Source organism: Phalacrocorax aristotelis, chromosome 1, assembly GCF_949628215.1.
Source record: "Phalacrocorax aristotelis chromosome 1, bGulAri2.1, whole genome shotgun sequence".
Lineage (NCBI taxonomy): Eukaryota > Metazoa > Chordata > Aves > Suliformes > Phalacrocoracidae > Phalacrocorax > Phalacrocorax aristotelis.
The window spans coordinates 37,561,602-37,633,690 of NC_134276.1; the positions used below are offsets into that span (position 1 = coordinate 37,561,602).

Genomic DNA, 72,089 nt, shown 5'->3' on the forward strand with positions numbered 1-72,089 from the left:
ACATTTGTTGCTTCTCCATCAGAATGCAAATTTGAGAACGATATGGATCTGTACAGGAGACAGCAACAACTGTTCCCTAGGTAATAACTTGTGCACTGTTTCCCACTGCAAAGAAAAAAAAAAGGGGAAAAGAAAAGGTGGCAGATAAAGCATTACTCAGGTTTTATTAGGAAGTTAGCATATGTTTTATAGCTGCTGCAAACGCAAGAACCAGAGATGTCATAAAATTAACAAAAATTAAACGGTTTATTGTGAGCTTGAAAATTTTAGTTCTTGCTTTCTTAAAAGCTGTATGAAATAAGGAAATCTTCAGACTGCATGTGTCTGTGCATGTATAAATAGGTGTGCAATCAGATAACAAAAAAAATCAGTAGGTCAGCAGCATCTGTTAATTCTTAACCGGGAAGAAAGCATTATAACAAGAGAGGACAGTAATTATAGGTATGCATGTGCGCATATGTTTACAGTACAGAAAAACATTCAAGCATTCAAATCAAGAATCTGTTTTATTCAGTAATAGATCAGTGTAAAATAAAAGTACAAATTAGAAGACTAGTTATTTCCCTGTCCTACATTTCACCTCAGAAGACAAAAGAACAACCCAAGTCTATACTATGTAAAGAGAGATTGGATGGTCTTGATTATGTATGTTTTTCATCAGGAAATTGAAAAAATAAATTTCATGCTACATGCAGCCTATTAGTAAAGAAAGAGCGAATTATACAAATAATTAATTAGCCACTGATACATTTCTCTAGAATCATAGAATTGTTTAGGTTGGAAAAGACCTTTAAGATCATCAAGTCCATTAACTAGCACTGCCAAGTCCACTGCTAAACCATGTCCCTAAGCACCACCACATCTACACATCTTTTAAATACCTCCAGAGATGGCGACTCTACCACCTCTCTCGGCAGCCTGTTCCAATGCTTGACAACCCTTTTGGTGAAGAAATTTTTCCTAATATCCAACCTAAACCTCCCCTGGTGCAACCTGAGGCCATTTCCTCTTGTCTTATCACTTTTTACTTGGGAGAAAAGACCGACCCACCACCTTGCTACAACCTCCTTTCAGGTGGTTGTAGAGAGTGATAAGGTCTCCCTCAGCGTCCTTTTCCCCAGGCTAAACAACCCCAGTTCCTTCAGCTGCTCCTCATAAGACTTTTTCTCCAGACCCTTCATCAGATTCATTGACCTCTGGACACTCTCCAAAATAACCCTCTAAGACAGGAAAGAATATCTCATTTTTAGACTTCTTTTACTTAATCATATTTGAGTACAAGGTGAATAAATGCAGAGATGCATAACACATGCAGAACATATAAGTTGAATAAATGAAGTGGGGTGAACAGTACACATTAGTTTCGTAACATTTCAGGTTTTCCTTGATGACATTCAGGCACATTATCAGCTGCCATAAGAATGATCAGATTTATCTTCATCTGCTCTTATTTTTTCCCCTACAAATGCAATAATAAATAAATAAATAAACTTGTACAATGACGTTTTCCTTAATGCATTTGGCATTGACAGGACACTAATCTGAGAAAACTCTTAAACTGTCATTTTCACGAATGGGAGATACACCTAATTTATCCCATTCGTTTCTTATTTTTATCCAACCAGACCTGTAATGTTCTTGGGTTTTACTATGAATTTAGGGTATTATTACTCGTTTATGTTTGTAGTTCAAAACAAATTATAAGAAAAACTAAATTGCTAAGCTGACTAAAAGTGCATGTGAAATCAAATAAAAATCATATTATCACACAAGGTACAAAAACAAACAAACAAAAAGGTGTAGATCCCAGACTTCCAGTGCCATTGGTTTTTCTGATTTCTCAGCTTTACCATATATTTATGTCTACAAAAACTTGCTATATCTCCTGGAAAGAATAAGAAATGAACTTTAAATGTTTTAAGAAAGATTTCTTGTTCATAGGCAGATGGAGGCACTCAGATGAGCAGTGAAGCATCACCACTGACATGAGCACAGAAATAAACAGGAGAGGCAGACAAAAAGAGACTCAAGATATGGGCTTATCCCAATGGGAGAGATATGACACATATGCGCTGTAAATAAAAATACTTTGTTCTCAGTCCAGCCTCATTTTCATGCAATCAGAATAAAAGAAACGCTTTCTAGTGCCTCTCTACTGTTGCCCTATTTATGCCTGGGAAGGTTTTAACTCACAACCTTTTCTTGGGCCCTGTGATTGTCTGCCTCTAACCTCCTCTCTGCTCTGCCCTGAATCTTATCTAAAAGTGAAATTATAGTAATTAATTCATCACACATGCGGTTCAGCTTGTTGGCTACAGCAAGATTCATGCAGCATGTTCCTAGTGCAATACTAAATGCCTCATCTCAGTAGATTTTCAGGCCAAGGGTTGTATTGTGCATCTATTTTGTGTATTAGTGGTCTGCTATAACATGTGAAATCACCTATTGCTAGGCACTCAGCGTAGATAATTCTGAGAAATGTAATTTAATTGTGAGACACTTATAAGATGATATCTAGGATTTAAAGCCTAGCCATGTCTTTGTAACATTCTGAAACCCACTCCTGAAGCTCTGAGCAGCTCAATTTTCATTTGCACATTTATGTGGCTTTCTGACACCTGCTGCCCAATAACTGATGCCATAAGCAATTCATTCTTAATTTATGTAACCAAAGCAGTGATTTCTACCTCCTTAGTTTGATGCACTGTTTTGTCAAAGCAGCGCTGTGCTATCTTTTCTGAAGAGCCTGCGAAATGGCAATAATTGTGTTTATATGAAACAAATGTGCAGCTAGGTATTCTGGTAGTTGAGGGAGTGAAATCTTAATGAAATATGCAATTTAAGTGTTTTTGAATGTATGACGTAGTTTAAAACAGATGATGTTTTAAATTATTTTCTTTATAAAAGACCTTTTCTAAGAAGCTTAGTTTGTAATTTCTTTTCTCAAATAGAATATATATATTTTTTAAGTCCTTAGTCTGCAGCAACTGTATTTTTCTGGTAGACAACTTATTTTATTCTTCCTAAAATGTATGCACATTAAGTTTCTGTATCTGGTTGGTCTAGAATTAAAACAGCACAACTGCTACTTTAAAAAGTTACAAATAAGAAGGTTTATCAAAACGAAACTCAGATCTCCCAGAAATATGAATATATTTTGCTTGCTTATACTAGAAAAAGTTAAGACAAGGTTCCATGCTTCAAGTTAAAATCAGTGGTTCTTGTACAAATGGAGAACCAAATCCCAGTATCAGCAGCCCTTAGTCCCAGGTCAATAGTCATTCTCCAAGCCCTAACACCGTTTCCTAGAGGCACAAATATGCTGCTAGGCATGACCTTGCTGATTTCAACTCTTTTAGCTGTGTTCATGAACAGAAGTGACGTCTAAGCTATCCAGGACTCAAATTACACAGAAATTTAAAGGTCAGTGTTACCACTTCCATCTATGGCCAGAAATTAAGAGGGAGTTCATGGGACCAAAACTATTTGTTTTGTGTGGCCCCGCCAAGAGACAGTGTTGCTAAATTTTGTATCTACTGAAGCCTTTGAGGCCAGTTTTCATGCTAGTCCTAAAAATACATTAGTGGGAACACTGCATGTTGTGCAATTTGCACAGCAAGGTTTTTAGGTGCTTTCAGGACTGCTCTAAATCCAAGACTTTTGATTCTGATAGGTGTTTTAATACCCCTTGGAATGCTTTGGAAGATTCTTCCTGGTATTTTCTGTGGTGTGGTCTTTTAAATCCCATGCAATGCAGTCACTTTCCCTACTATAAATGAAAATATGACACTCTAATAAGTATATATCAATTAGCGATGGGTGATGCATAAGTGACAAAGGCAAATCCCTTGTATGAAATGACATGGATTTTCCCTTTCAGGAAAAGCTAGAATCCCTGTTAACAGAAGCTGCAGGTATTGCAGCAAGAAAATCTGAGTAACTCAGAACCTATTAACCATTTCAATGTTAAGAAATTGAGTACACTTGATTCATAGCAAGGTTCATGTACTGTTCAGCTCCCTGAAATAATTTTACCTTGTATATGCCCCTTGAAGGGTTGAAATATTCCCCTTGAGTATATCTCCTGAAAGAATGAAAACATATTTCCCAACACATGAAAACTGACTTTGAGACAACTGAGCCCCATGTCAGATCTTCCCAGTTCCTTTTTCAGGGTTGTCTTAGCTGCAGAGAATGAAAGCTGCTTTGGATTTCCAGTCTGTGCAGACCAGCATGAAGAGTTGTAGCCTAAGAACTCACTGAAAGTTTTTTACTACTCATGAAATTCTCTCAGAAGCAAATAATAACCTGCTAGAAATAAATACTGGCATCCTGTCATCAACTCATTTCCTATAGCCCAGCTTTCTACCATGCTTCTGGGGACATTCTTCTCTAGCAGTCTGGGATTTTTTTTTTAATTATTTTCTTGTCAGACAAGAATGTCTTGGAAATGAGCTGGGTCACAAAGAGTTCAGGTTTTCCTCAGGTTTAATTCTATAAAGTAAAAAAGAGGATCCCTCTTCTCAAACAAATGCATGATAAACTTTATCCAATTTGATGTACTTATTTCTGCCTAGTTGACAGTATTCATTGTGTTAAGCTTACATTTACCTTCTAATTGTGCTTACTCTGTCTACAGCAACGAAAGCTTTAAAATATGTTTTATCAGGCAAGCAAACTGAAGCAAGTAATTGTTTCTAAAATCTTTTCTGTTTAATTCTAGTTAAAACTCGATTTTTTTTCCTAGCTCATTCACCTAAGAAGTAGTAGTAATTGTCTTATTACTATGTAGTATTTGTAAGCATCAACATCAACATTACATTTGTAAGCATCAACAGGAAGCCTACTTATGCAGTTTTTCTATACCTACAAGGCAGAAGCATAGTTCATCTGAGTTGTGTGTGTTTTCGTAATGTATATTGAATCACTCCTTGGGTTCTTCATGTACTTGTTCAAGTCATGCTGTGAAACATGCAAGAACTGATTATACATATATATTTGTGTTTATATTTGTGTTTATATTTATGTTTATATTAATGTTTGTATTTGTATTATTTGCATTTACATTAGTATTACAATCGGTATGAATATTTTTATCTGCATTTATATACATTTACATACTCCAAATCGAATCAAAAGCTTTTCTGTAGAAAAGTATATGTCCCAAATAAGGAGCTTTGGTCAGGTATATACATAGCTTAAACCAAGATAACACATTGACTTTTTCAGTACAGTACTAATTTACACTGCCTGAACAGCTGACTCCACATATTGGAAGAATGGTATTTTTTTTTTAACATTCTGGTGACACAGGAACAGAAAACAGAAGAAGAGTCGCTCTTCTGGATTGGATCGAAGGTCCAAACCCAGTGCCAAATGTCAACTACTTAAGGTAATAATAAAATGTTTAAAATTTTGTTAAAAAAATAGCAAGCGCAGAATAACATGCTCCTCAGGATATTTTCCCAGCTTTCTGTGGCTTATGGGAAATTCCTAACTAGAGCTTGTATCTCGGTGTTTAATTGCTTTTGACAAATTTCCATTTATTTGTCCAATCGGTTTTTGAACTCACTCAAAATTTTAGCATCCAAACTATCCTCTGACAGTGAGTTCCAAAGTTTAGTCATATGCTAAATGAAATACTTTTTTCATTGTTTTAAACCTTTTACATTACAATCTCATCTAATGACTCTGATATTTTTTTTTATTATGTAAAAGAGTATCTTGTTCTATTTTCCTTCCCCAATAATTCTTAGGGGTTTGTGTTTGTTTCTTTGTTTTGTTTTTGATTGTTGGTGAACACTGAACTGAAATATTCATAGATGCATCCAGAGTAGCTGCAAATATCTTTTTGTGTTAGTAATGCCTAATGTAGAGACTTTCACCATTAACAGATGGAGAGAACTTTCATTTGTCTTTTCCCATGTACATAGCTTTTTATGTGTCGCCTCTGCCTTTTTATCACCCAGGTATTTGTACCAGAAGCTTTTGCAACCTTTCACAAAGAGTGGGACTTTCATAGTTAAAACTGATCATTTACTCTTGCTGTTGTTTGCTGTCATTTAGATATTTATTAATCTCCTGTCCTTCAGGTATTTATAAATCCACAGGTGGAGGTTCCTTTCTGCAATCCATTACTGTTTAGTTTATTTAAGGGCCTTTTATAGAGGACCTTGTTGAAAAGTTTTTTGAAAATCCAGGCACAGTGTATCAATCAGATACATATCACCCTTGCCCATATGTTCATTTATTCTTTCTAAGAATTTCAAGAAGCCAGAATTTTCTCCAAAAAATAATTTTTATTTTTCCCCGTTTTATTGCATTTATCTATATGTCTATGACTCTTATTCTACCAATCTACCTCTAAAGAATCAGACAGACATCTTCTTAATTTTCTGCATTTTCCCTACATCTCCCCTGCTAAGTTTCTCTAAGGATCCTTAAAAAAAAAAAAGAAAAAGGAATAAAATTTGCTAACCTCTATTCTTCTCAGACAGAAGCTGACTTAGGCAAAAGTATAAGATCTATGATCAAACAACAAGGTCATATTTGAGTTATTTAAGAAGTCCTGGGTGTATACCTTCTTCTCTTGGCATTTTGTTAGTATTCATTTATCTATTTGGTCTAAAATCACTTCTATTGACACTTTAATTTAAGATAGTTCCTCCAGTTCATCTTTTTCAAAGAAAACAGCCTCTGTGGGAACCTTCCTAAACTCTTCAGTGGTGAGTATCAATGTGAAGAACTCATTTAATTTTTCTACTATGGTCTTATCTCCTTTGAGTTCTCCTATTACACCTCCATCATCTATCAGCTCTGCAGACTCTCTGGCACACATTCTGCTTCTGATGGGTTGGAAAAAAAGGCTTATTATTAGTTTTCATGCCTCTCACAAGATTGTCCTCTAAACCTTTTTTTGGTCTCTAGCTTGAATATACCTTAAACTTATCAGAGTTCCTGATATTCAGATCTTACTTACATGGCTATAAATCCCACTTTCTGAGAGAAAGCTTTTAATTCTAAGAGTTTCTTTGTTCTGCTGTTTATCAATACCATACTTCTGTTGATTACCATGAACTTCACAAAATTTCCATTACACATGCTACGATTTTATCCTTTTAAGATTTTCTTTTTAATTTCTTAGGTTGCTTTTCTAGTATTGCTCATTTTCATAGCATTCTCCTTGTTTGTATATATGTGTGCCTGTACATTTTATTTTTTTCTATTCCTTTAGGGAAGAGGAATTTAAATGTACTATAGTCAGGATTTCAGAATGGCTTTTCAGTAGCAAAAATTTCAGTAAGTTCTTATGTTCTGCTCAGAATTATATAAAAAATAGCTGCTCCAAGACGCAATCATTACAGCATTTAAAATTAATTTTTAGAACATGTCCCAGAATTGCTTTTTACCAGTCTTCATGGGAATAATTGAGTTGTTCATTATTACCAAATTTTCTGCCATTTTAATCTCTCATCTCCCTTAGCATGTCCCAGTCAATGTACCTATTCTATTCAGGTGATTAATAATGCAACCTTCCTACAGTACTCTTTCTATTTAGACATGAAATATTCAAATCAGAAGGAATGTTTCTTATTGATACTGTTAATTTGTTTACCTTGTTTTACTTTATGTGCACCTATGCCACTAAACAACCTCGGGCCTTAAGTCAGGATATGCAGAAATGACTGTGACCACACTGCTTAGAGTTAGCCCTCTTTACAGAAAAATGCATATGTTTACAAGGTTTATAACTTGGCCAATGTCTCTTCTGGTTCCTGTGTTCTGGTCTTAAGATGTAATTTTTATTTTTGTGCATGATTTTTCAGTCCAAAGTACCTGAGATGATAGTGTGATGGCTATGCTGCAATACATTGGAATGGGGATTGGAAGACAACATAGTGTGCATGGATGCATCTGAGTATTCCTGGAGCAAATCTATTCTCATACATTTGGACTTAATCTAAATCCAGAGGTTAAGATTCATTTCACTTGAAAAAAAAAACCAACCAGCTGGGTAGCTGACAGTGTACATGAAGATCATATAAACTCTTCAGTGAACTTGGGAGCTAGGAGGTTATATATAGTAGTAGTATCTCTGTATCTCCGTAACTTAAGGTATAGTAAATACCCACTCACCAGTACAATCTGACCTATCACCCCTATCTAATTTGTAACCTAATATTGCAGTATCTCACACAGTATCTTCCCTTCTATCAGGTTTTTTATATGCTTGTTAATTCTAAACTTAAGAGAAGAACACATACATTCGATTAGGACCTGACTGGTCCAATTCTTACAGTGTCCTGACTAAATACAACTTCATTTAATTGGGGTTCTTCACTATTTCTTACCTATATCTTCTCTATAAATAGGCCCCCAAAAAATCAAACCACCCCAGATCACCTTATTTTACTGTAAATCATTAAGCTAATTTAATTCCCTATAGGATACATATTTAAGCACTAATTTCAAATTTATCCACTTTTTCTACTCAGATCTACCACAAAAGACCACAACTTGAACCCAGCGTTTCCAGGTCTAAAAGTACTCTTTATTAAATGAAAAATGGCAGTCTTTTCAGCATAGTTTGCCATACTAGTACTAGAATGTATATTTTCAGTGTAAAGACGATCTTTGTTATGTAATTAAGAATAAGGTTGTTCCAATGGGAAACTTCAGCTACTCATTAACAATTGGAGTTTATCCCAGAGACATGAATACCTACTTCACTGAATGCAGAAGCAGCTAGAAGAGTTTCAGATAACAGGTAAACACACAAAGTTGATTCTGACCTAGAAATCCTTAAATGCTTTTGTGCCTTGTTACCTGAGAAACCAACTTCCTCTTGTGGTTTCATCATTAGTTACAGCTTAAGAGCTCTGGTTCACACATGCGAGGTTCACAGGGTGATATGGCATTAGTGCCCAGTTTTCAGACATGCATATTGAAACATACTTGCTAAGTAGTACACTAACACCTAGATTCCCAGTCTAGATACCCAAGGAATACCCAGAAAAATAATTTAACTTCCAGCCTTTCTTGAGGCTTATGGGATTCACTGGGAGAGATCTAGGAAGGTTATATATAAAGATCATTTTTCAATTTAGTTTCAAAACATCCTCTTCTCTTCTGTAATCTCTTTTTTTTTTTTCCTTTTTAATTTTTCCTTTGTGGTATAGAATGTAAGGTATAGGAAGTATATAAAAATACGGATTCAGATATAGTTTGGAAATATATATAAATCTGGTTTCTCATAGAGGCTGGGAAATTTGGGTTAAAAGAGATGTGAATTTAGTTACTATGTAGTGTTGGTTGAAATTAGGGTAGCATAGAAATTATATAGACTGCTTTTGGTTTTAAATTGACAAAAATATCCCACAGTGGGAGCCAGTCCTGTCAAAGCAACTTTTCTTTGGGAGAAATGTTTTTGTTATACATCATCCAATGAGAGTGGGCATCGTGGCAAGGATGTCACAGCAGCTAATACACGCATTTCCTCTGGCTTTATGAATGTTGGAGTGTTTATGAGATCTGCATGTGTTTCCATATGTTTTTCTTCAGTGGGCATTTTCCTTTTTACCTTTTCAGAGCTTTGTTCCATGCCTGTAATCAACAGTGAATATGCATGAGAGATGAGCCTTTAGTGAAATAAAACTGCATACACACAGAAAAAAGCAGCCATCCTTATATTAGCTGGATTGAGGAAAAAAAAAAAAGCATTTTCACATAAATTAATACAACTAATCCTGCATTGATGTACGGTAAAGAAGCAATACTGGAACCTGCAGAACAACTGGAAGAAAAGCCCAGAACTGCTTCACTCACATCTGACTTCTGTACATCTCCTCATTTGCTGACTCTGTAACAAAGACACTTCACTTCTAAGACTGTGAAAATGTTTCTACATGAGTTATCGTTAGAAGATTACACTGTCATCTTCCTCTTACTAAAACTGTATGATTGAGAACAGAGAGGAATCTTCCTGTACTCTTTTATATAGCTGGTAAAGATGGTGCTGAAGATGTATTGTTGCAGAGCTAAATAACTTAAAATTAATGATTAAAGTGAATAAAGCTGGAAAAGTAAACTGTAAATGTAGACTCACTGAAATGCACACATTAAACAGTGAAACACTGTGTCACACAAAATTATATTAGAAGGTGCCCTACCAGTAGCCTTACAGGTAAGAGTATATTATAAGACAATCTTAAAGCAGACAAATTCTTTTTCTCCAAAGGTGGAAGTATTTTTATTTTTTTTTAGCTAAATCGGGACTAATTCTTCAGTATTAGCAGTTCTGGGTAATACCTATTTAAAATTTCAGAATTTTTATCTGATTTTTATCTGACAGACTTTTCTTGTTAATATAAGAGTTGACATACTGCATGTCCTCAAATGGCTAGTGCTTTAATAAAATTTGATGGAGTGAAGCATCAGAAAGAATCCAGTGCAGCTTACAGGTTTACTTCAAAAATAGATTTTGGAACGTGTTAGTGTAAATATTTATCTTCTTTGAGCCCCCAGGACAGTCTGTAGCAAATATAGTCTGTTTCTCATTCACCTGACAAAAGAACACTATGGCTCACATAAAGACTATCCCAGCCGTGCTAGACAACATTAGTGAAAAAGAAATAGCAGAAATAGCTGTGATTAAACAGTCATTGTTAATTTAACAACATTTAACACTAGCTTACCAGAACTATATGTAAACGTGGCTATTGCCTATATGCATAAATTTGTGCTTCTTTGCAGCCTTTCATTTTTTGCTATTTTCCATTCTTTCCAGTCTCTTTTTCCTTATTTCAAACATACTATTTCCTTTATCCCTTTATTATTTCCTTCCTACCTCTACTCCTTTTCTGATTTTTTTCTTCTTTCTTCATTGCAAAGCCTGCTTCTCTGTCATTCACAGAGCATTTAATCTTCTCCCATACCTCTTTTCTAGCTGAGAATAACATTGTCACTTAATCACCTGCAGACAAGCACATACGTTCCCATTTTTTGCTCTCTCTTTCCTCTTTAACCACCAACTTTAGCTCTAAAAAAATATAGTTAAAAGGACTCTGTGAAAGTTAAAATATCTGCCACCTCCTCAACTGCTCTGCAAAACAGGGAAAGGATTATGACTTGTTGCTTTGTCTTCCTCACAAAATATTTGCAAAGATCTATGCTGTCTATAAGAGGAAAATACAAGGTTTAAACACCTGACTTAGATGTCTCAGGTAGCTGAAGACGAGTGACAATTATCTGGCCTACATATGCCAACATTTGCACTGTAGCAGAAATGCCAACAAGTTACGTGTTAATTCAGATATGATGGACTCTTAACACCAATTGGGCTCTAATTCTCCATCCTGTAAGAGGATGATGATGATATTATTTCCTTAACCCAGCATGTCTGTTCAGACCTCTGCCGCTTAGGTGGCAAATCATACCGCCTCCTATCAGTATTTATTCAGAAAATAAACCTTCTGAAATCACTAATGCTCCTCAGGGGGTAATTACTGTCTGGTGTTTAAAATTTCTGTGTATCTGTGTAGCCCTTCAAATGTGTATGGAACTGGTAAAAGCATACTGCGGTTGGTATTCCACAAACTTAATGTTACTTGTTCTGTGCATTTCTGCACTATATCTATAGGTGAAGTCTTTTCCTATGATGCCTTTCCAGACCATGGAGATTGTAGCATTGGTAAAGTTACAGGTATATAATTGAAAACAAAAAGTAATATGATTTTATGTAATTTAAGTAAACTTACATAATTGAAGAGCTGGAGCACTGACTTGTTTGTAATTGATAAAGTTATATAATTAAAGCAATTGATAAAATTATGTAATTGAAGCTTTGTATGTTCTGTTTGGTCTAACATTTATTTTAATCTATCCCTGTTGATTCCACCCATTAGTTTTTATTTTACCTTTATCAATTAATAAGAATAAATGTCCCTGTCATACTAATATTTCTTTATATATTTCTAGATTATAGTTGTTTTTCCCTCTAACTTTTTCCATTTTTTCTTCTTTTCTAAGTGAAACCTAAAACTGAATGCAACACTCTGTCTAAAGTTTGATTGTTATCAAGCAGTTAATTGTCTGTTTACTTGATTATTGTACATACACTACAACTTCGTAATATTCATGGGTTTGTAATGTTATCAGACAGTTCATTAGCCTTTAGTTAATCATGGGCCAGGCCTTTCTTTGTGCTGGTAACATTGACTACATATATAATTGTTACTTTTATCTATGATTCTTTTTACTTACCTGAACCAATTTAAAAGTGACATAACTAAAGATTAAAATTGACTATTTCAGATTTTTTGGAACCTATCCCCATTCCTAGCAGTACTAATTATATACTATAAACTCATAAGGTGAGAGAAACAAGTGTATCTGTACTGTGCATTCTGTCCCAGAAGACTCTCAAAAGGTTAGAAATGAGTATAGATGGGATTTGATCACGATCTGCTTACATCTCAGGATTTACTTCAATGTGAAGCTCATTGCTTCATAAAAAGCCCTTTGAGTTTCTGATCCAGCCTGAACTTTCTATGGAAGATTCTTGTGTGGGGAAGTGAACCATCCTGACTCACCGAGCCCAGGGAAAATCAGCTTTCCTTCCTATGACATTGCTGACAATTCAAAGAGTGGGTAAAGATTTTGCAGAGATTTGTGCTGCTTATTTTCTGGTTTGTTTTAAAAGCTTTGTGGCACTACTTATAGGAATCCAAGGAGATGTAACTTGGTCTTATTTTTTGTCTTCTGCTTTTTTCATTAGCATACTTTCTATTTTGTTTTCCTTGCACACAGTGAAAACATTAAGCAGAACTAGACTCATGACCCAGAACAGACCTCTGTAGGCCACACTTGATACTTCTTCCTAACCTGACACTGAACTATTAATAATTGCTCTGTGGGTTGGTTTTATTTGTTGTTATTTTTTTTTTCTTCTCTTCTGCATTGTATTTATTTAGCAGAGATTGCATTTAATCAACATTTCTCTAGTTTCCTTATGAGAATGTCATGTGGAACTGTATCAAATTCTTTATTAAAATCAAGACGTAGTATGTCCACAGTATTTCCTTTATCCGCTAAGCTTGTTATCCTATCAGTGAAAGAAATGAGGTTAGTTCAGCATGATTTGTTTTTGATGAGCCCATGTTGCCTACTATTTACAAGTTATTTTCCTCCAGGTGCTTACAATTTATCTGCTTTATTAATTGTTCTAGCAATTTATCAAGTATTGAGTTTATACTTATCATTCGGTGAGGTTTTATCAAATAGCGTGAAGATAACTGCCCATCTTGAACATATTGTAAATAGAGATTTATAAAAATGCTCTGCTGTTTAATTCTTTATCTAGATTAAGAGAGTTTTATTTACTTCCAAAGTTAGGGATGATTTTAGACTAAAAGGATATTTTTAACCAATATGTAATAATGTAATAGCACAACATCTGTCACAGAAAAAAATACTAAGTTAAATCTTACTGTAATATCTTGACCCCACCACACACTGTCCACATGAGGACCTGTCTGTATGTCAGCTACTATTTCACTGACCTACCCTTTTGTTGAGGTTTTCTGCAACATCTGAGCTATGACCCACAGAAATTGCTATCAGACATCAGAGTATTCATCAGGGAAATCACTGATGTTTAAGGTCTATAGTAGATACCAACTGCAGCCTGAGATGAATGTGCCCTAGAATGCCTCACATCGATTATGAAGGAACCCAGCCTGACCTAGTCAGATATGAACATTTACCTTTGTTCTCTTCCTGAATTTCTAGTTTCTCTGCTCAAAAGTTGAATGAACTTTCACATGGGAAGATTTCTCTTGTGCAACTCAGACATGAGTCAGAGTGTTAGCTTTGCAGCTGTGGTTTTCTCCTTTATAATTCCAGCATATTGGGAACCCAGATGTGTAATGGATGCACCCCTTGTCGGCAGTCAGATGGAATGTTGTAGTTTCTATCAGTAATCAAAAATCCATTATTAAAGGGAACGGGGATTATTTCCTTAATTCTGCTGTTATCAACTGCTTGATGAGAACTCTAGGTCCTGATTTAAGCAACATTTAATTAGCACTGATGCAGAGAGGTAAAATGTTTCTGAAGTAAACTAAATTGCATCTGTTCAAGCTACCAGTAATTTTGTCTTTATGAAGATTTTCGTAGTATAATTAGTCAAAGCTGGTTTTAACCACCAGAATGACAAGAAGTGCTTCCATACTACTGGTAAAATAGAGTGATGTATTCATTCCTCCCACAAGTTATTTAGCAAGATTTGACAAACAAAACCTTGCTCTCTCTTTATCCAGATAACTCCTTGAGACAACTGCAGGAAAAGAGTTAAGTGTTAAAAGAAGAGATCTTCAATCTATTGGCCTACAAAGGCTTTAGGAAGAAATATGTAAAAAGAAGTATGGTACTGTACCTATTAGAAAACCAAAGCATTGATTTACTATGGTATAAAAAGCCTCAGCATGTTGGAAGCACGACCTGACAAGGTGAAGAAAAATCTAGGGCTTGAGGATTAAATGTTCACAGAAAACCATATTTATTTCCACTTTTTCAAGCAAAACCAAGGCACACCTATTTTATTTTATTTTATTTTATTATTTTATTTTATTTTATTTTATTTTATTTTATTTTATTTTATTTTATTTTATTTTATTTTATTTTATTTTATTTTAACGTCTTCCTCCCCTGCCTGATATCAAGTAGAGAATAGCAATGGTAAGAAACCCCTCCATTAGTTTTTAAGGCAGCTAACCTCACCTGATATGACCAGGCTGGCTACCCTATTCCCCATATGATAAGAGAAATATTCTTCATGTGGTGATGCCCTTGTTACGAAATTTTAGTCATTGATTCTATGATGGAGTACATGTACAGTACATAGAAATATTTGGAAAAGTGTCTATCAATACTTTGTTGAGGAAGAGGGAAGCAAAGATGCATACTCAATAAAAATGTAAGCACCTCTTTATGGAAAACACAAAAGAAGACACAAATCTTCACCTTCCAAATACCAAACCCCCTTTCCAGAACAAGAAGTCATTATAGCTTAAGTAACTGGTTTATACAGGGATTATGGTTTACCTTTTTTCCTTTTTTTTTTTTTTAATTATCATTCAGTTTAGTAAAAGGTTTTATAGACAAAGTATTTTTCCAATTTATTTCTTGGAAGAATCTAAACCATTTTTGGAAACAGTTTCCAAAATTATCCTGAAGCCTACCAGAAAATGTGAGCTTGAAGGTTTAGGAAAATTAGGAAAACAGGTTTTAAAAGGGAAAATGAGGCCAAAAAATTGGATCACTTGTTTTGCTTCAAACTGTATAGAGAAAATCTTGGCTTTTATCCAAGAGAAATGCTTGAAGTAAGGCTTAGTTGGAGTATAGTCCTGAATTCCAGGAATGTAATGCTTATAGCCTGAAAATGACATTGTTTCAGCAATGAAGTTCCCTAGGTTCCTTTGTCTTGAGTATCCCCTGAACTGCAGCTACAATGGAAAAGCAGACAAACTTGTTGCCTGTCTCAAGCTTAAATATGTTCAAATACTCAAATAGTAGACTTTCTTCTGACAAAATTACCTTCTCACTGTCTGATCACAAAGTCAGGATGAAGCATCTCAGATCATATTTAGCCCAGGGGACTGAACAGTAAGCTAAAAACAAAGTAAAAAAAAGCCACAAGTTTTCTTTTTTCTCAGGCAAATTGAAATGCATGGTAGCCTTTCATCTTCAAGTTTCATTTTATGAAGTCAACAGTATTTCAATCTATGCCTTATGCAGTCCTATTCTGTCCACTATTTCAATTGTTTTGTTATAATTTTAATTTGTAATTGTTGCAAAAATTTTTGGGATCTTTGGATCTATTATGTATATATGTGCCTGCAGACACACGTACAGAATTTAAGCATGTCCACTGTTCATCTAGATTCATATTTAATATCCAGAGAGGTAAGAGGATGTAAAAGATACAGGAACTAACCAGCAAAATTACTGAAAGAACAACTGACATTCTTATGAAATCACAGTACACGTATTCAAATTGCCTTTTTCGGTAATAAAAATACGGTATTATGAATTTAAATTGAGCTGTAAACCACTTTTTTACTATATCCCATTCAGACTAGTTTTAAATTTTAAAAACCCTATAGATTTTCTCAATATTGAAGGAATTTTTTTGTCAATACTCTAAGAGATTTAGGCAGGTGACCTACGTTCTTGTGTTGGCAGACAGTTCAGCTTGCTCTAATGTTTGCAGTTCACCCAGGAGTGTTCTATGAACTTGTCCTGTAACTCTGGGGCAACTGTGTCCATATTTATGTTGAGGAATGATTTGTGGATATTTTTTTCTTTGTCATTTTTAGTATTTGAGGACCATCCAGGATTGTTAGCTCCTTCGATATGAAAAGCTAGTAAAATACGAGTGGTGAAAAATAGGGTTTGAATGCAAACCTAGCATGAAATTTTTACCTCAGAACTTTTTGTCAGCAGAGGTAAAAGTAAACTCTTCCCAGGCTTGTCTTCTCTGTTATTTTACTTTCTCCCTGTTGATTTGGTCCTGAGGGCAAAAGAGAGAGAGGAAAAGGTCGTGACAGCTCTGTATACATTCCCAATCAATCTGCTGCTGACATGCATCAAAGACCAGACAAGACTCCAGACACAAAGGTGTCATAAAGCTACCTTTGCTTTCCAGTAGTTCCTTTACCAAGACATCTCCATACAAGAGCTGAGCCTGGCTTCTGGAATAGCTTTTTCTCTTTTATTTTTACTCCTGTACCCAGCTAGTGTTTGATTTCTTCTTCTTCCACTGGTAAGCATTGATATTGCCATTTACTTATCAAGATAAAAATACTTCTAATCTGTTTCTTAAGAGATGTGCTTCTCCTCTTTTCTGCATCACTGTTGGTAACTTCCATTGCCACAAAGAGGGTATAAAATGATACCAAGTGAAGATTAGGTTACTCTCAGAATACATCTATGACAGTTCACATTGCAGCTCCCCAAAATGAAATGATTGTTTGGCAAGCTGCTTCCTCAGAAAAGAAATAAAAAACAGTATAGCAAGAAACAAATTAAGAAAGAAGAAATAAAATGTGAAAAACAGAAGAAAATATTAATCTAATATGCAGAAACTAAGGATGTTTTAAATTTTATCTAGAGTCAGCAAGGTTTCACTCCTTCTTAGCTACTTGGGATCTACCATTACAGACGTGATCTTTTTTTCAGCCTGATGAGTAGTCTCATAACCTCAGCCAATTTACAACTTCTTCTCATGTTGATAGATGTCTAGATACTTAAAGTCAGCAATGCATAAAATTTACCTATAGATGTTGATGCATCATAAATCCTTTAACACATACTTTTCTCTGTAACCATTTTGAGGTTATAAAAAAGAAGATATACTAACACATCTCTTAGCAGAGAAAAAATTGCTGGGAAGAAGAATTGTCTACTGTTGGATACAAAAGAAATAAAACACAATCTGGTTTTGTCTCTGGAAACCTTGCAATATTCTGGAATGGAGAGAAGAGTGTACACATTTTATTCAGACAAAAATTTAATTGGTTTCCATGTCTTGTAATGATTGTGCAGTAAACTGTTTCAACTTGAAATACTGTTATGTCAGTCTCTAAAATGGGAAGGTTAATCTGACAAAATACAGACATACAGTGGGATCACCTCATGAAGCATGTACAATCAATGCAGAGAACTGGAAATTTTTAAGTCAATCAATAGAATCATAGAACAGCCCAAGTTGGAAGGGACCTGAAAAGATCATCTGGTCCAACCTTTAAGATGCAATTTTTTTAATCTTAAACCAGATGCCTAAAATAAGCCAGATGAATCACACCCTAAAAATGCCTCTGATTCTCCTCTTCAGTACTGTATAGCAGCACAACTGGTACCTACACCCTCTGAGACCAATATAGTTTTAATACTACCAAAAAATATTTTAACTGCAGAAGCTTATAGTCTATTTATATTACCTTAAATTTCCATAATTAATGCCTCTCCCAACTTAACTGGAAAAGCAATTTGTTATTTTTAAATTCTTTTAGTGTTTAGAAAAAAGTTATTTAAAGCAACAGAGGGTAGTTGTGCTGGAAGTTCTCAAAACAGGAAGTCCCCATGGCAATTTTTGAAGCATTAAAACTTCATTTTCCCTGTGAAAAGCCTATTTGAGTATTTTTTAATGCTATAATAAGTTTTCCCAACAGAAAATGAAGCTTTTAAGCCTTACTAAAACATTAATGGGGGCTTTATACTCAGAGATATGGAGTCCAAACTTTAGATGGAAGAGTTTGATTCTCCATGGCCTTGTATGTTAAACCTCACTTACAGCTCCAGTGGAGTACCTTTACACTTTTCAGGTAATGCAATTATGTTTCATATATTCTTCAAGGCCACTTCTCATAGCCTCACAGCCAACAAAAAAAAAAAAAAAGAAAATGTGTTTTTATATGTAGTTCAGACCCAAGCTTTCTTCCGTAATCACTGACTATTGAGTAAGTCAGTATAAAATATTACCAAGGACAAATGTACCATTTCATAGTGTCTTTGAATTTCTTTGAAAAACTACAGAAGATACAAAGTAGAAAACAATGAGGTCCTAAGCCGGTAAATTTGAATCTTGCTTCAGTTATATCTCTGGTCTCAGCAGAAATATTCTTTCCTTGCATAAGTGTAATTGACAGGAAATTCACACCTTTTAATACCAACTAGAAAAGCACCAGATCTGTGAAGGTGTTGACTACTGCAGATGCACAGACAGTCTTATAATTATGACAGATTAGCTAAAGAGTTGCACCAAGAAGATGAAAAAGATTACTTCATTAGTCACGCATTCTCAGTTCTACCCAACACTAGAATCTGCATAGGAGGAATTAACTTCTTCAACTGTATGTATTGGTGTTTTCTACTTGTGGTCCATTATCTACAATGGTCCTAGAGACGTGTCTAAGGGAACTAAGATAAATGGTTGGGAAGACCAATTCCACATATCCTCTACAGCAAATAAAATATATTTCTGAAGTGATCTATGTCACCCAGAAATCACAAAAGTTTGAAAACTCCTGACATATAATCATGTTCGGCATGGTTATGGCCAGTGGTGCTGTCATGTGCCTGCCTACAGCTTACATGGTATACTCTCTCCTGAATCTGAGTCCTAGTCAGTCACAATGTCTAATGCTGATGCATCCTCAAGCTCTATTTTGACACTGGCATGGTGGGTCTATTAATAAAACAAGATTAAGTGTAGCGAGCATGCTTTGTACCATATGCCACGTCCCTAGGAGATATGGCTCCAGCTGCAGTGCCCCACAGGGTCCTCATATTGCAACACTGAGGTTGAAAAGGGTGCACAGTTATTGGCTTAGGAACTCATATGTTCACAGTGGTGCTGTATGGCACCAGCAACAGGTGTGATTCAGTGCACAAACTTAAAACTGGAATAACATGATGTTGGAAAAGACTTGAGGTTGTTGGATATGGATGCCCTTTTTCTCCTAAATTATCTATGCAGCTAGTACTACTCTAACCAGCTAGGTTTTCTATACAGAAGTCAGAAGGTATAAGCTTAGTGTCTAGTTAAACCATTATTTGTCTGGTGCACTATCTAGGTTTCGAAACACTAGCATTGCTTTCAAAATTACATTTATCACATTGCACAAACAGAATGACAGGCTACAATCATTAAAGGGGACAAGAAAACCAGCAAGACTGTAGCTTGCCGCTAGGTCAAGTAGCTCTTTTGCTTTCAGCACTTCCCATCTAAATAATTTATCTTTCTGACCCAAAGATGTGAAGCTCCTTATAAAGACTGAGAAAAGCCAGTAGGGAGTAAGCAACTGATCAATAAAATGAAATAAATCCCTTTAAAAAATAGACTTCTGTGTTGCTTTTCGTATTAGGAAACTATGCAAACTACTTTGGAGCCCATTTTTCTCTCACTGTAGTAAACAGGAGGATTCACATTGACTTTGGAAAGCATAACTTTGCTGCAGCTCCTTTTTTTTAAAGAATAAAAGAATTCATTTCTTTGCAGATCTGTTGTTTTCCAGTGGGATAAGACTTTATAATGGAAAGTTTTGAAATTAGCTTCTTTCCATGAGACTGGTCATGAATATACATATCTGTATGCCTAATGGCTTACTCTACAAAGAGGTATTCGATTTTTCACTGCTTTATGCCAAATGGTAGGAATAAGAAAATTTGTTGAAATAAACAGCATTGTGCGAATGTAAAACTGACATAGCAGAGAATCGTAATCTCTCGGACTTTAATGGACAGACACTTACTCTGCTAAGGAACTGTAAAATGTTGTAATTCCTATCTGTGAGCCTTTTCCACCTTGTTTTGTACCACTGTAAATGGCAAAAGAAAGTGAAGGGCGAAGCTGAATGAGGACATGGTCTAATGAGCAGCTCTCATGTTCATTTCTTGCTGTTTAAAACTTCCCACAGTTTGCACATAATGCACATGCCAGAGATTGTTCCTCACTATTCCTCACACAATGGAAATTTCAGTGATTTTTGCTGATTAGTGGACATTTCATACCACTTCCTGATTAATATCTAGTGAGCATTGCATCTTAAACTTACTACACTGTAAAACTGTTCAACTTTAAATAGTCTGGGGAACAAAACTTTCATCACCTCTGGAGGCCACCCGAGCAGGTCAACCTCCTGCTCAAAGCAACCTCAACATCAAAGGTAGGCCATGGTTCTCTGGGTCTTGTCCAGTTGAGTTTTGAAAGGGGGAAGATACCACAACCTCTGCGGGCAACCTGTTCCAGTGCTTAATCACCTCCACTGTGACAATTATATCCAGTGTATATATATAGATGGAGATATATTTGTATATATATCCCTTGCAGCAACTTCTCTTACCTTTTTATTGTGCAGCTTCAAAAGAGTCTTTCCCTTTCACTGCTCTATAATAATCCTTTAGGTTGTTGAAAAGAGCAACTCAAACCCTCTTCTTTCTCCTCTCTCTTCCCCCAACTTGTCTGCTTCACACGTCCTCATCTTCAAGTCATACTCCATGTGCTCCAGACCCCTGGCCACCTTAGAACCCTCATCTGGACTTTATTCTTTCATTCCTGGTGAGTCCAAACTTGGATACAATATTTCAGATACTGTTTCAGAAGGGTTGAGAAGAGAAGAATACACAATTCCTTCAACCTATTTGCTGCACTAACCAGAGTGTAGTTAGCCTTCATCACTATGAGAACACGTTGCTGGTTGCTGTCCACTGGATATTTTTCAGGTTGTTGTCCTTCAGACCCCCAGATTCCCCACTTTTACTCCAGAGATGCTTTCTGGCTAATTAACCACAACTTGTTCAGTTGCAATGTGTTATTCTGTCACAAATTCAGGAATTTTTGTTTGCTTTTGTTAAACTTCATGAGGTTTCTGTCAGCCCATTTCTACAGCCTGTCAAGATCCCTTTTGAATGTTGGACCTTGACCTCTAGCTCACTGTCTGCTCCCTCCAGTTTGGAGTCTTTGGAGAATTCACTGAGATGCCTGGTTTTCTGTGGCAGGGGTCTCCAGTGAAGATGTTAGGCAGTATCAGGCCCACAACTGATCCCAGGAAATACCACTCACAAGTGGCTGCCATTTAGACTTGGAACAGTTGACTGCTACACTTTGAGAACAGTTAGTTTTTTACCCACTTTAGGGTGCAAGTCTATATTACCTCGCCTTGGTTACCGAAATGCCAAATGTCAAATGTCTCACTAAAGTCAAGGTAAACAACAACAATTCTCTCCTTGTCCAGCTATTTCATCATAATTCCGGTTGGTCAGGTATGATTTTTCCTTTGATAAATACATGCTGTTTATTCCAAGCCATTTTCTTGCATTTCGTGTCCCTGGAATGGTTTCCAGAAGGATTTGGTTCTTAAATATATTAGGCTGACCAGCCTGTAGTCCTCTAAATCCTCCTAGTGCCTTTTTTGAAGACAATTATAATGTGCATTTTTGCCTTCACAGGCCTATCTTCAATTACCACAGAGACATCTATCAGCTTCCCCAGCACCCTTGAATATATCCCATCCATCCTCATGGACTCGTGCATGTCCAATTTCCTTAAGAATCCATCACTAGATATTCTTCTTCTAGTGATACTACTCTTCCCTAAACTGCCCAGCTGAGCACAGAAACCTGGGAGGCCTGAGAACACCCCTTGCCAACAGAAACTGAGGCAAGGAAAATACCTCAAATTTTCAATGACCCTTATTATTAGGCTGTCCTATCTATTCAGCAGAAGGCCCACAGTATACCTGGTGTTCCTTTTCCTGACGGTGTACTCACAGAAGTCCTTGTTGTCTTTCACAGAACCTTCCCAGCTTCAAGCGCAGTTGAAATTTGGCTTTTCCTAATTCCTTCAGTGCCTGCATGGGCAATGCTTCCTTATTTGTCTGAGGTATCCTGTCCCCACTTTCACCTTTCATAAGCTTGCTTTCTTCAGGCTGGGTTCAGACTGGTGTTCCCTGTTCAGCAAAGCTGGCCTTTTGTTGTACCTGCTTAATTTCATACACATTGAGATGAACCACTTTTGTGCTTTGAGGAGGTTATCTATTCCAAAGACCCTTGCAGTTCTGAAAATGAGAATTTGAACTTCTGGAAGAGCCATTCAAAAAGGACAAGTTACAGAGCTGGAGATAGTTGACACTATCACTACTTCTCCACATTGCATGTTACAGGCTATTCTCATTTAAAAGCTAAAGTAGGGGAAAAAAACCCAAAAACCACAAGTTAGTATTTATAAAACACAGAAGACAAAATTGAGTGTAACTTAGTTTGTGACCTAAATCAGGAAAGAATTCTTAGTCAGGCTGTTTCAGGGATCTTTCTGGTTTGGAATAATTCCATGGAGGAAAACCTAAATCCTGTTCTATTCATAAGTCTTGAGCCATTTGAAATATCAGTGCACTGAATTCATCTTTCTGATCCAGATATCCAAGTCCTTTCTCTAAGTAATCTTTTTTTGTTGTTGTTGGACTTTATCTCTGATTGTCTCTCATACCTGCCACTGTTGATATCAGCCTCAATATCTCCCTCATCGACTTCAGGAGAATGTTGGTAGACCTCTTTCAGTGGAGTATGAGTTAAAGATCTCTTTTGAGACCCAGCAATCACCTTTTTTTATTGCAGGACTCCAAGGTATTAGCCAAGTAAAGCAGCAACTGCTGTGATTATATTTTTAAAACATTTTTTGTGATGTTACATCAGAGTTCTAACTCTAGATGAGTAACCAAATTACCTCATTGTAATAACCTACCCATCTGTCACAGCCTTTGCCACTTGCCTCATTTATTACTCAGAAAGTCACATTTCATATCTCCGTGCATACTCCTCAGTTCAGGGATCATTTCTATTAATTTTTATGGTGTTTCCATAAAAAAAAAAAAAGGTAGATTATTCCAAAGGAAAACCTGTGGCCTCACAAGTATATTGACAGAAGATAATCTGTCAATAGAATTGCTGGGAGCCCTCAGATTCCTTATAGGATGGTTAAATGAGTATTCAGTAAGGGTGATTTTCTCACACTTCACTTTGACATTTCCTTGCCTGAAATGTAGGCATCTGACCCAAGTGGGATGACTCAGTGTGACACTGTCTTATAGACAATTTGTCTTTTCATAAAAATACCCAAAGGAATAAAAATGAAGTGACTGGATAAGTTGTTTGGGCTTGAGGAAAAAATTCTTCCCCCCCCCCCCCAATTTCTAGGACAGATGCAGGAATTACGACATATTCCTTTGAAAAAGCTTATCTATTAGTTTTAACATTTTTCAGTTTTAAAAAATCTATTGTGTAAATGGGATTTCAAGATAAGGGATCGGAGTAAATATCATAAGATGCATGCATCCCACAAAGGGATGTTAAGAAATGAGAAGTAAGAATGCCTTAATGGCTGCCCAGAGAGACTGTAGAATTGCCATCCCTGGAGGTATTTAAAAGATGTGTAGACATGGCACTTCAGGGCATGGTTCAGGAGACATAGCTTAGTTGACGGTTGGACTTGATGGTCCTAGAGGTCTTTTCCAACCTTAATGATTCTAAGATGCTACTCTGTATCAGCTAGACACAGCCAATGTGCTGGCATGCATTACCGAGCACAGCAAAGACAGTAGAGGTATTATTATCGTGATCATTACTGTGATCTTAGGTATTTAAACACTTACACAGAAGTGATAATATATTTATAACTGTTTCTTTCTGTACAAGTAGATGACAGTCTAGTGTTTTGTTCAGAATATATAAAAAGAAATGCATTTGGATACTGAGATCCAGCTCTCAAAATAGCATTAGCAAGAAAGTTGATTAGTGACTTTGCTGCTAGATGTAGCACTCAATTAAAACAAAAACAACCTCCACAACGATTGCCCTTTGCCGAGTAAGACAGGAACTGTATCAGATAGAATACAGCGTGTAGGTACTTCTACATAACCTCTTCGATACATTACCAAACCCCAAAGACTTCAAAATGAGCTACAGGAGAAGCACTGATATAGTTTATGTGAAAGCTTAGGTTGCATTCTAGGCTCTTTCAGTACCCAAGAGCAGCGAGAGACATAGGGGTACCTTTTCCCAGTAGTTAACGGTTTAAAGAATGCATTGTAGGAACAAGGAGTGCCTCAGTTCAGCAATCACCAAATGCAGAGCATAAGACAACAGTAAAATCACTGAGGGAGGAGAGAAATTAAGAACACAGTAATAGTGATCTCATAATTAGAAAATCTTGACAAAAATTCTAAGATTTAAAGAATGTTGCTTCTATTATATATTGTTCAGTGTGTTAAGAATAACTGAAAAATCTGAACTAATCAAGACACTTCCTATATTTGACTGCTTATTATCAGCCTTGTCTTATTACATCTTATTCATGGTTGCTTTTTTTTCATCTTAAAATAACTCAGTGGGAATGTCTTGCACAAAATGTCCTTGAAGGTTTCCTCTTTTTTCTTTTTATTTTTCTAGAGTTTTTTAGTTTGATGTTTTACTTTTTGTTTCTTCCCTAGGTTGCCGACATATTATCAATTATTGCTACATTTACTTTTTAAAAAAGAAATACATTGATTTCTCAAACTTTTAGGAAAATTTAAGTGATAACACAAGACAATGTATCTCTATTCCAATGGTTTCTAAGACATAATCACTTATGATAAATTAGTTTAGTTGTACAGCTTAATAGTAGATCATCTGCTTTCCACAAAACAACAGAGGACCCAAAGGGTATGAAGAAAAAGTCCCATTTAAAGATCACAGTTCTATTTAAATTAGGGCAGCAGCTCTACAGTATAATAGAACTACTGTATAGTGCATGTTGTGTTCAAGACCAATTTCTTTGAGAGCTTGTAGCCACAGAGGCCAAATTTTGCCTTCAGACACCCACATGCTTTTCCCACTGAATTAAGTGTGAAAAATCATGCGCATTTTTGAAGGCCCAAATAAATTAATCTTTAAAATTTATTTTTGATAATGTTTCAGCATGGACCCAAAATATTATATTTTTGAGGGCTATGAATAAATAGTATTAAAGTCTTTCGGGCTACCTGTTGTTACTTTTGGAAAGTCTTCAGAGCTTATTCCTAAATCTGTTAATTTAAAAGAGAAATACTAATGACCAGACAAAAGATTAGGGAAATTACCTTAAAAATAAACCATATTTAATTACTATACCTATTTTTGCAGTATGATGGAAAACAAAATCCTACATATTTGTGTGGTCATGTCACTTATTTTCCTTTTCCTCCTCCTTTTTTGCATTTTACTAAATTATTCTGAGAAGAATTATCATGGCAGAAGCCACAAAGTTACATTATAATAATCCCTGAGATCAGTTTACATGAATGATAGAATCTATAAAATCTATTTTTTTAATAAAACAAACCTTTTTGCATACCAATATAAATGAAGCTGTTATTTAGACCCAGATGAGACATTTAACAGAAGAAAGAAAAATGCGATTTTAATTGGTGTGATTTAAAAAAAGAAATCATGTAACTTTTGCTTCTATCTGTACTTAAGCTTCTGTATTGTTCAAGTGCATTGATCAATTCTCTTTATCTTATTTCGGTTACCATCATTGATATGGGAATTTCATCTTTGGACCGTTTTTTTCCCTTCCCTTTGCTCTGCTGGTTGCTATTGGTACACAGTATTCCATATGAACCTCATCGCTTTGCTTCATCTTTTTTCAAGGTAAGACTATTTTAAGGCATGACATATTCTACTGCAGTACATAGTCTTATTTTCTGCCATGACATTGTATGAGCTGATGGTTGGATTATTTGGTGGTTTGATGTTTCTGATCACCTCTACCTGTGGCTTCACAATAGCTCGACTCGACTTCTGCTTATCATTCATCTTTTCTGTTAAGTATGGCATATTTCTGTATGTTAACCGCTATAAATTTGATGAAATAATATTTCTTCTTTCTTACCTGTTACTTACATTTCCTTATATTGCCCTCACAATGGTTTTATTTTACATCATTAATGCTTATTCACATTCCTCCAATCTAATATTGTTGCTCAGTAGCACGGCTGGGGTTATAATGAAATTGGCTCCACAGTTTAGTTACAATCAAACTGATTATTTCTCTGAAAGTATAGCTGCAAGTATGGTTTTTGAATGGCTGGAAGTGTTCTGTAGTGAAGTGGTTTTGGATCTGCTGAAGTTATGCTGCAGATGCACTCTTCATTGGAAGTTTCTCAGTCCCCAAATGTACTTCTGCTTTTCTAATTAGTTTATTCAAAGGTTTATGTGAAAATATTATCTTTTTTTTTCCATTCTGCTTGCCTAACCTTAATAAGTTCAAGAAAACCTAACAGAGGATAGCATATTCTCAAAGGTAAGATTTTCCCTACAAATACCTTAAAGATGGGCTTCCAAAACAGAGTAGAGGTACCCACTGAGGGACAGGCTGCAGCACTAAACTTATACCAAACTTGTTTGATCTATCCAATTAATCTCTGGACCAGAAAGCACATATTAGTAATTAGAGATGTGGGGGGAAGCTAGGGAAACTGTTTTAGACACTCCTTCTGGAACATTTGTGGAAATCATAGACTGAGGAAAGGAAGGTAGTTTGAAACATGGGGAATATATGAAACTATTGTATTGCTGACTACAGAGTTAAAGAGGAATAAAGGAGAAACAAAACAAATTGTGATGAATATGCAGGACGTACCTGGGTGGGATACAGTCTATTACACAGAGAATGTGTGGGGCACATAGGATCAAAAACTGGATTTCATCAATGCGATGCCTCACTGAAATAATTCCACTGGTCACTGTGTGGGCCTTGGGTAGTTGTATTATTTGAACATATGGTAGCTTTATTTCTCACTGTTCTAAATTAAAAACAAAATAACAACCACCCGATATTTCTGCCCAAAACTTCATTTGTTTCTTAATTTATGCTTAATTCGTAGTAATCTCTGGATCAAGTGTTTTGCTTTCTTGTGTTTTCTACATTTTTAGTTCTGAATGTCATGTTTTCAGTCTGTGTGATTGTCTGTATTAGTGTTCTTGTGTTGTTCTTTTACTTCTTTGCTTTGGATGCTCATGCTATCTGTATATTATTTTAGTATTATATTTTTGTGAGAAACAGATATCTACTGTCACAGTGGCATCAGATGTCCCACCATTAATTCTTCCTTGAGAATATAGCTAAATTCTAGAATTCTAAATCAGGAATTTGAGTATCTAATTCTGGTTTGCTTCTTCATTTGAATTAAAACAAACAAACAAAAAAAAGCCCACCAACAAAAAACCCAAAACAACACTTGAAAATCAGGGAAAGAAAATCTCTTTAAATGCCTTTATCATCTGCTTGAATGTTTCAGAGCTTTGGTCTCACTCAAGTTTTCTCTTCCTTATTCTCCTCCTATTGACATTTCTATGAAGAGGTTGAATTCTTACATTGCCTCCAGGCATAGGTATGGTTTCTTGTCTGGAAAGTCAACATTGTTATTGGTATGGGTCCCTTGGTCTGCCTTTGTCAGAAAGTTTTTTGCATCTTCTGGGTTGGGGAGGATCTCACCAGTTTGACTCCTGTCACCATGTTTCATCTACCAACTGCTGTGCTACAAAATGAAAAGCATCCATGCTTGTAAAATTAAACTGTTTTCTTATTAAGGGATGTTGTGGATCATACTCTGCTATAAGACTCTAGCCAATTCCATGAACCATTTTCAAATTCCCATGAGCTGGAGACTTGGATGTTTGAGAATTGTGAATGTATAAACAGTTTCAACCAAGAGCCCTTATGAAATATAATTACCCTAATAAAATGATACAGACATTTCTCTGTCCATGATTAAGTTTCAATTTTTGTACCCCTTTCCAAAAATTATCATCTGTGCTTGTTGACAAATCAGTTTATAAATACTTTTAGAGACAAGCAATTTCTTACCATTTTTTTTCACATGCTTCTGACCACTGTAGTTTGACCGTTCTTTCATTTCTTTTATAAGGGAAGAAATTATTTCCTTTTTTTTTTTTCCTTCCAGTATCTTCCATTTTTTCCACACCCTAAGCTTGAGGTCAGAAGTTTTTAAGTTAATCAGTTAATCAGACTGGAACATGTACCTCCACTGTGGATGACCCTATCTCAGGATGTGTTCCAGTTCATATACGCTGAAACATAAACAGAAAAAACACAGCACCACAGATGGGGAAGGTAAAGAAAAAATCATTCAGGAAAATGGCTGTGTGCTCTTAAAGTAAAATAATAATGTAATAATGTAACTGTTTGGTTCATACAACTCATATGTGCATTCTATGGATGAATTTGAATTCTCTTTGCTCAGCTCTGCTTCGTAACGCAGAAACTTCTTTGAAAAACAAACAAAAATCACCAAAATGGCCCCAAAACATTAAACAACAACAAAAAAAGACCATGTTATTTTTCATTCTGAACAAGTCAAAGTTACATGAGTACTGTTTGTGAAGACAAACAATATATTTTCCCTTCAGTAAAGAAGTCTGAGAGATGTGAAAATAGGAAAAAATTATTACAGAAACATAGAAAATCATGAGCTTTCATTACTGAGAGGTCTTCTTTTTTATTTTATGCAACAAACACTGAACGGTATTCACAATGATCTATTTTCAAATCTCCTGTTTTCTGCTCCAAATTGATAAAAGAATTCAACAAAGTAAGAGGTCTTTTAAATTTCACCTGCAGTGTGAGCATCTTCATCTTTTCCATTCTGCAGTAAGAAAATAGGGTAATTATCTTTCTTTATGTTGTAATTCTTTGCCATAATTAAGAACCAAAACTATTAACCCATCTTTGGAGAGGTTAGCTCTTCCTCAAAATGAAAGGTAAGAAAAATGAAATTAACATATGGGTATTAGGTACACAATGAGTAATACATATTTTTGTGTCTCCCCTTGCAGCTTCATGGTAAAAGGTTTCTAAGGATTAGTGGTGGATTAGCCATGCTGAAAGTTAGAACATTTTTCAGCTGAAAAATCCAAATAGCCATACAAAGAATGGATTATCCCCCCAGTCTAGACACGGGAATCTGGTTGATGATTTTTTTTTAGGGGTCTAAGCATGTTCCATGAGGAAAATAAACATTGTGATGCAGTATATTAAAAAAACATCAGTAGAATAATTTAACCATGAAGAGGTTTCCACAATTTATCCCAAAAATACCTAAGAACGTATCAGTAATTCAGTGTCAGGTGAGTCAACAGTGTAAAAAAATAACTTTTTTTTTCTTTAAACCTATGAACAATAGTCTTTATTTTCTAACACTCTGAGATAAAATTGGTAAAATCTGAGCATATTATGCTCTATTCTGTAGTAGTAAGTAACCAAACAGAAATGCTTGTCCCCTATTCTTTAAAAACTAAATTGAGTGCAGCCTGTTCCAAGATGTCACTGAAGTTACCAAGATTCCTACTGATTTCCACAGGGATAGGACAAACCCATTTCTCAGTTCATGCATATGCTCCAGAAGGATCTCAAGTTATCCTACAGGACCACAATCAGAAGCTCACTGTCATACTCCTACACCAAGTTCAACTGTAGAGCTAACAAACAAAACTTTGTCTCATTATGACTTGCCACATTCCTATCACTAGTGAGTGTGCGTGCTGTACAATGACTATTGTCTGACTCCTCTCTTTGGAAAGGAAATGTTCTTTTGAATTTTACACCTACAGGTTTAAGCCTTACACATAGAAAAGAGATTGACCTGTAGCACTGTGGAAAGCAGTCTTCTGCATCCTAGCAGTAGGTCAGTGTTTTAACGGTCCTTCATTCTATTGTATCTGACAGCCAGGATGCAAGCTCTAGTGGTTAGAGGGGCAACATAAAGATTGACCAAGATGTTCATCACTGATGTAAGAATAAAAAGCATTCTGATTTGTATAGCACTTTAAGTAGTAGTGTGAGCCTTTCTTAGGCTGCCTACAAATGATACAGCTTTGCCATTCGAGTGGGACAGAAGATTATAAAAAGTGTTTAGTCATTGAGCTGTATTTTAGTTTACATAAATCTGCATTATTCCAACTTTTCCACTAATGTCCCGGGGGAATAGAAAGAACCACATTTTAGCTGGTCTGAACTAAGCAGAAAGAAAAGAAAATGTCTGAAATAGGTCTCTATTGTAAAGAACACTTCCCCCCCCCGCCCCTGAATTTACAATGATATTTGTGACAACAGTGTTTATCTATTTGAAAAGAGACCAGCATATGTAACAATTAAATTAAAAAATACTCATTTTATTCAAGAAATAATGCAAAGTATCCGTTGTCTTTCCTTTGAGTAATGAGATTTAGTGACATACCCGGTTAAAAATAACAACCAGTATCAATGAGTGATTCTAGCTGTGTCTACTTCAGGGACTCAATCCACAGGCAACAACTGTTCTGTAAAATAGATGACTAGCTATCTGGTTTGGGTACATGGCCAGGCTTTTGACATGGATTTAAGGTGCAGCCAGATCACATTCTGCACTTCTGTTTTCCAGGAAAAGGAAACCGTGTGGGCTGAAAGAGAGAAGGCAGCTGCACAATTCTCTGAACCAGATACACAATGTAATACCTCTATAGTGTAGTCAGGACATAACCCCTCAGGTGCGAAGGGAATATCAAGTCAGCTTTAAAAGATACAGATTTTTAGTGCATCTGATTAATAATTTGACATGACTTATGCCAAAACCAGGCAAAAACCACCACCTTTTTTATTCAGTAAGAGAGATATAGAACATAACCCAAACTGCCAAAGTTAATCACAGGGAGATCTCAAAAAATAGGCTGCTAGAGAGAAAATTGAGATCATCTTGTTTAGGTACCTCATGTAATAGAAAAATGAATATTTATAGTGAACTTAGGAAGCCTAATTTCAGCCACAGTTTAAATGAGAAAACTATTTCCTGCAAAATTCATTCTGGAAAAAAAAAAATTCTTGAGCAAAAAAAGATTTTCTCTAATAAACCTCAAACTCAGCAGTACATTCTGTCCCTTTGGACTGAAAATATTTCAATTACTATATCATTACATATTATTATATTTTCATCTTTCCAGCTGTAAAGTTTTCTACTGTAAAAGTTTCCTTGACATTTGTACATGTTCTCTAGAATTTGTTTATCATTTCACTCAGACACTGGCACTGTCTCAGAAATAAAGAGAAAGAAACAAAACAAACTAAAAAAATAAAACAAAATAGAAGTAGAAATATAAAGATGCAAAGCCAGCAAACACACAAAATTGTAGCTTTCTAACTTTAAAGACATGAAGAAGAAAAGGCTGAAAGAATTATAATAAGGATGAAAGTTAAAAAGAGCAAAGATGTGGGAGTGGAATCTCGAAATGAGACAAAGAAAGAAAAAGAAAGGCCAAACAAGAAAAGTAAATTATCATAATGAAAACTAAAAGCCTCCCTTGATCTGTCTTAAAAATAGATACTAATGTTTTGCAGATTAACTCTGGTTTTGTAATTACGGACTTATGGAGAAATGGATGTTGGTGAACCAAACTGCTCACTTAGGGAGCGTAGCTAAATCCATGGCATAGCAGAAACAGCTGCTGCCCATTATGCTTTGCTTTTTGATGATGAGTGGTAACGAAGGTTGGGAAAAGGTGACCATTCAGCACTTTTGATTATGAGGTAATGGCTCCAATGATGTTAGCAAAACAATTAAAAACACCATCAGTCCTATTCTCTGTGAAGCCACTTAATGTTGTTTCCAACTCTCTCTGCTGTCCTAAAATGTATTCACATATGGAGTAATATTGAAGGTTAGGGTAAAATTGGAGCAAATCAGAATTAAAGGAGATTTTGTGCATTACATACAAAGCCTTAATCCAAACTGGGTAATTCAGTGTTCCTACGCTATGTATTTAAATCAAAACTATTACTCTTGTTCTCATAAAAGGAACAGTAAACCTTGCTCTCTGTAATGTCTTTGACTGGAAAGCTTTTTCTGTATGCTATTCACAAAAGATATATGAATTTTCACATGAATGTCTCCAACTTTATTTCTCTTTTAGTCATCCCATATGCAAGGAAAACCTAATATCTCACCCTACTAACAAATATCCTAATATTTTTGTGCTGGGTTACCCTTGACAACCGAACTTCCACCCGGCTGCTCACTCACTCTTTCACCCCCCATGTAGGACAAGGAAAGAAAATAAGAACGGAATAAGAAAGATCATGGGTCAAGATAAAATTAAGGAGACAGTTTACCAACTACTGTCATGGGCAAAAAAGAATTGACTTGGGAAAAAAATAATTTAATTTAATTTACTGCCAAATAGAATAGATATTTTTGGGTAGTGGGAAACAAAAAGGCAAACATCAAAATGTCACCATTCCTCCCCCTTTCCCAGGCTCAACCTTAGTCCTTCATTCCTGACCTCTCTACTTCTTCCTCCCCAATCAGTGCATGGGGATGGGAATGGGGGTTGCAGTCAGTTCATAAGAGTTCCTCTGCCACTCCTTCCTCCACACATTTTCCTTCTCTTCCAGCACGGGTCCTTCAGGAAAACCTGCTCTGGTATGGGCTCTCCATGGGCTGCAGGGATTATCTCTTCCTCTGTGAGGCACCTCCTCCTCCTTCTTCTCTGAGCTTGATGTTCCCTCTGCTGTTTCATACTCTTTTCCCCTGCCTCCTCCTTCTCTGCCTGTCCAGCATTTCCTGCCCTTTCTTAAATGTTCTTTCCGTATTAAATATGCCACCATCTTGGATGATGGGTTCAGTTGTACCCTGTGATGGATCCTTTGGAGCCAGCTGGAAGTGGTCATGTCCAGCATGGCCTCTCCTCACAGAGGCTATCCCTGCAGCACCCCAGCTGACAAGTTGACACCTGCACCCAATACAAACTTGTACTAGACCCCACCAGACGTTTGGGATAGCAGAAACCTTAAAAGGGAAAGCCTGTGCGTAAGGAGCTGATTCGCTTAAGGTTTTCAGTACCACAACCATTGATAAAATGACTTGAAGAATAATATGGAGCTCTACCCAGAATGAACAGATAGTTTGGGATCAATAGAGTGAGTTACTTGTATTAAATTAACTGAACTAGTTCAGGAACACTTTTGGTTGTTTGTTTGTTTTTGTTTCTTTGTTTGTTTGTTTTTCACACAGCTAGCTGAGGTGCCTCATTCAATTTTATACCCTAGGTGTTAATGTTTATTTTTCTCACTTGGAATCAGCCATTTCCAAGGATCCAAACAGTTGACATTGTGCACATAGCACACACAGGTGCTGAATTTGTGAGAGGAATGGGAGAATCAGACCTTTCTAAACTTACAAGGTGTTCTGGAAAACAAGTGAGGCATCTTGTAGCAATACTTCCTTTTTGTGGGTGGCATATTAGCAAAGAGGCATTGTGACCAGAAAGGAATTTTCCTGCTTCTGAGTTAGTTGCACTTCAGAGTAAGATAAATAAGCGTCTTGTGGGCTTCATTCATGCTTTGGAAAATAATGTACCTTTTGCACCTAAAAGCAGACTGATGTTCTCATCTCATCAAACAGGCTTTAACTGGAACACACCATGTGATATACAGTATAGGATAGAAGACAGAAGAATTTCGACCCCTGGGCCAGAAGGCTTGACAAATCCTAAATGTAGATTTTAGAACTGAGCTTTTGGTGATGATGAAAAGTTTTTTGTTTTTATTCAGGGTTTCGGACTATCAAATCACTTTATACATTTCAATGAATAGTAAAATTGGCACTTTCTTGGGCAGATGGAAGAGTCAAGAGACATGTTCTTTCAGCCATCAATCCTTAAAAATCCTTTAAAACTGAAATTGTGGTTTGCTGTAATTCCTTTCTCTGATGGGTGGTTAGCATAAATGGCCCTCTTCTCTACTGAATAGATCCTAGATCTAGGACAAAGAAGAAAAACCCAAACCACAGCACTCACTAAACAAACAAACAAACAGTATGAAATAAACTATTGTCAAAACTGTTGGGTGGAAATGCAGCTTTCTGTACATTGGTTAAAATGAAGATTTGAACATACTGAGCAGATAGCGTCTCAGCTCCCTAAACTGCAATGAGGATGACCTAAACAACCTAGAAGTGTCAGTAAGAGAGAAATGTAATATCTACCTCTCGGAATTGATCAAGTTTTTGTCACTAGAACATGTGAACTAATTTACCAGTTAGAATCAAAGGAGATCTTCAGATGATCAATATGGACAGGGAGGCAAATAATTGGGGTATACCAGATCACCCTCTTCAGCTCCTCAAAGGTTTCTATGGATATTGAGCATACAGGGAATACAGACAGGTTTTTCAGACCTACTGAACTGCATTGTCTCCCTATGATGCTGGAGTCATAAGCCTCAGGTATCAGTTAAGTGATTCCTGAAATCAATAGATTATATTCCAGCCGGCGCTGCATTGCAAACCAAAAAATCTTAACTCACTTGTCGCACTAAAATACATGCATGATAAATCAATAAATATAAATATACTTAGTGAAAAATAGTTGTTCTAAACTCATTTTACAACTTATAACAGTATTAGATTGCTTATTCCCAATAGGGAAGGAATTCTATTATCTTGCTTCAGCCTGAAAGATGATAGGCAAAGTTTCAAGTAAACAATTTGGATGGGAAATAGCTATTTTTCATATATTAGATTTATAGCTTAAAAATGTTTGAAGCAATGAAGAAACTAGTCTTCTCTAAATAATAAAAAGTAATAATGAAAAACTAAACTATGACAGTGTAGCTAGACCAAAATGCTTTATACATGAACAACTGAGTAACTACTATTTAAAAGGTCACCGTGAAAGTATTAACATTTAATCAAAAGTAAGAATGTAGTTTTATTTCTCATAAAATTAAAACTGACTAGGGAAATCGGATGTTCTTCCTCAAATCCTTCTTATGGGTAAAAGGGAAAACACCATATATGGAGAGCCAAGAATTTACTGTTAGTATAGTGAAGTCTTAACCTTGCAACCAAAATAGAAGTGGTAATCATTAGTCCAGTTACAACAGACACTAAAATCTCTAGACCAAATTATCTAGTCACTTCCTCAAGAATGGTCCAGTGAAAGTGTTATGTGTGAAATTCCTGTTATCTGTCCTGCCTTCTCTGGAACCCTTCCCAGGGTTCTCTGGGTCAACAGTGTTAGGTTTTGACAATTAAATGTAAGGGGGCATTATGAGAGGTCATGACCACAATGTCCAGGTTGCGTTAACAGTGATACTTGGGAATATTTTTTCCCCAGTCTTGGGGTCTGCTTAGGGTAATTTTTATCTGTTTTCTTAATGTTGGTATTCTCTCCATTGGCTCGCAGATGAAGTTTGAAAATTGCATACAAAGTTATAAAGATAAGTACTACTGCTGTACTCAAAAATGATGTGGTTTAGCCCCATTCAGCAACTAAGCATCACACAGCCACTTCACTTGCTCACTCCTCACACCCCTGTGAGATGGGGGAGAGAATTGGAAGGGAAAAGGTAAGAAAACTTGTGGGTTGATATAAGAACAGTTTAATAATTAAAATAAAACAGTAATAGCAGTAATAATAATAACAATAATAATATAAAGACAAGGAAAATAACGAGAGAGAGAGAGAGAGGCAAAACCTTGGAAGGGGGAAACCAACAAAACAAGTGATACAACTGCTCACCAACTGCCAACTGCTGCTGCCAGTTCCCAAGCCATGATCACTGCTTACTCTGGCCAGCTCCAACTCCCCCCAGTTAATATACTGGGCATGACATCATATGGTGTGGAATATCCCTTTGGTCAGTTTGGGTCAGCTGTCTTGGCTGTGTCCCCTCCCAACTTCTTGTGCACCCGGCAGAGCACAGGAAGCTGGAAAAGTCCTTGACTAGTATAAGCACTACATAGCAACAACTAAAACATTAGTGTGTTATCAACATTATTTTCATACTAAAGCCAAAGCACAGCACTATACCAGCTACAGCAAAGAAAATTAACTCTATCCCAGCTAAAACCATGACAGTATGTTAACGCATAATAAGACAGAAGAACTAAATATCTTGCTAGAATTTGTAATATATATAGAGAGAGAAACATAACTGATATTTTTTTTATTTTTTCCCTGTCAACTAATGGCCTCAGTTAACGATAAAGGACTAAAATAACGAGTCATCATAACGAGTTGTACAGTGACTGCCTAGGTTTGTCAGGTCTCTACCATATCCAGCATTTAAAGAGTTAAGCAAAAATATGTTAGCCAGTAGTCAAGTTGACACTTGACCATTAGACAATTGCTATAACAGCTAAAACCAGCTTAGGCCAAGACAAACCCAGATAACTCCTGAGACCCTGCAGTGTCAGGTCAATACAGCTCCTGTGGCCTTTTACTAATAATTGCACAAGTCATATTTACTGGGCTACAGGTATATCCACAAAAAGAAGAGAGAATGCTATCTTTTTTCTTGAAATAAGTCTTGTGCAGCAAATAAAATTTATTTATTCATGAAATTTTCTGTATTTTCCAACCATACATAAATCATTTATCTCACCACCTGTTTACAAAAATCAAATATTCAACTGTCTCTGTTATTTAAGAGTACTGGTAGGGCTCCATCTCCTTCCAAACTATGTAACCTCGTCCATGCCTACTGTTAAGTTCAGCAAGGCAAGCAGCAGAGAAAATTTTGAACACTCAATCAAAATAGGTAAGGAAATAAAAAATAATCAACATGACTATTTTTACAATACGATATCCATAAATTAATGGCTGATGTAGATAGAAAGGGAAATGTAGTTGAACCCTAGATACTACAGATGCTCATTTAGCAAAAAAACCAAAATATTAGTCAAACAATTTAAAGTAAACAATGCATAATGATTTATTTGTGCAGTACTCGTATTCCAGGATGACAGCTACAAAAAAATGTCAGAATAGACAAAATAATCTTAAAATAATAGGGAATATTTCTCCATAGAAATCCACAGAATCACAGAATGTTTAAGATTATAAAAGATCTCTGGAGGTCATCTGTTCCAAGTTCCATGCTCAAGCAGGGCTACCCAGAGCTGGTTGCCCAGGACCATGTCCAGATGGTTTTTGAAGATCTCCAAAGATAGACACTAAATAACTTCCCTGGACAACCTGTGCCAGTGTTCAGTCATACCCACAGTAAAAAGAGTGTTTCCTGATGTTCAGATGGAATTTCCCATGTTTCACTTTGGGCCCATTGCATCTTGTTGTGTCACTGGTCACCACTGAAAAGAGCATGGCACCATTGACTTTGCATCCTCCCTTCAGGTATTTATATATGTTAATAGGATCAGCAATGAGCCTTCTCTCTGGGCTAAACAGCCCCAATTCTCCCAGCCTTTCCTCACAGCAGACATGATCCAGTCCCTTAATCACCTCCATGGCCCTTTGTTGGACTCTCTCCATTATCGCAGAATCACAGAATGGTAGGGGTTAGAAGGGATTTCTGGAGATTGCCTTGTCCAAAACCCCTGCTTGAGAAGGCACACCCAGAGCAGGGGGCACAGGAATGCATCCAGGTGGGTTTTGAACTCCACAACCTCCCTGGGCAACCTGTTCCACTGCACTGGCAACCTCACAGGAAAGAAGATTTTTCTCCTATTGAGGTGGAACTTCCTGTGTTCCAACTTGTGCCCATTGCCCCTTGTTCTGTCATTGACATTATTGAAAAGAGCCTAGTCCTATCATCCTGACACCCACCCTTTAGATATTTATAGGTATTGATGAGATCCCCCCTCAGTTGCCTCTTCTCCAGGATGAACAAACCCGAGCCTCTCAGCCTTTCCTCATAAGGGAGATGCTTCTGTCCCCTGATCATCTTGGTAGCTCTCTGCTGGACTTGCTCAAGCAGTTCTGTGTCCTTCTTAAACTGGGGACCCCAAAACTGACCACAGGACTCCAGATGTGGTCTCACTAGGATAGAGTAGAGGGGGAGAATAACCTTTCTCTATCTGCTGGCCACACTCCTTTTAATGCAGCCCCACGATAACATTGGCCTTCTTGGCCACAAGGGCACAGTGCTGGCACAGGGTCAGCTTGCTGACCACCAGGACTGCCACGTCCTTCTCAACAGAGCTGCTTTCCAGTAGTCCAGCTCCCAACTTGTACCAGTGCATGGGGTTGTTCCACCCCAGGTGCATCACCTTACACTTGCTTTTGTTGAATTTCATGAGGTTCCCCTCAGCCCAGCTCTCCAGCCTGTACAGGTCTGGTTGGATGGCAGCACAGCCTTCTGGTGTATCAGCCACTCCTCCCAGCTTGGTATCATCAGTGAACTTGCTGAGGTTACACTCTATCCCTTTGTCCCATTATCTAGGTCATTGTTGAATATGTTGAACAGGACTGGACCAAGCACAGACCCCTGGGGAACACCACTAGTGACAGGCCTCCAACCAGACTCTGTGCTGTTGATCACGACCCTCTGAGTTCTGTTGCTGAGCCAGTTCTTTATCCACCTCACTGTCCATCATCCAACACACACTTCCTTAGCTTGCCTGTGAGGATGCTATGGGAGACAGTGTCGAATGTCTCACTGAAGTCAAGGTAAACAACAACCACTGCTCTCCCTTCATCGACCCAGCCAGTCATACAATCATAGAAGGCTATCAGGTTGGTCAAGCATGATCTTCCCATGGTGAATCCATGTTGGATGTTCTTGATAACCTTCTTGTCCTCTACATGCCTGGTGATGACCTCCAAGATGAAACGCTCCATCACCTTTTGGGTGATGGGTGACTGGCTTATAGTTCCCGAGGTCCTCCTTCTTGCCCTTCTTGAAGATTGGCATGATATCTGTTTTTCTCCAGTCCTCAGGTACCTCTCCTGTCTTCCATGATCTTTCAAAAATGATAGAGAGTGGCTCAGCGAGAACTTCTGTCAGCTGCCTCAGCACTTTTGGTGCATCCCATCGGGGCCCATGGATTTGTGAAGATCCAGTTTGCATAGGTGATCTCTGACCCAGTCCTTATCAACTGATGATAAGTCTTCCTTTGTCCCATTTTGTCCTCTCTTCTCTGGGGGCTGAGATACCTGAGGGCCAGCCTTAGCAGTAAAGACCAAAACAAAGAACGCATTCACTAACTCTGTCTTCTCTGCATCCTGTGTCGCCAGGGCCCTGTGCTGGTTTTGGCTGAGAAGGGGTTAATTCTCCTCACTGTGGGGGTCGGCTACCTTTCCAGCTTCCCGCGCTCTGCCGCGTGGCGTGGCAGGGGGGGCTGGGAGGGGCAGGGCCATGGTGGGGGCGGCTGACCCCGACTGGCCAATGGCAGGTTCATTCCATACCATGTGACACCATGACCAGTATATTGGGGGGGGCAGTGGCAGCACAGGCACGGCGTGGCGTCGGGTCGGCGGGCGGCGAGCGACTGCGGCGCGTGGGGTTTGTTCCGGCGGTTCGTTCCCCCTCTCCCCTCCCTTCCCCCCTCCCCCGGGGCTTTGCGCCTCTCGTTGTTCTCCTTTACATTGCATTTCTACTGTTGTTTCTTTTAATTTTAATTATTAAACTGTTCTTATCCCAACCCACGAGTGTTACCCTTCTGATTCTCTCCCCCATCTACCGGTGGGGGAGTGAGCGAGCAGCTGTGTGGGGCTGAGCTGCCGCTAAACCACAACAGGCCCCTTCCTTGTTCAGCAGTGGGCCTGCTGTATCTTGTCTTCCTTTTACTGCTGATGTATTTCAAGAAGCCCTTCTTGTTACCTTTGACATGCATTTCCAGATTTAATTCCAAGTGGGCCTTGACCTTCCTCATCGCATCTCTGCACACCCTGACAACATTCCAATATTCCTCCCAAGTGGCCAGTCCCTTTCTCCACATACTGTGAACCTCCTGCTTCCATTTGAGTTTCTCTAGAAGCTCTTTGCTCATCCATGTGGGTCTCCTGGCTCCTCTGCCTGACTTCTTCCTTCTAGGGATGCACCGATCCTAAGCTCGGAAAAAGTGGTCCTGGAATACTGTCCAGCTCTCTTGGACGTCCCTGCCTTCCAGAGCCCTCGCCCATGGGACTCCTCCTAGCAGGTCTTTGAAGAGGCCAAAGTTGGCCTTCTTGAAGTCCAGGGTTGTAACCCGACTCATAGCCCTGCTTCTACCTCGCAGTACCCTAAACTCAACCATCTCATGGTCACTGCAGCCAAGGCTACTCCCAACTCTCACATCCTCAACCAGCCTTTCCTTGTTTGTTAGGATAAGGTCAAGCAGCACATCTTGCCTTGTTGGCTCCTCCAAAACTTGCAGCTAAAAGTTGTCCTCAATGCTCTGCAGGAACATTCTGGATCATACATGGCTCACTGTGTTGATTTTCCATGGTTGAAAGCCCCTATGAGGACCAGGTCCTGCAATTGCAAGGCTACTTCCAGCTGTCTGTAGAAGGATTCATCAACTTCCTCTTCTTGATCAGGTGACCTGTAGCAAACCCCACAACAGTGTCACCCATATTTGGCTGTCCCTTAATTTTTACCCACAAATTATATCCATGTCTCTCTTGTACGGAGCAGCCCAAAGCTGTACACAAAACTCCAGGTGTGGCCTCACGAGTGCTGAGTAGAGGGGAAGGATCACCTCCCTCAACATGCTGCACCACTCCTAATGCAGCCCAGGATACCATTAACGATCTTTGTGTCAAAAGCACAGTTTTGGCTCATGTTCAAGTTGCTGTCCAATAGGCCCCCAGGTCCTTTTCTGCCAAACCGCTTTGAGGCTGGGTAGCACCCAGCTTGTACAGGTGCATGGAGTTCTTCCTCTCCAGGTGCAGGACATTACACTTCCCCTTGTTGAACTACAACAGATTCCTGTTGGCCCATTTCTCCAGCCTGTCAAGGTCCCTCTGCATGGCAGCATGACTCTCTGGCATATCAGCCACTTCTCCCAGTCTGGTGTCATCAGCAGACTTGCTGGAGGGTACACTCTGCACCATCATCTGGATTATTAATGAAGATGCTGAGCAGGATTGGACTCACTATAGACCTCTGGGGTACACCACTCATTACTGAGGTTCCTGAAGGCCAGGCTGGTTAGTAAGACTGAGGCAAAGGCAGCATTCAGTGCCCCAGCCTTTTTCATGTCCTGTGTAACCAGGTCCACAAACCCATTTCATTGAGCAATGGGCCTGCATTTTCCTTATTCGTTCTTTCATCACCTAGTACTTATACAAGTCCTTCTTGTCGCCTTTGACATTGCTGGACAGAGTTAATTCCATTTGGGCTGTAGCTTTCCTGACTTCATCCCTGGGTGCTCAGATAATATTTCTGTTTTCCTCCCAGGTTATCCATCCCTGCTTGCACCTGCTGTATGCTTCCTGGTTCTATCTGAGTTTGGCAAGGAGCTCTTTGTTCATCCACGCAGGCCTTCTGGCATTTTTGCCTGACTTCTTATTTGTTGGGATTGAGCTCCCCAGATGTTGGAGGAGGCAACTATTAGCCAACTTTCTTGGTCCTTTCTTCCCTCCGGGGCCTTATCCCATGGGACTCTTCCAAGCAGACCTTTCAAGAGGCCAAAGTCTGCTCTTTTGAAGTCCAGAGCTGTGAGCTTGTGTTTGACCCTCCACCCTCAGGATCCCAAACTCCACCATCACCGCAGCCAAGGCTGCCTTTGATCTTCACATCCCCAGTGAGACCTTCCTTGTTGGTCAGTAGAAGGTCCAGCAAAGCACTTCTCCTCACTGCCTCTCCTCTCACTTGGTGGAGGAAGACATCACCAATGTGCTCCTGGAACCCCCTGGGTTGCTTATGCCCTGCTGTGCTCTCCCTCCAGCAGGTACCAGGGTGCTTGAAATCCCCCATGAGGACCGGGGCCTGTGAACGGGAGGCTGTTTCTGTCTTTCTGTAGAGGTCCTCATCCACTTGTTCTTCCTGGTTGGGCTGCCTGTAGCAGACACCCACTGTAATGTCACCTTTGTCTGTCCTCTCTTTAGTCGCAACCCATAAACCCCCATTGGTTCTGCACCCATCCCCAGGTAGAGCTCCATGCACTCCATGGGCTCTCTCACACAGAGGGGAACTCCCCTCTACATCTTCCCTTCCTGTCCTTCCTAGGGAGCCCATACCCCACCACTGCAACATTCTAGTCATGGAAGCCATCCCACCACATTGCCGCAATCCCAAGAAGATTGTAGCCCTTCAGCTTTACACATGTCCCTGACTTTATTCCTATGACTGTGTATCTGTGTGTACAGGCACTTTAAAGAGGCACCTCAGTATGTTGAGTTCCTGGAGAAGCTTTGAGGGATTTTTCCATAATGGTGCCTTGTATCCATTTCTTATTCTCAGTTTAAAGCCCTCCTTACGAGGTCAGGCATCCCATTGACAAAAATAGCTTTGTCCTGCTTAATGAGGTGGATAGCACCTCTCTTTAGCAGATGCTGATTAGCAAACAGGGTCCCATAGTTAAAGAAGCCAAACCTGTCTTAAACAGCAGTTCTGCAGCTAATTATTGACTTGTCCTATTACTGCCCTTCTCCTCACAGCCTTTCTCCTCACCAGCAGGATTAACAACACCACCTGGGCCCACATGCCTTTGTCTATCACGCCCAGAGTCCCTACAGGGGACTTTTGATACTGTTCCGGTTTCCCCTGGCAGTATCATTTTTGCCACAGGAATAAGAACAATGGGTGTGGTAGTCAGAGGGCCTGGTGAGTTTTGGCCATCCCTCCACAACATTCCGGATCCTGTTCCTTGGCAGGCAGCATATCTCTCAAGATGACTGGTCAGGTTGGCAGATGGGTGTCTTTGATTTGCCATTTCTTCTTACCAGTCTTGCATAGTTTAGGGTTAGGTGGACCAGGTTCTTTGCTTGGAGACATGTCTGACTCCTCTTCATCTTGAGAATGGTGAACCTATTTTGCAGTTTTAAGCAGTTAGGTGGGGCAGTAGCCTTCCTTTTCATGCCAGTATCCTTCCCCTTTTCCTGAGGTTTTGCTTACCTTCATAGTGAGGGTAGAGACTGCCTGCTTCTCTAATGCAGGTGGGCGTGGGGGCTTTTCAGGCTGCTGAGTCTCAGAGAAGATCCTGACTATTTCCCATGTAGATGGTTGGTTTTCTTCTCTCACATGGTCTAAGGTATAATGGACAGAAGTAGCTGCATATTGGAAAACATGCAACATTCATCCATATGTACCAGTCCGAGAGATTCAGTGGGCAAAGGCTCCTGTTCAGTAGTGGCAGGGAGTAGGTGCAGTTTTGCACACTCTATAACAGAGATGAAGGCACAGGGGAGCCGTGCTGGGCTGGAGTTCAGAGGATCCCAACAACAGTAAAATATTTTTATATACAGTCTCTTACATGTACCAGTGCCATGTTCTTCAATAGGTGACAGACAGAAACCCCCACTCAATTATGTTTCACTTTATATATGTTTCTGATTCTAACAGGCTAATTAATTATTCTGTCTTATTAGGTATGAAGGTACACATTTCCTTTTTGTGTACAGCAGTAGTACTTACCCTTACGACTTAATGAAGTGATGAAGGACAGATGGCTAAAGGGCTAGGAATAGTAAAATCACCCTGAATTTGTTCTAAACTTATATTAACTTATTTTACACAGTCTTGCTTTTGTCTAGCATTTTGGGAAAGATGGGATGGTTTATCTTTATCTTGAATCATTCCAAATAAAATTGACTCCTTACTTTTTTTCATTCTGCATTATCTAGAGGCCCAAATATATAATACACTAACTACTGAAAAACAGCTGTGATTTTTAATTCCACTTGAAATTGTTCTATAAAGTTATTGATGTATAAACATATGGTATGAGGAAGGTAGACTGCTGTCTTATTTGGGTACAGTCCTTCTCAGGAGAAGTATCCCACTACATATAGATTTGGAAACTATGCAAGAGCAACTCCATAAACAACCATTTTAAAAACAAATCCGCAACTATTGCAGTTTCAGCTGGAGAAGAGACATGAAGTACTTTTAATGCTTAGATGAAGCTTGTAAGATAGCAGAGAGCCTCATTTCCATAGCAGCCAAATTTTATGAAGCCCTAAGCCAATTATTTAATTAGCTAATTTGCTCAGTCACAAATAATTTGCTGGTAGCTTTAAATGTCAGATTTGAAAACACTGGGGAGAGTTAGTCCTAGTGGAAAGTATATTATTGAGACTAGAATTCCCTTACCAGGTTTTTCCAGGAAGTCTCAACAGGTTTGAGGGATGAAGATCAGTTTGTACTGGTGATTGTGTTGAGGAGTGGGGAGGAAAGAGGAGAAAACAGTAGCATGAATCTTAAGGGATGATGAACTTGGTTGCCTAAATAATTCTTACAGAGATTATACTTCTCTAATACCTCATTTGAACTCTGAATCATTTCTGGGCATATGTATGTTCATGAAGCAAATAGACTTGTTCACCTTCTTACCAACACTAGGAAAGGGAATTTTAGCCCTTTGGAGGAAAAGGTATGTTTAGATTTTCTTTAGCCCATATTATTTCTGCTGTTTTACTGTTTTAGTCTCCAAATCTATTTTGTTTTCCCGAATTCACATCCCTTCTGGTCATTAAACCTTTCTGCCTGCATAGTGCCATTTTTAGAATAGCTTTGCCTCCCTGTAACTTCATCTCTGCTCTATCATTGGTTCTTCCCATTTTCCAGGACAGGAAGAAAACAGAAACAACAGGATTTTAAAACTCTTGACCTGTCTTTTTCTCCTTTACTGACATACTGTAACAGCAAGAGAACTGGCAAATTCATCTGCCAGTTTCAGCAGCAGCCCTTTTGCTTACCTGCTGAGTGAGAACAGTCATTCTCAAGAACTGTTCTTCTAAAACTTTCCTCCACCCCTAAAATCAAGTAATTTGTAAGAGATTCCTGAGCATTGGCAATACTGGGATGATGGGGAGGTAAGCACAGAGAAAGAAGTTTTGGAAGAATTCCAAGGGGTTAGCATTATGCTTTTCTCCCCATTAACTGTCATTCCCAAAAATATTTCCAAAATGTCTTTCAAGCAACTCCTCTCCCCCAGTTAGCACAATCTTTCCTTTGCATGTGTCTAGTTAGATCTCTTGTTTTTGTTAGAATTCCTATCATACTTTTTTTTCCCCTTAACAGCTGTGATTCTCCTCTCTCCCCACAAATACTCTTGGTCTCCTCTATCAAGATTATAGTTGCTGAGTCTTCAGGAGAAAAAATATCCTACTCACAAGTAGGAAGGTGAAGGTAAATCAAAGTTGTCAGCATTCAGCATTTCTTAAATCTGAGATTTTTAAGCTACCAACATGGTTGTTTTGGATGGTCTGAAAACCTGATTTCTGAATACTGAATGATTGCACTGAGATAACTAGAGAGTTTTGTTCCTGATGCTTTTTCTTTCCTTCATGTTCTTCTCTGTGTGACATGTCAGTTTAACAGGTACAGTCAATTAAATACGATTTGAAGTCTTAAGTCATGAAGGATTTAATGTACTAGGGACTATTGTGTTAAAAGTTATGTATAAGCAGACTGTGTTGACTCAAATTTTGCTTTTGAAAATGGTCGATAGAGACACAGTACTGTGGAGAAAGGAAGAAAGGTTTTTCTGCTGCTATTTTCTGTATGTTCAAAACAATGCAAATAATCCAGCTACATGGACACATACACATAAACCAGACTATCTCAGCTAATATGTGTCATGTAATGATTTATCTTGTAATTTCCTCTCTCTCACAGAAGCACACACACTCAACATATACACACACATAAATATTATTCTTCAGCCGTTATCTCAAAAATACTTGGATTCTGCTGCACGAATACAGAAAACATGCTGCAAAGCTACTGTTATTAGTTCTATTCTCTGTCTTATTATGTTTATCTCTTCTAGAGACAAAAGGAGAATTAAAACACCTCTGTTATATTGTCAAAAAGCTAATTAAAGAAAGTTAAAAATAATATCAACAAATAAAAGTTTATCATAAGAATCCACTCAAGGCCAAACAAGCAGATGCCCAGCAATCCCTAATCTCTCCAGTTTTTACACATAATTCAACCCTTATATAAATATTAAAGGTAATATTGGCTCTGAGAACATAGATGTTTATCCTCAGGCCATCAGCAATAAAGCTGGCTTCGTGTAGCATGATAAGTAAATGCAGATACATATTAAAGGTATTATTGTTTATTGCCTTATTTCCTTCATGTTGTAGGCAAAAGCTTCCATCTGTTGTACAATATTAAGCTCCCATGTTTAATCTCCTTATTGTTTAATTTTCGCTTTTTTCTCTTTGTTTTTCAAAGATCAGTTTCCTTTTTTTTAAGCATTTACTGTAACACTACTTTTTCAACATTGCTTACGTTGTTTTCTTGCAGTATCTTCATTTACGTATGTCTGAACCAAGCTGAAATATAGCAGGAAAAGAATGAGTCATAAATAAACCAAACCACAATATTTTCTCTGAATATTGAAGGAAGGCAAGACACTGACCCCAGGGAGACATCAGAAATGTATATACTAATATTTCATAAGAAATGAAGAATTCTCCTGCTATATTACCTCATCTTGACACCATGTAAATGGTCTATATTTTAATTCACCACTTTAAAATGAGAATAAAATATGGTTTTTTATATAAGGGTTTGGACAATATAAATTATTTAATTTGGCTGCTGCTTTATGTATTAGATACAGACCAATTCATTACCTTTTGGTTTGTTTGGTTTTCAATCCCCAACACTGTTATAAAATAAAAATGGTTTAACTTCTCACCGTACAAAAGGGACCAACCATTTGCGATTTAACTTCTGGGTAGACTTTGTAAAAATATTTTTTTTACTAATTTATGACTTTGATTGAAAGATTGACAACAATACTACTGTCAGCTGTATCCCAAGGTTAAAACACTTGATTTAAAATGACAGGTAGACTTGAATGATCTTCCAATCCAGATTTGATTAAGAAGTCCATAATGACATGAGTCTCATAGCAAGTCATGGCATACAGTGGAAATTGTCTTTTTTCCTGCTATGACAGAATTATCTGGTGACTCAAGTACTTTTCTCATAATGGTTCCAGAAGGTGGCAGAATTATAATTATGACACTGGCAAGAATAGACCCTTATTCGTATTTTTTCTTATAATTGTGATATTGAACTGTTTTGATAGCTCTAATTAGTGCTAGTGGCAAATTGCTTTGTGAGATTTTGGAGTTTCTCCCTGTATTTAATTTCAGGAGTTTGTGGTTCTTTGCTTCTCCTTTCCTTGATTTGAATTTGAGCTTATTTTAAATGAAAAAAAAAAAAAAACCAACTATGGATATTTTTAAAAGTTCTATAACCTTAATTAAGAAGAATCATACAGTAGGTGGACAAGTACGTAAACCCAATACTGCCTTCATTAAGGAGTTTCATAAAACAGGGAGAGAAATTAATAGTCAAGCTCTGTTTTCCATTATTTGACAGTGTAAACATAAAGGATTTCCACTAAAATGAGACACTTACTCAGAATTTGTTAGAGCTGACCAAGATTTGGTGTAAAAATCATTACATTTATCATACTTATTTCTAAGCTGCAATAAGAGGACACCACCTCTTGTTGAAAGAATATAAATTCTGTATCTAGATTGCATTTTTCATAACATATTCTGATTTAGTGTAAGATAATCAGTAAGTAAAGACACAGTTGGTACTAGGTCCCTTCAAAGATTATTCTTTAGTAATTTAGGTAGTAGGAATGTTTGTTTAAGCAGATGGAGCCTCATCATTTTAATTGTCATAAATAAAACTGTATATTAGAACTTACAAAATTCAAGTGCTGAATCAGAGGAATATTGCTATTTTAGTGTTTGTGATACATTGAAATAAATGTTTCTATCAGAATATCAGGGGAGAAGTTGTTTATGTACCTCGCTAGAACATATATCACTAAATTGTGAATTTTCTGAAATGAGCATGGCAGAACTTCATAACTTCTTGCTGCATTATGAAACCACAGACAACAATCTCTGGGGACTGTGAGGTAAAATGACTTTTGGGGAGCAAAAGGGGAGGGGGTTGTCTATGCAAATCACTGGACTTCAGTTTGGATTCTCATCCTATGCTATGTAGTAATATTAGAGCATCATAATTGTCACCTCAGGCCTCAGAATCTGTCAATGTCTAAAATTAAATCACTAAAAGAAACTAGTTTGACTAGCAAAGCATTAATGTATCAGCATTAATACAGTGAAGTTAGCTAAAGGCCAAAGGACAGAGCCTGAGATTGGCCACGCACTTAACATGCCAATGTGATAGCTCTCTGTACTGCCATAAAACAATTACTCCCAGCGAAGGTGTTTTCCTGAAGTCTGGTAAATAATCAAATATGGGTGAATTGCCTAGGAAATCTATTTGAATCCCATATTCATATAGACATTTTGAAAGGTATAATCAAAAAGAACTTGTCCTACTGCAGGGGGTAGTGAATATCAAAATGAAAGGGGTAATAATAATAGAGTCTCACAAGCATAAAAAAGCTGGTAGCCCTCTCTGACACAGAAAGGATGGGAAGTTTAGAGATGTGCAAGCACATTAAGATCAGCCTTTTACTCTGCCTGAAGCTGGTTTGGGTAAGTTTAGTTCAGAGTAAAAGTGAATGCCTTGTGTTAAAAGTATTCTCATTTTACTCATGCTAGTTTCCCTGAGTCTATAATAAACACAACTTTTTGTTTGTTTGCTTGTCGTCTTCTCAGGAGTGAAGACAACCCCTTAGAAGACTGGATGATGAGGAAATGTGCATGAAAACAGTAATCTGACAGCCTCATATTTTGTAAGGTGTTTTAATTAACTTCATAGAACAGGATTCATCTTACATACCTTCAGACATCTGAAAAAGTAATTATCTATGTCTATGCTAGTCATATCATTTCCCTTTCTTGGAATAGAAATAATGCTTGCATTCCCTTCTAAAACAAGTATCTAAGATCACCCTTGGAGATGTCAGTATCCCTCCAGTGACTATATATAAGGTCCTCTGATTACCAGCTTAGATTTATATGATTTAATGATGCCTAAAATTAAATTAAATGAATGACATCCATTCTTCCTTTGCAACAGCGTATTTTCCCCAAAACCAAAGCAACCCTGAAATATCACTATAGTAATACTCTATTTGACTGTTTTTTCTTCTGTTAAACAGTACTACTTTTTAATTATATATACTGTACAATAGATTAGTGTATTACTAGTCTGAAGAGAATGATGCTATGAACTCTCTGAATTCTTTGGGTTTTTTGTAAATACATAGATGTTTGTGACAAGAATATTTCCAAATGCTCACAAAGGTAGAAAAGTATTCTTCCTTAGTTCTGATACCAGTTCCTCTGGATGATTGTGTACTATTCACTGCACTGTAACATCCAGAGATGTGTCATTATGTGTCATTATGATAACATAACGGACACAAGACCTTGTCTCTGCCAAATCATAGCTGTATTGATGTCAATGGGATTATTGCCACTGACTTTCACAAGACTAGAATGTGGAATCGTATTCTATCAGACTGTCAGATCCAAGCAGCATGTTCTGAATTAAACTTGACACCAATCAACACCTTAGATGGAAAATCAAGGCTTACCTTGGCTGCATAAGCTGTAGCAGGAGGACTTTTCCATCACAGTGAGACTAATATATATTCCCATTGATGGTCCTTTTGATTTAAGTGAAATTAGTGGGGTTCAGCATACAAGATTTTGCACGATTGAGACTTAATGTAGCCTGTGCATGCTCCAGATGGAAAACTTTGTTGAGGATTTCTAACAGATTCATATGTTGCTGGGGAGCACCCTCTTTCTGACAAGGGTTTACAAGCCACAATTTTGTTCAGATAGAATTGGCCAGGCCTCTCATTTGATTCAGAACATGTTTCTTTTTAACAGAGCTGATCAGACACAGTATAAATGAAGAAGATGCCAAATCTAGGTCCCATTGATGTCATCATTAGCTCTACTCCCACTGAGTCAATGGGACCGGGATTTGACCCACCGCCAAAAGATGAGCAATTATGGGGAAACAAGCAAAACAGCAGGAGAAGATTTTATCCAAAACAGACTTCTCATACACAGATAGAATCTTGATGAAGGAAAAGACAAAATAAGAGCTAGTATTTAGGTGAAATCCATTAACAAACGGTTTTTGTTTCCATAGTTAATTACCTACAGTGTAAAGTTTAGTGTGGCTTTAGGTATCTAAAGATACACACCTGAGTTTGGATGTAAGAGTATTAAGCAAATATTAGAAATTTAGATACCTAACACAAGAGAGACAATACTGTATGCTGAGTTTTCCCATCCAGTATAACTATTAAGGATCTCATTAATAATAATCATGTCTGGTTTTAAGTTCAGAACAATTTATGTTGCGTAAGTAGGTATGTGTAACCTACTTCAGGAAGGTATTAAATTGAGTTATTTTCAAGATAATTAAATCATATGAACATAGATGTTTTTAAACTCCTACTTAATAAAAAAAGAATGCACGTAATGATCAGTACCTAGAGGCACGGCTTTTAAAATGTATCGGAAGATATGAAATGAAGACAAAGCTAACAGATGCATGAAAAAGATTCTAAAACTGAATCACAAAACCACAAAGAGCAAAAAAGAGATTATGAATTATCAACCAATAATGCTTACCAACTCAATAATAAAAAATGTTTAATAAATCCAGTAAAGCTTTAAGAGATGGAAGCTAAAATAAAAAAAATAGATTTTCTCTGATAACATCAGCTGTATCAGTTGTATATTGGCTGCAAGTATTCTGGAAAAGACCTTCATTCCACATACCTGCAGGATGACATGGTTGCCCTTTGCTAGAACTCAGGAGAAGAAAAACAAGGAACAATAAGGATAATTGTTACAGACCTTAACATGGCACTGAAATGAAGATTCAGTTCTGTTGTTTGCTGGTATTTTCTGCAGATACATCTCTGCAGAGGTGCTAGACAGCAGCCTAACCTGTTATCTGGAGTGAAGCTTCTATTGGTTTTGACTTTTATACTCAGGAGATGCAAAAAAAGAAGACCAAATCATGGGAAGCTGACACTGCCAGTAGCAGCAGTAGCCACAAGCCACATGCTGAGAGGAGTGTGAAGTGTGCGAGGTCCCTGGGAGGCGGCTGAAGGGGTTTTTGAGCCCCCGGCACCCTTGGGCTGTGTGTATGGAGGGAACAGCCAGGTCTCACAAGAGGTGCAGGCAAGAGTTGTGTGGTGCTGACTGTCTCCACAGCCATTTGAAACAGTGGATGGCCACATATAACTGTCCCCAAGGGAGTACTGCAGACAGGGTGCACAAACAGGGTGTACAAAGAGGGAGAAACATTGGTTCAGAGTGGTGTCAGCAGTTTGTGCGACAGTACATTGGAAGGACACATGGGAAGGGCGGCGCACTCTGCCTGTTGTCAGGCTGCTGCTTGGTCTGCTCACCTGCAGGCTTAGGCTGCAGCTCTGAAGGTCACTCCTGGTAGCTGCCAGCTCTGCAAGCCTACCCAGCAGCTTGAGGTCTCCAGGGAATGAGAAGGGCTTATTAGGCAGTGCTTTGACGCTGTGGGAAGCATGGTGGTAGAGACCAGGTGAGGGCTGCACTCTGCAGCAGAGGGGAATCAATTGCCTAGCCAGGCTAGTCTGGGACCAGTGGAGGTGGCCACCCAGACAGAGCTTCCTATCATGGAAGACGCTGTCCAGCTGGAGGGCTGCAAAGAGTTCACCCCTGCCGCTTGCTTGGAGAAGGGTGGGAGCTCCATCTGCACAAGGTGTGCTCTGGTGGAGTCACACAGGTGGAGGGTGGAGGAGCTGCAGGAGGAAGTTAGCAGGCTACACTGTATTAAGGAGGGTGAACAAGAGAGTATTATTTGAGACTTTGCAAGGTGAAATACTAAGGCCCCAAGGCAGTGACCTCCAAGGACTACCGGGCAAAGAGCTTCAAGAGTGAACAGACAGCACCTTAGAGAAGGTGCCATGGTCTTGGAGACAGTGCCATGGTCTCCGGTGACCCATGGGAACAAGATACCACTTCACTTCCCTTCCTTGTATGTACCACCCAGCAACAGACATGAAGCTTTGGCAGTGGACAAAACCAATGAGCAAGAGCTACTCAGAGAAACAGCACTAACAACACACACAAAAAGCTGCAAAAGGAAGCAGCCAGTGCTAGCAGTGGGTGACTCTCTGCTGAGAGACACTGAGGAACCCATCTGCCAGCCTGATATACAGTCAAGGGAATCTTGCTGCTTACTGGGAGCCAAGATCTGGGACGTCTCAGAGAGACTGCCACAACTGGTTAAAACCACAGATTATTAACTCCTTTTCCATGTGGGCATCAATGACATGGTAAAGCAAAACCTGGGCACGATCAAGCAGGACTTCAGAGTCCTGTGAGCACAAGTGAAAGGGATAGGTGCCAAAGTAAGCTTCTTTGTCCTGCCAGTCAGGGGTACGACTGCAGGCAGAAGTCAACATTGTGTTGTCTATCTCAAATTCAGTGGGGCATTTGACACTGTCTCCTATAGCATCCTCATGGACAAGTTAAGAAAGTATGGGTTGAGTGAGTGGACAGTGAGGTGGAAAGAGAACTGGCTCAGCAACAGAACTCAGAGTGTTGTGGTCAACCAGGCAGAGTCTGGATAGAGGCCCATAACTACCAGTGTTCCCCAGGGGTCTGTGTTGGGTCCAGTCCTGTTCAACATATTCATCAATGACCTAGATAATGGGACAAAGGGATAGAGTGTAACCTCAGCAAGTTCACTGATGATACCAAGCTGGGAGGAGTGGCTGATACACCAGAAGGCTGTGCTGCCATCCAACCAGACCTGTACAGGCTGGAGAGCTGGGCTGAGGGGAACCTCATGAAATTCAACAAAAGCAAGTGTAAGGTGATGCACCTGGGGTGGAACAACCCCATGCACTGGTACAAGTTGGGAGCTGGACTACTGGAAAGCAGCTCTGTTGAGAAGGACGTGGCAGTCCTGGTGGTCAGCAAGCTGACCCTGTGCCAGCACTGTGCCCTTGTGGCCAAGGAGGCCAATGTTATCATGGGGCTGCATTAAAAGGAGTGTGGCCAGCAGACAGAGAAAGGTTATTCTCCCCCTCTACTCTATCCTAGTGAGACCACATCTGGAGTACTGTGGTCAGTTTTGGGGTCCCCAGTTTAAGAAGGACACAGAACTGCTTGAGCAAGTCCAGCAGAGAGCTACCAAGATGATCAGGGGACAGAAGCATCTCCCTTATGAGGAAAGGCTGAGAGGTTCGGGTTTGTTCATCCTGGAGAAGAGGCAACTGAGGGGGGATCTCATCAATACCTATAAATATCTAAAGGGTGGGTGTCAGGATGATAGGACTAGGCTCTTTTCAATAATGTCAATGACAGAACAAGGGGCAATGGGCACAAGTTGGAACACAGGAAGTTCCACCTCAATAGGAGAAAAATCTTCTTTCCTGTGAGGGTGCCAGAGCAGTGGAACAGGCTGCCCAGGGAGGTTGTGGAGTCTCCTTCCCTGGAGACATTCAGTACCCACCTGGATGCGTTCCTGTGCCCCCTGCTCTGGGTGTGCCTTCTCAAGCAGGGTGGTTGGACAAGATGATCTCCAGAGGTCCCTTCCAACCCCCACCAGTCTGTGATTCTGAGAACATGTAGATCAATACCTGACTTCATGGCTGGTTTCATCACCAGAACTTTAGTTTCTATGACCACAGGATGTTCTTCAAAGAACATAACCTACTGGGTAGATGGGATCAACCTATCTAGAGAGACAGATCTTGGCTATCAGATCAGCTGACTTAGTGAATCATGCTTTAATCCATCAAACTTGCAGAGTAGTATCCAAAGCTGTGACACCTGCATATTCATATGAAACATAGTGGATGAACAGACCTACAAGACTACTGAATAACTCTCCCCAACCTTTTCCAAAAGCAAGAACCTTGAGTCCAGCCACCTCAAGTATATGTATACCAGCACATGTAGTCTGGGGCAACAAACAGGAGGAACTGGAGCTCTTCACCCAGTTTGACAGTTATGATATCTTAGGAATAACAGAAATTTGGTGGGAAGGCTCACATGACTGGAAGACTACAATGGATGGTAACAAATCCTTTTGGAAAGATAGGAAGGGAAGAATATGAGGTGGGGTTGTACTTTATGTAAGAAAAATTTGAGTGTGTGGACGTGAGCTATGGAGACCATGAAAGTTCTTATCAAATGCCTTTAAATCAAGATTAGTGAGATCAACACTGAGGAGGATCTTATCTTAAGTATCTGTTACCAACCTCTCAATCAGGATAATGAGGTCAAGAAAACATTTATTTTGGCAGCTCAAGGAAGTTTCAGGCCAACAGAACCTGATCCTCATGGATGACTTCAATTACCCAGGCATTTTTTGAGAAAACAACACAGCAGTGCAAGACATGTCCGTCAGGTTCCTCGAAGGCTTCCTGCTACAGGTGCTGGACATGCCAACTAGGAAGAGTGCATTGCTAGACTAGATTTACTGCTCACAAACTGAGAAGACTTACTTAACAACATAACTACCAATGGTAGCCTTGGATATAATGGCCACAACACTGTAGGGTTTAAGATCCTGATGAGCTTACAGAACACCAGTAGTAGGACAAAGACCCTGGATTTTAGAAGAGCCAACTTCAATGAGCTCAGAGCCTAGCGATTCCATGGGAAGCACCCACAGAGGGCAAAGTAGCTTGTGATTGATGGGATTTATTCAAGAACAGCCTCCTGGAAGCACGAGAACAGAAAAAGGAAGAAAAAAGGCAGAACAGGAGAACACCCTGCCTTAATAATGAGTCTTTGGGTGCACTTAAAAGTAAAAAGTAAACGTATCGGCTGTGCAAAGGCAGCCAAAGAGCCATCAATACCTATAAGAACCTTGCTAGGGCAGGCAGATGTGCAGTCAGGAAGGCTAAGGCTCAGTTAGAACTGAAAATGGCCAGAGATGTCAAGAACAAGCAGAAAGGGTTCTTTAGGTAAATGAGCAGTAAGCAGAAACACAGGGAAGACTTAGGCCCATTACTAAACAGGGCAGAGAAACTAGTTAGTGATAATGTTAACATGCAGAGGTTCTGAATACCTTCTTTTCTTCTGTCTTTACCAGTGCAGGTGGACCGCAGATCACAGGATCAAGTACCTACGACAATGCATGTGTCAACCCTCCAGTAGGGGAGGAAGGGCTGGTCTGCAACCTCTTGCAAGGGCTCAAGCCACATAAATCTATGGGTCTGGATGGAATTCACTCCAAGGTGTTAAGTGTCTGCCATTGTTACAAAGCCAAGGTCTATAATATTTAAAAAGTCTTGGAGATAAGGGGATATCCCTGATGACTGGAAGAGGGCAAATGTCGTATCCATCTACAAGAAGGGCCTGAGAGAGGACCCAGGAAATTACAGGCCCATTAGCCTTACTTCAATCACTGGGAAATTAATGGACTGAGTCCTAGAAACTATTGCAAGCCAAATAGAGCAGGTGATTAGGAAAAGCCAGCACAGATTTACCAAAGGCAAGTTATGCTTGACTAACTTCGTCACCTTCTACAACAAAGTAACACTTTCTGTCAACATCCGGCGAGCAGTGGGTGTTATTTACCTGGACTGCATCAAGGCATTCAACACTGCTTTCCAAAGCCTTCTCCTGTACAAGCCAGCAAGATACAAACTGGATGGGAAATTGGCTAACAGGTTGCACTCAGAAGGTGGTGATCAATGTTTTTTACTAAGGCTGGCAGCATGTCACAAGTGAGACCTGCCAGGGATCAATACTGGGCCTCATGCTGTTAGAAGTCTGGATGATCCAGGTGATGGGATTGAAAGCACCCTCACCAGGTTTGCTGACACCAAACTGAGTGGTGAGATGAACACATCAGAAGGGAGAGCAGTCTTACAGAGATACCTGGACAGGCTGGAAGAGTAGGTTAGAAAAAACAGTGTGAAATATAACAAAGACAAGTGCAAAGTCCTGCACTTGGGACAGAATAACCAAAGAGCCCAGTACAGGCTAGGATCTGTGTGGCTGAGGAGCAGCCTTGCTGAAAGGGACCTGGAGGTCTTGGTGGCCACCAGGCTGAACATGAGTCAGCAGTGCACTGTTGTGGCAACAAAGGCAAATTGGAACCTGGGCTGCATCCACAGGGGCATTAGTAGCAGAGATAGAGACATGCACATCCCATTCTATTTGGCATTTATCAGGGCCCGCATCAAATACTGTGTCTAGTTCAATTCAAGACAGATGCAAAGGAAGGCCACAGAAATGATCAAGGTGCTGGAGAACCTTCTCTATAAGGAAAGACTAAAGGAACTAGGTCTTTTCTCCCTGGAGAAGAGAAGGCTTGTGGGGGACCTCATCATAGTATTCCAGTACTTAAACGTTGTCTACAAAGAGGACAAAGAGGCTCTCTCTTCACGAGGAACCACATGGAGAAGACAAGGAGCAATGGGTACAAGTTACACCAGGAGAGGTTTCATCTCAACATAAGAAAGAAATCTTTTACAACTAAAACAATTGGAACAACCTCTTCAGGGATGTGGTAGAATCCCCATCACTGGAGGTTTTCATGGTGCAGTTGGACAGGGTGCTAGATAATGTAATCTAGGCTCCCTTTCCCATGAAAGTTTGGACAAAATGATCTTTTGAGGTCCCTTCCAACATAGGCTGTTCCATGATTCTGTTCTATGATTCTAAATTTTCAATTCAGGATATTTTATTACCTCATTTCATCCCTATAAGGCAGGCAAAGGCCAATCTGATGTCAGAAAATGAACAGCCATTTTTTACTTGCTCTTTTCACAAGAATCCATGAGCCTGTGGAACAAAGAACAGTCCCTGTGGGCTACAGAGGATTTGCTTTCTGTAAGGTCTCTACTACACATCACATGTTTAATTTGAATCAGTCAGTTTTTGCTGTCATCAAACTACAAAAACCTGTAGAATGGCCCAAGAACTCTACCTTACTTAAGGCAGAGTTCTGTACTTATCATGGTAGCCATTCTGGAGTATCTATTTCTATCCTACTACATTTAAAATCTTACCAGGTTTAAAATGGTCCTGAACTTTTTGCAGTTATTGTAGATTAACCATGATAAGGAGCTCAGCCCCACACAGCTGCTTACTTACTCCCCCCATAGTGGATTGGGGGAAGAATTGAAAGGGCAAAAGTGAGAAAACTTGTGGGTTCAGATAAAGACAGTTTAATAGGTAAAGGAAAAGCTGCACATGCAAGCAAAGAGAAATAAGGAATAAATTCACTGCTTCCCATTGGCAGGCAGGTGTTTATCCACTTCTGGGAAAGCAGGGTCCATCATGCATAACACTTACTTGGGAAGACAAATGTCACGAAACCAAATGTATGTCATAACAACACCAAATGTGTGTCATAACACCCATTCCACCTTCTTTCCCTATCTTTTGTTGTTGAACACAACATCATATGGTTTGTGATATCCATTTGGTCAGTTTGGGGTCAGTTGCCTCAGCTGAGTCCCATCCCAACTTTGTGTGTACCCCCAGCCTGCTGGCTGGCGGGGCTAAGCCTTGACACTGTGTAAGCTCTTAGCGATAGCTAAAACATTAGTGTGTTATCAACATTATTTTCATCACAAATCCAAAACATAGTACCATACAAGCTACTATGAACAAAATTAACTCTATCCCAGACAAAATCAGTAGAGCAGTGAGTGACTGTAATTTTTGTTATGCAAAAAGGCATGAGTACCTAATACCAATTAAGGTTTGCTTCTTAAAAGTAAACCAGAGCAGTCTTAAAGCAGTTCTAACTTACAAAACAGACAGAGTCAAGTAAAAGCATAGAATTAATTGTTTATTCTATGGAGCAGGTCCTAAATAGATACTAGTTCCACTGAAAGAAAAACCTGGACTACTGTGCTTTTTGTTCACAAAACAAGTTTAACTCAACAAACCGCACAAGCCAAAGTTAATAGGGAAATACGTAACATGCAACATGTAAATAAATCCTGTTTTGAAACTTGAGAAAATAAATAAGGTGAAGGAAGACAAGGGATTTCTTGTTTTTCTTTGCTTGAAGAACAAATCCACTGTCACTTGTCTGGATGTGAGATAAATCTCATTTGACTTGTTTGGACTTGCATGACAAAGTTTGTCTGGGTGGTTGTGGGATGTCTGCTTATAGCTGTATTTTTTTCCAAATATTTGATTTATAACCCTTTCATGTGAGTTTGACTTTGAAGGTGGTATCATGGAAAACATAAAGTGTACATTATTCAGAAACAGAAATATTGTATGGTATGACTCTATGTTTTTACCAAGGTTTAAGAGCTAAAATCTACTAAAAAGGTAATGAACTTTCATACCTGGTGCCATTCCTTTGCCTCTTTTCCTTCACTGGTTTTGTACGTTGGACAGTTTCGACTTAAGAGTTTCAGATATATTTTAAAATTATAGTTTCCTGAAGACACTACATACTTTAGAAAGTAACTGGCACTTCAACAGCAATCTCGGCAAAGGAAAAAGATGCGGAAAGAGCACAGATTCATTCTCATTTCAAGAAGTAGCCTCCTGAGGTCAAGACTAAGGAACATTGGCAAGAAGTCTGCAGATGCATTGCTTGTTCCGTACCTATTCTGCAGACATAAAAGACTTCTCTTTCCAGAATTGTCACAGCGGTAGATTGCATAACCAATAAATTCATGTTTTTCTGTAAGCTTCAAACTTTTATATGTATGAAATACAGTCTAAGATGTTGTGGTAAAAATATTTTATCAGCATGCTATATTATTAACTGACAGTGAAGCCATAAAAGAATTACAGTCTTCTGGGTAATCTTTGCTAACATAACCATAGTTACATCATCATGTCCTCTCCACATGCCCGCTGAAAATCATTCTGAAAAATATCTCAGGGAATTAAGGAGGTTAGCTGTAAGTAGCAATTGTTACTTACTCTCCTCTGTAAAATTCTACATCCATTTATCTCAAAACAAGTATATGAGGTTTAAGGGAGCCATAATATTTAAAAGATTTTTCTGGAACATAATTTCAAAACTATTGTCAAAAGCAAAAAAAACACTGAATACTACCTGAAAGTGGGAATGCCCATATCCCAGTGGCATGAAGATCCTTTTTAAAGCCTTAATGGAAAACACAAAAATTTAAATTCATCATTCATCTACAGTTTAGACTGAAATTGTGTAGAATCAGTAAGAAGATGTATTCTGTATTTAAAGAGATGAACAAAGTATTTTGGAGAGGGTGTTCAAAATATCATAAATAACATCAGCTTTTGGAAACTACTGAGACATTGGAATATTATAGCTAACCCTAAGGAAAACAGTCTAGAAGACAGGAGGCAAAAAGATTGCACAGTATGCACCTAAAAACTGTGGAAACATTTGGTATTATGAACTGCATGTTTCAGATGTATTATATTTCCATGATATCTTAGTATGATATATACATTTACATATCCTGCAGAGAAGGACCAGCTGTAGCTCTGTAGAGCTGAGGCCCCCTTCAAGAGACAGGGGAAGGAAGCACAGGCCTTGAGTAAAGTGCCTAGAGGCATTACACCTTTGAAAGCAATTTCTTTAATATTCAGCAGAATTATTGCTATGGAATTTCAGGTCTACATGTTACCATAAGATGCTATATCAGGGAAAATCTCTTACACACAAGTCTGTCTACCGCCTTCCTGCACTTTTGCTACTGCAGAATGACTAATGTAAAACTAAGACAAAAAATGAATTGAGATTAAATGAAAAAAATCTATGGGTATCATTCAAGAATGTACTGGACTTAAAATACTGTTTTCACTCACACTTGCAATAAGTTTTGACTTTACAGCTTCAGTGCAATTAATTTGGGGCTTACATTAACAACTACTGTCATTCCTAATGTTAACATAACTAAGAGAATCCCGTTTGTCATTCTCTGTGCCCTTGGCAAACATTTAAACAAACACACAAATTCATTTTCATGACAGTCGTAGCAAAACTACCAGGGAAGTTGCTATCCCTCTTGCCAACCCCTCCAAAAGCCAAGCAAATTAACAACTCGTATTTTAGCTGTTTATTTTTTTTACTTCAAATTCTCACTTCCTTTAAAAAGATTATTGACTTTAGTCATCCCACTGTTATTTACTATTGTATAATATATGCTCCGTTCCAGATACAGTACAATACATAACAAAAATTTCTAAAGTTTTTAAAGTGGAAAAAGGTTCATTGTCCTGAAAATGCTTAAACATTTGTATGTAATGATGATGATGGTGATGACAGTGGTGAAGGTATCACGCCCTATAATCCAAATATTTCCCACAATTTTCTGGTGGAGATTCTAAAAGTTTATTGCATTGAAGCTGTCAGGTTGTACCTCTAGTTCTTCTGAGTGCTGCTATAACAGGATTGTTATGGAAATCTGTAGGGTTTGAGATATATTTTTTTCTTTCTTTCTTTTTTTTTTTCAAGACTTAGATGTGCAAGATTTTCTTTCCAGTGAATGACTTCAAGAAGGGATGTTTCTTTACAAACACTGTAGTATTACCTGAATTAAATGTACAGACAAAATGACATGCTTAGAAGTATACTGATATGATTAAAAATTGAAAAACCTATCTTATGATTGTGTTGTGAAGTCCTCATGACAGAAAAAATTTATCTGAGACCCAAAATCCAGACCAGTTGTGGTGTTTAACCCGAGCCAGCAACTAAGCCCCACTTGCTCATTCCTCTCTGGTGGGATCAGGGAGAGAATTGAAAGAATAAAAGTGAGAAAACTCATGGGTTGAGATAAAGACAGTTTAACAGGTAAAGCAAAAGCTGCACACACAAAAAGAGAGCAAAACAAGGAATTCATTCACTATTTGCCATCAGTTTGCAGGTGTTCAGCCATCTCCAGGAAAGCAGTGCTCCATCATCCATAATGGTTACTTGGGAAGACAGACACCATCACTCCAAATGTCCCCTGCTTACTCCTTCTTCCCCCAGTTTTATATGCTGAGCATGATGTCATATGATATGGAATATCACTTTGGACAGTTTGGGTCAGCTGTCCTGGCTGTGTCCCCTCCCAACTTCTTGTGCACCCCCAGCCCACTCACTGGTGGGGTGGTGTGAGAAGCAGAAAAGGCCTTGACTCTGTGTAAGCACTACTCAGCAGTAATGAAAACATCCCTGTGTTATCAACACTGTTTTCAGTACAAATCCAAAACACAGCCCCATACTAGCTACTATGAAGAAAATTAACTCTACCGCAGACAAAACCAGCACATTCTCCACCCCTTATTCCATACCATTTACGTCACGCTCAGGTATCATGCTATCCAGTACAACCTCATTAATCACCACACCCCTTCCCATCCTTTGCTATACTACACAGATATCATTCCCTTAGTCTACGGACCACCCCTGTAAAATGTCCATAAAATATCCATAAAATGTCCACAAAAATCTACAAAGTGTCCACTGGGTTAATTTAGTCCATGACTTTGGGCTCCATCTGTTGTGGTCACTCAGGACAGGGGAGGTGGTATGTTTGTGGGAATTATTGGGCACCAAAACCAGCTCAGGTCGAGTTGCAGCTGCACTTGCACTGCTTCTTGTAAGACTTGTTCTCCACTGGTTCAGGTTGTTCCTGCTACAGTAAACATTATAATTTAAAGGCATATCCATTGCAGTCTCAACCCCTCTTCCCTTTGGGCCGGGTAATAGGGTTTAAAATTGCAATTAACTGAATGAAAATACAACATGTCCATTTATATGAAAGGAGGAAACCATTGTATATAATTTCTTAAATAGGTATCGGGATTATGATCGTTAAAAGATTAGAAAGAATTGCAATGAGATATGTCAGAGTAAGTCTCAGTAGAGAACATACCAAAATGTTGCAAACATAAGCTTCTGAAATTTGAAGTCTCTGTATTTATTTTTCCTGTAAAGTGAAGCGTGCCATTCATCCACCCCTTTCAATTAATCTTTTTATTGGTTATCTTTGAGCCTAGTGACTTTACCATTTCTTTATAACTCATCTTTAATAAGAACTTACAGTTGACTAGATTTGGCTTATATCTGTTTCTTAGTTTCAGACATTATCAGGGTTTAAGTGGTTGTGCCCTTCTTTCCTCATGTGCTGTCTAAAGGTGAAGCAGCAAAGAAGACTTTTTGATGACAAAGTTTTTTTTCTTTAATTTTGTGCATGAGTCACTTTACTTGTATAGATGACAAATGTCATCTTTAATTTGACTTGCACATCATTTAGACACTAGTTAAAGCAAGATATTGTGTATTAAGAGTTGCATAAGGTCTTTTAAACTTTCCGCAGTAAGCTATTCACTTTATCTAGGCTGAATCTTGCCAAAGTAGCCAAAAACCTGAAAGGTTTTATTTTAGTACCTACTAAATATTTCAGAAAAATGCAAATAAAATCAATTCTCCTTTTTTTCATAATCAAAATGCAACAAGAGAAAGAATCCTGTAGCCTTCAAATGAAAATTACTCTATCTTGATTAATAGCAAAAAAGGCTTTTCTTTCCCGATCTCATCTCTCCCTTCCCCTCTCTACCACCACAAGAGTTAAAATGCTGATAGCTGAATGTTTTTTTGTTGCACAAATGATGGATTTTCCACTTTCTTCTTAGCTAATTTCTTTTTTATAGATATATATATAGAACTTAAAAATAAATGCTTCACAATAATTTCTTGTTTAACATGATGTATGTCACAAACTAAGGTTTTTACTAACCTGTTTGTTCCCATAATTTGTATTTGACTAAAAGCTTATCTTCAAAATGGTTGTGCAGTTTCAGCATGATGACACAGCAAAAAAATTCGTTCATTCTTTTGATATTTTAGTACAATGGTTTTGTTAAAAAAACCCACAATATAAATGCTGTGATCAAACCACATCTCCATTTTCTTTTTGATAAACTAAATACATTAAACTCTTTTCAAAGTAAATCATTCTCTTCTGCTCTCCAGGAATAATTTTTTACAGCCTTTCAAGTCTTTGAACAGTTCTTTCAAGAACCTCAGCAAAACTTTATTCATTATCTTTAAGATTACACATGCCAAACAACACTAAAGGAGACACATTGTTGTCTTACTCCTGCTCACAGAAGTAGTACTCCTATAGTTTATGCACCCAAAGAGCATATTGCTGTTTCTGCCTTTCAGACTTTGTCTGAGTTGCTTTTGTATTAAATTTCCTTAGTCATTTTCAAAGTAACGACTCTCCCTGTTCAGTGAGAATGCATTCTTATTTCAGAAATAAACGTGTTTACCATGTCAAGAACATTGTTGAAAATGAAGTGTTCTTAGACAGATATACATACTTAGTGGGTCCAGCTTAACAAATTCTTGCAATAACTCTGTATTACTCTGATGATAACTCTGGATTACTCATGCATCTAAGAGCCTTATACTCTATGTGATTTACCACTCCGCTCATCTGTGTCATTTACACATTTTAGAATTAATTTTTTGTTTCTAATTAAAAGGAAAAAAATCCTCATGAACTTCAAAACCTGTTGAGTGCCACTTGTGACATTCCCCTTTAATGAAGATTTCCCACTGATAACCTTAGTTAGCTTAGTTCTTGTTCTGTTGAGCTTGAACTTTGCAGAGTGCCTGATGGATTCTTCTGCCCCTGAAATCTGTGGCTTTTTGAAAATTGTGGTTGACTTCCTTGTTTTGAAGGGGTTTGGGGAACAAAAAGCACTCTCCTCAGCATTACCCTAACACATACCGTTTTGAATAAAAAAACCCTTAAGTCAAATGACACACCCCACTACCTTCAGCCAGACATATGCTGGGGTCTGAAAGGATTCTTCATCCCTCTACACAGAAGTAGTCAGATCTGTTCCTCATGTGCTTCACTTTCTTCCGCATCTATCTAAAATGGAGACCTATGTCAATTGTTCTGGGGTGCTGAAAAGGATACCTAACCTTAATCAAGGTCACTGAGCCCAATTTAAGAGTACTGGAACAGATATAAGACCCTGGGGGAAGGATGAATTAAATGATTGGATCATCCTGTCTGACCTTAAACTCCATGACATTTTTCATGCACCTGGTTTTGACTAGCATGTAGGGAAAAGGCGGCAATTCATCTTTGTGGTTAAAAAAAAAGAAACATGACAACCCCCTTTTTGTTTTTTATTTGTAGTCATCTAAATTTTCAATTTTTTTCCTCATCTTGCTATATTCTCATGTCTGTGCTGTTTCTGCTTGGTTTTTGGCAGCCAATTTGGGGCTGCATTTCTTGAGAGTATATAAAACTAACATTGTTATGTGGCTTCTTTGACAGGCAAAGCACTCATGCAAAGCAAGATGAATGGGATGTCAGTTTTCCCTATCATGGGATCTCCATTTAGTGACCCAGATGAGAACTGAGAGAACTTGTCACAGAGGCGAGACAGACCAGATATGGCTTTAAATGGGGCTCCAAATCTCATATAGTTTTGAAGCTACTGCTAGAACACTGAATTTGTCATAAAAGACTTGTCAGTTCAGAGTTCATTAAGGTAAAAGATGAGAGTGTTTTATCTGGACACTCTTGAGCCCTGCTATGGTAGGAGCAGGGACTAGTTACAGCCTTGAAAGGAAAAAAAAAATGTGGTTTTGCAGTGTTTTCTTCCAGCTTTCCTTTGGGTTGAATCTCTATGGAATAGCTCCTCCTGGCATATAAGTATCTCTTTTCCTTGTTTGTCTTTTTTGGCTTCTTTGTTAAACTTGGAGGTGTGTTTGCGATGTCAATTCAAAGTCCCTTGAGACTTGGCTGAGACTTGAGGTGAGGTGTTAAACTTCACAAGACTGAATTGGAACGCTTAAGGTGAGAGACAGGGTTTTAATCACTTGCACTGTGGCTGCCACACTAGAAACTTTGTGACCTCAGCTGAGTTTTCTTTTACACCGAGTCCAAAATCAATAGAAGTATTCATGACTGGAGAAATGACTTGTGTTTAACTTCGGCCCCAAAGTTGGGAAGCATCAAAAAGTGTATTTCTCAGATGTGCAGTTTACAAACTGTGACTCTGAAACTCTGAATTTTACTATTTTGGATTCCATGTTTTGTAAATAATTCAGAACTGCAGCACCATCCTTGACAGAACACTTAATCCTTCTGCTTCACAGTCAGATTTTCTTCCCATCACAAAGGTTTGATCTTGTACTAAGTTTACTGATGCAGCATGAGATTTTTGGCAGATAGTTAAAAAAAGGTGTTGTATTATTATTGTTATTACTGTTACTATTACCATTACTATTACTGTTATTATTATTATTACATAAAAGCTCCTGGGATTTGGGTGGATCACCTATAATTTTCCAAAGATTTTACTTTAGTATGCTTATCATAATGCTAAAACTAGTTGTATACATTAGTATAAAATATAAAAATAAATATGAAATATATAAAAAATGAAATTGTATAGATGCTGGAAAACAAAGTAGTTCAAATTTACTAGGCAATGTCTTTTCTTTTAAATGGAGTCCTGGTTAGCACAGCATTGAATACTTCACAGTATCATGTAAAACACATATTTATACCAAAGCTATGTTGAGAACTAGCTGGCTATGCTACAAACATTAGTTGGTCAGATATGCAATTTAACAATTTATTTTTTCCTATTCCATATGTATATCTTCGTGCAGCCCAGTAAAATATTCAATATGGTGTATGACTAAACCCTTTGGATTGTGCTGCACACAATTCTGTTGCAATGACCCCAGGTATACATGACAGTGACATTTGGAGTCTTTCACTCAGCATCTGTGTATGTGGGTATTAATAGTTTTGAAGCAGAAAGAAATTAACTATAACTAAAAATAACATCACACACTTCCTGACAAGGATCTAAGTCCTGCTGTTGTATCTCATGATTTAAAAGAGTTTATGAACAGTAATATGATTGTCAGATCCTCCAGGCCTGTTCATGTCTTTCTGTTAACCAGCAAAATATCTTGTATGTCATATATATATATAATAAAAAAACACTCTCTTCAGCATTTTCATGGCCTAGTAATGTGAATTAAAAAGATATACAGCTCTCATTATATAGCAAATCTATAGAACTCACTGCTTTAGAAGCCAGACTCAGTGGAAGAAAAGGAATAGGATGATACAGATACAGTGCTGTGCAGATCTGGTGTCAGAAAGTAATTTTCCACAGAAAATTAATACAAGTCCAGCAATATTTCTTCAATTAGCTATCACTAAGGAGCACCGAATGCAACAGCCGATAATTTGATTTTGATCCAGTATAACAAGATTAAAGGGCAAGTGAAAAGTACTCTACTTATGTACGAACCATCAGCTGCACAAATATAAGGCACGGAACAACTGGCCAAATGGGGATGATCTGGGAATTATAGCGGATTGCTAACTGAGCATGAGTCAACTGTGTCATGTTGTTACAAAGAAAGCAAATATCAGACTGCTATGTTCAAGCAGAGCATCCTCTGCAAAACACATCCAGTAATTGTTCTGCTTACTCAGTACTGCTCAAGCCTTAGCTGGATTCTGTGGCCAGCAATGTGCCCAGCAAGTTAAAGGTAGCACAACTGGAGAGGCAATTGTAGGAATTCAGCTGTAGTTCAGATATACAGAAGACAATTTGTAACCGTAAGGACAGCAAAGTGTTAGGATAGATTTTCCTAAGGATCTCATAACACCCTGTCTTTGGAAGCATTTAAGATCAGACTGAGGAAGTATCAATCAGGAGCGACATACTGGTAGGTGATCCTGCTTTGGAATGAGGAATGCGCTGGATGACTTCTCAAAGTTTCTTCTAGCAACATTTTTTATGACTAATGACTCCCTTAATGTCCCCTTTTTCTAGATAGGTAAAGAAAATGGGTATATAACATCTCATTAGATTTGTAGTCAGACACAAAAAAAAATATTATTCTTTCTTCAGAAGAACCTTAGTAAGACTCTTGAATATAGACTTTTTTATTTCATTCTGAATGAAAGCAAGCTTTGTTCTTCCTTTGATCTGAAAAGAAGTATGCTTTCAAAAATAAGGTTCATCATAAGGCAAACTGAATTTTTCTCAAGTTGATTTAGTTTATTTTAGGTTTTGTTTGCATGTTTGTTTTTATTAAATGTAAATTATTTTATCTCTGAAGAACAGAAATCTACTCATAAGCCTCTTCCATGCCTTTTAGTGAACACCAAAAAAAGGTCACTTTCACAAAGTTTGCAGACATTTTCTTTGATTAGCCACAAAAACTATGTAAGTACAATCTTGTAGGAAGATTTAGTGTGACTGATGGAAGTGTGTATCTACTTCATGTAATTTAGCAATCAGTGGAAGCAGGACAAAGATCAAGGTGGGCTTTCTGACCAGCTTTCGCTTATAATTTGTTGGCCAGGCTTTGTTTCTGTAGTAGCTGGAGCTGTAAGGTAAAGGCTTTTTATTTTTAATTTTTTTTTTATAAAAGTCCAATTGGAATTGATTATTTAAAATACGACATATATTCTTTTTTGTGCAGACGTCATCACTGACTCCCTAATATTTTTTGCTAATGTGAAGCTCCTGCAAGTGATTTTATTTTCCAAATCATGTCCTTCATTGAATCTTTGTTGAAGTTAGGTCTATGGAGAGGAGAAAATATGATTAAATATTCTTTTTTTTTTTTTTGTTGAGTACTGGAAAAAATACTGTAAAAGTCAATTTTAAATGATCAGTTCTAACATGAAAGTCAATGGAGGGAGAACCTCAAGATACCATTTCCCTACAGCCCCTTTGCAGGCCTGCTGGATGGCTTAGAAAGGCGTAAACATTAGTCAGAGAGAATCAAGACTTTAAATCAAAACTGGATGTCTTTCTAAAAGATATATAGTCCCTCAAGCAGAAGATATGAACTTGATGCATGAATTATTGGTTCAGATTTTATGGCCTGTTACACAGGTGGTTGGAATAGATAATCGTAATGGTTCTTTCCATCCATATAGTATATGAATCTGAATTCAGCATGAGCACATTGAGAGGCAAAGAATAACTCAGTGGAAGCAAATAATCAAAAAAACCAATAACTACAATAATGAAAAAAAACTCTCCAAGAAATGTGCCCTAATCTTTTACTCTCTGTAAGAGGGTAAAATAAAAAGGTGTTACTTTCCATTTTCCCCATTCTCAACTTAACTCCTTATCAATAAAAAAATAATAATAAAAATGTAAAGATCTACGGCTTTGAGAGGTGGCCTGGCACTTCCTGCTTTCTTGCCCACCACTGTGGCAATTGGCATGTTGACCAGCTCAGTAAGATTTCTGAGATAAAATAAATGCAAGCTGGAAACTGGAAATTATGCTTTCTGGCTGAATGATATGGACTCAGTAATAAGAAAACAAGTAACAAATTCGCTGGTGGTATGTGAATAATGAAAAAAATTAATAGTGTTTCCACCACTGCATTTGTTCTACTGTACTAATGGTCATGGAGAAAATTTGCTGTAGTCATTGAAGTAGCAGATATAAGGGGAGAGCACATGGGGAACAGAAACACAGTAGGAAGTAGCCATTAAAGTCACAATTAGAAATATAACCTTACATTTTAACAACAGAGGGGTTAACAACACAGCAGACTGCCCTTTCACCCCATTGCTGTTTAAAGTGTTCATTTTAAATAGTCCTCAGTTGGTGTGCCTGGAAATACCATCCTTTACCAACATGAGAACATAGCATATAGAACCGGAAAAGCATTTAATGGCTATCTCTGTATTACTGCATCTGGGAGTGCTTTTAAGCTAATGGTTGCAGGTACACTGCAGCTCTTTCCCTCCCCTTCAGAAATGCCCCTTCTGCCCTAGTTTTCATGCAAAGAAACTTATAGGCCAAACAAGAGCTGTAGCTTGGTTTAAAAAGACCTGAGTCCCTACTGAAGCACCTCCCAGAAGCTCATGGGTCATTTGGTTCTAATCCCTGCTATTGTAAGCAACTCTATCATAAAATTTCATCCTAAATTTAGGAAGCTACAGTTTAAAAATATGTTCTCACTCACCTGTGTTCTCATGACTCACAGTTGTAATAGTGAGACATTTGGATATTAAGAACCATTTTTATGAACAGAAGTTATTAATTGACAATGCATATCCTTTTATTCTGTGTGGAGACTTATTCTTTAGCTAAAATAGATCTTCTTTCCATTTCCATTTTACTAAGATGAAGTCTTCTTCCACAAAAAAGGTTTCCCAAATTCTTGATCATATTAGTAACCAGTCTGAAGTCATATTTCCGGAACCTGTAATCCCCATGTAATGTTACTTTCCTTGGCCTTTAAGCAGGATGCAAGACTTTGGTCCCAAGAGCTTTGAAAATTATACCTTGACATCTCTCATTCAAGGTGGCCATCAGATCTCAAATTGGCTTTTATCTTTGATGTGTGTTCAAGAAAATGAGAGGTGGAAAGACAAAGGAAGATGATTCGTGATAAAATCTCCTTCCAAAGATCAGAAGCCTTCATGGATTTTCTGTTATTTTAACAAGGTTCAGAATGGATCTCAAATGAATTAAAATCTTAAGGAGAAAAAGCTTCAAAATGCTGTTTCTGTGGTTTTTGTGTTTTTCAGAAAACCATATCCATCATATATTACATTTTGTGTCATTGCATGGTTTTGTGAAGGCAAAACAAATCCTAACTAGAAGCTTCATGAAGCAATGATCAATCACCCAAGACATTTGGGTTTGACATTCAGATAGCATAGACCTTGTCCTCAATATTAGTTTATCCGATCTGCACCATGTTCTTGTATTTGCTGTGTCTGTTAAAGATTGGTGTTGTTTTTGTAGTCTGCTGTGTTCTGTAGTGATTAGTGACGTTTTGCCTGGGAGAGTTGTTTTTAAAACTTTGGCCTTGAGTTTTATTTGGTATTTGAAGTTTATATAGAAGCTGTTACTGTATGTCAGGTACCACCTCATGGATACAATTAGCAAATATACCTCCTCCTCTGAGAGATTTTTATGGAGGAAATACAGAATGGCACCTTCACTACCATCTTCTATAATGCCTCCTCTTTCATTACAACAACTTTTCAGTACCTTGAACATCCTTGGGTAGTTAAGATATATCTGTTGATATTGCTTTGGCAGACCATTTTAGCTCTGTCTACGGTTAATAAGCAATTTAAAAATATCATCCAGAGATCTGCCCCAAGGCTGGATAGCTATGGGTGGCAGGGTATGTGGGATAGTATTGGCAAATGCCTGAGATGATGGGCACCCCCACTGTATTGAGACTTCACTCCTGAACAAGTGCAGAATCCTGAAAAATTAGTAGAATATTTGGAGGAAATACATTGTGACGCTGGCAATTCCAGAGAGATACCAATCACTGCAATGTGCTGGAGCCTGGCCCATGCCATCAAGACCTGTTTAACACTATTCAGTACACTCAAGGGGAAGAGAAGGCTTCTAGATCTAAAAGGACAAGGACAAGGAAAACAAGAAGCACTGCGGCCACTCAAACCCCCTCAATAGGTGCTGCGGCTACTCCCACCCTGGTGACAAGCACTGCAGCCACTCAAACCCCTATGACAGATGTTGCAGCTACTCCAACCTCAGTGACAAGCACAGCTAAGAGAGTGGATTCAAACTGGCCAAAGGGATATTCCATATCATGTAACGTCATGCCCAGTACGTGAACTGGGAAGAGCTGGCTGGGGGAGGGAGGCAGCAATCGGGGCTCGGGGATGGGCAGCGTCGGTCGGCAGGTGGTGAGCGGTTTTATTGTTTGTGTTTTCTGTTTTTTTCTTTTTCCTTTTTCCTTTAATTAAATTATCATTATTGTTACTATTATCATAATAAATTTTATTATCATTATTATTTAATTCTAATTATTAAACTGTTCTTATTTCAACCCACAAGTCATTTTTTTTTCCCTTTTGCTCTGCCAATTCTCCCCCCCATCCCAGAGGGGTGGGGGGAGTGAGCAAGCGGCTGCGTGGTGTTTAGCTGTTGACTGGGGCTGAACCACAACGGTCCTTTTTGGACTGTGGATACACAGTATGACTAAAATAACATGCAAATTTTTTTTTTTTTTGCATTATTACTGTGCTCTGTGATTTTCATGCACGATATGATTTGGATTTTTTCCAAACCATTTACCAGACCTACTTCTTTCTAACTGTGTACTTTTAATACCCTTGAAATGAGGTTTTGATGTGATCTCATGGAGCAACTGAAACTGCAGTGGAAAAGTGGGTAACACTGTCAGCAGATGATTCAGTAATTGCAGGTGGAAAACACCACTGTGGGAAAACTCACATGATTAAGCCACTGATCAAAAATAAATTTTACTCTCAAAGTAAGTTTACATTAACATTATGTAGGGACTGCAAGTAGGAATATTACTGGAACACTTTACATCCCATTGACTGAAAACTGAAGGCTTTACTACCCACTGTTTTCAGCAGCAGAATTTATTTTCCCTGGTTTCCATGTTTTTTAAGCCCTTTTCTTTTTTTCCTTCATATGCCAAAAGCAAACATGAATATTTCTCTTAATGATAATATAATAACTTATTTTCAGCATTTAAATGACTGAATTTGGACCAGTTAAAGTCTTTTGTAAACCGAAAACCACAGATCAGAGGGTATTATACACTACTGTTTCTTCACTGATGCTTTTGAGAAGTTTCCTTTTCCTTTGATTGGAGTACTCCTGCGACATCCCCCTGCAGCTGCCTCTTC

General features: G+C 38.2%; 2 long non-coding RNA genes across 3 annotated transcripts; both read left to right on the forward strand.

Moving 5' to 3' along the window:
- The first annotated feature begins 16,331 nt into the window (after positions 1-16,331).
- LOC142054857 (uncharacterized) lies at positions 16,332-59,118 on the forward strand. Of its 2 annotated transcripts, none has more exons than XR_012659681.1 (4): positions 16,332-16,822; positions 21,049-26,226; positions 49,129-49,270; positions 55,535-59,118. It is a non-coding gene; the product is annotated as an uncharacterized LOC142054857 (long non-coding RNA). The 2 variants fall into 2 exon arrangements; XR_012659682.1 differs by having other exon boundaries at positions 21,069-26,226.
- LOC142054861 (uncharacterized) lies at positions 29,737-32,508 on the forward strand. Its single transcript, XR_012659691.1, has 2 exons — positions 29,737-30,281; positions 31,017-32,508. It is a non-coding gene; the product is annotated as an uncharacterized LOC142054861 (long non-coding RNA).
- Positions 59,119-72,089: the final 12,971 nt, after the last annotated feature.